This window comes from Labeo rohita, chromosome 19 (assembly GCF_022985175.1).
Source record: "Labeo rohita strain BAU-BD-2019 chromosome 19, IGBB_LRoh.1.0, whole genome shotgun sequence".
NCBI classification, from domain to species: Eukaryota; Metazoa; Chordata; class Actinopteri; order Cypriniformes; family Cyprinidae; genus Labeo; species Labeo rohita.
This window is the reverse complement of record NC_066887.1, coordinates 39,399,970-39,467,469: the sequence shown is the minus strand read 5'-3', so window position 1 is coordinate 39,467,469 and position 67,500 is coordinate 39,399,970. Positions and strand designations below refer to the sequence as shown.

Here is a 67,500-nt window from a genome sequence, read left to right as displayed (position 1 = left end):
TTTCAGTCATTTTAGTATATAAACTTAGTATGTGTAACTATGTAAAACTGATAATATGTATTGTTAAATATTGTTATTTTTTTAATTAGTGTTAGGTAGTATATATTTAAAAAAATACTTTTATATATTTTTATACAAAGCTTTTTTATTTTGTTTAAAATTTTTAAACAAAAAAATTTACTTTATTTTTTACTTTATTTTTTTTTAACTTCATTTAACAACATTTTAATAGTTTTAGTTAATGGTAACAACACTACCTCATATGAAATAGATGCGTGATACTGACACTTTCTCTCCTCCTGTTACAGTCTGGACCAGGACACGCCCCAAGCCACGCCCACATCCTCATCCTCTGCGCAGGGGGCGGGGTCTCTGTGCTCTCGCACTTACATCACCTTCAGCGACGATGAGGCGTTTACCTCCGCTTTCCCGCCGCCAGCTCGCTCTAGCCCCGCCCAGCCCGTTCAGGAGGTGTGTCCCGTTACCCACAAACCCGCGCTGTATCGTGACCCTGTGACCGACATCCCGTACGCCAACGCCCGAGCCTTCCGCATCATCCGCGAGGCTTACCAGAAATACATCGCGGCGCACGGTTTTCCCAACGCTTCCGGAAACTTCAGCGGAAACAGTGACGTCAGCGATTCGCCGGCAACAGCCGCCAAGAGCACACGACCGAAAGCAGTCGTCAAACAGACCGTAGTCGCCACCTAGACGCAATCACACGTGTCCCAATGACTGCTTTTTTTTTTATATTCACTTCACTCAGGTTTGACTCCGTTAGAGGAATTTGTTTGATAAATTCAGCTACATTTCAGAATGAACACTTTACAGTAAGGTTTTATTTGTCGTTCGTTAATGTTACACAGTGTTGAACAATACTTCCATTGCATTTCTTTCTTAGATTGTTAATTTCATGCATAGATTAATAAATGCTAGAAATGCATACATTATATGTCTATTAAATAATGTGAACAAATGAGATCATATTGTAAAGTGTGTCTGTACAGGTGTCAACTGAATCACATTGAGTGATTCAAAGCTTCACTAACTGAGTGATTCTGAACGACTCTGATGGAGAACTGATTCAGCTTGGATCACCAGCACTGGCTCCCAACTGTTCATTTTCTGATTTCTCCTTTTGTATTTTTCTAGGTTTTTCAGTCCAAAAATGGCAATAAAGAACTCAAGTGTGTTTATCTCTTATTTCAGTATTTATCTTGCAGTATGTGTGATCATATAAAGCATGCGGAAATCTGTTAAAGTCAGTATAAAAAGTTCACTTTCTCAGTGCATTTTTCCAGTACATGTACTCACCCTCAGGTCATCAAAGATGTAGATGAGTTTTTTTCGTCAGATTTGTAGAAATGTGTCATTGCATCACTTGCACAGCAATGGATCCTCTGCAGTGAATGGGTGCCGTCAGAATGAGAGCCTAAACAGCTGATAAAAACATCACAATAATCCACAAGTAATTCACACCACTCCAGTCCGTCAGTTAACATCTTGAGAAGACAAAAGCTGAAAAAAGACGTTTTTAACTTGCCATAATTCATAACACTTCCAGGCTTCGTACAAGATGCTTAAATTACTTAAATTAGACTTTTTGAAATTTAAGGCCTGGAAAACTTTTGAAAATAGCAGTATGCCTCAAGAGGTACTTGAAAAGTGCTTGAATTATTGAAAGACAATGTATCCATGAAAATTTTGTTTATGTTTAATTTTGTCAGTATCAAGCTCATATCTTTTCACGCAAAATTCACGCAATTAAAAAAAACATACCTTTTTCGCTTATTTCAGTTAATGTCAGAAAACAATGGAGCTAAGCAAGTAGTACTGACAGTATCGTGTAAACATTGATTCAGATGAACCGAATCAATTGAGTCATTTACGCTGGACCCGCTTCGATTGATTCAAACTTGCGACTTCGATCATTGATTTAAAGCGATTCACTAGCAAAAAAAAAAAAACAGATCAAATTAAAAGAGACATTCATTTTAGAATTTAAACATCACTTGTAATGATTTTAAAAAGCACGTAGTGATGGGTGAAACTGAGCTTTTTGAAACTCCGAACGCATTCTGTCGTAAAATAATTCACTTTTTCGAAGCGCTCTAATCGGACCGCGTATCGCAAATCATTTGATTTAGAATGGAGCGGGTTCATGAATCATTTCACAAATTGAATGATTAAAATCAAATGAATTGCGATATGAAGCTCCAATCTAAATCAAATTAATCGCGATACGCAAAATTCAGATCTAAGTCAAATGATTCGCGATTCGAGTCCTGAATCTGATCTGTAATGATGGTTCATGAATCATTCAGATCGGGGCTTCGGTGCGGGTTCGCGAATCTTTTTTTTTCTTAAACAGTAGAAAACATCAAACCATTAAGGCAATACAGTTATAAAAACAAAACAAAGAAAAAAGTAAGAAAGTATACACAAATACAAATCCCTTACGAAAATTAACCGTGGTTTTAGTATAGTAAAAGTGTAGTATACCATATTTATTAGTATATTTTTATTGATCCATTTCTCTCTTTTTTTGGAATTTGAAATAGAAAACATTGTTCAATAAGTGAGATCTCTGACTGAATTCCTTTAAAATCAAAAAAGTAATGGATGAAAATTCCTTGGAAGCCCTGGAATTTCATTTTAAAGTGTCTGTATGAATCCTGTCAACAGATTTGTAGAAATGTGTCATCGCATCCGTGTCTCACCAATGGATCCTCTGCAGTGAATGGGTGCCGTCAGAATGAGAGTTCAAACAGCTGATAAAAACATCACAATAATCCACAAGTAATCCACACCACTCCAGTCCATCAGTTCACATCTTAAGAAGACGAAAGCTGAAACAAATACATCATTAAGAAATTTTCAACTAGACTAGACTCCATAATCCATAATAAGGCTTCCTCCAGTGAAAAAGTCAATCTCCTGTTGTCTCTCACATCAAAATCCAGACACATATTTGTTTAGATCTGTTTCTGCTTGTGATCGGTGTTTGATCTGTGCAGATTTCGCTCCTGATTCAGACCAGACCACTTTTTTCACTAGAGGAAGCGTAATTATGGATTACAGATTTACGTATTTTAGTTAAAAACATCTTAATGAGGGATTTGTTTCAGCTTTTGTCTTCTCAAGATGTGAACAGAAGGACTGGAGTGGTGTGGATTACTTGTGGATTATTGTGATGTTTTTATCATCTGTTTGAACTCTCATTCTGACGGCACCCATTCACTGGAGAGGATCCATTGGTGAGACAGTGGAATGACACATTTTCTAGGATCTGTATTTGAAGTAGAAGTTAAATTACCGAAATGTCGTCCCCTTGACCTCGGGTGCAAAAAAGATTTAGATCATATCAAAAGATCACAGAGCTGAAGAGGGAGAGACTCCAGGAAGATTTGAAATAAAATAAAATTAAACAACACTTTATTAATAAACCATTCAGATGCTCCATTCTGTTCTTGACTGTAATACTGCTGCTTTTAAACAAAAGACTGAAACATGAAAACACTGGTGAATTATTTTACTGGTAAATACCGTAGAACTGTACATAAAATCCAGTGTTGCATAAGTTCTGTTTGCATAAATATTTGCTAATATTTATGGGTGTTAAAATGCAAAAACAATCAGTTTAAAATTGATTACATTTCTTTATGCAAAACAAATTTTTTAAAGCAATAGAACGCCCAAAATCAGCCGTTCAGTGACTTGAGGTGATTTCTGGGTGGACTGCCCCTTTAAATCTTCCTTCTGATTTTGCCTTAAGTATGAAATATGAGCTGCACGTTCTTGAGGTGTTTAGTGAGAATCGTCCAATCAGACATGGGGGATGCATTCAGGCTGCGTCCCTGAGCTCAGTGTCTCTGTGATCACAGGTACAGGAGCTCTAATGTCCAGTCTTTCAGTCCAGCGCGTCTCTGTGCGTTCAGAGTTTGCCCTCTTCGATCATGCGGTTCAGGCCGCCGCAGATCTTGGTGAGGTTCGGCCACAGCGTCCCCTGCGGGTCGTACAGGTGCGTGAGGAGCTCCGGGTCCGAGTAATGGTTGAACACGTGTCTGATGCGATCCAGAGATTTGGGCGTCAGGTGCTTCTCCACCAGCTTCAGCAGTAAATCACGACACTCGGCCAGCAGCTCCATCATGACGTTCTTATCAAACGTGAACTCCACCTGACGAGGAGACACGCACCTTCATTATTAGACATTCACATTCATGCTTTCAGCAGATGATTCTGTCCAGAGCGACTCAGCAAAGTGGAAAAGTTCTGCACATACTGCACACTTTCAGACATTTCAGAGTCTTCATTCTTAATTCTTGAGAATAGAACATCAGCAGAAAAACAGAGAGCTGAAGTTGACAAAAAGTACTAGATGAAAGGCATGAGATGCACGTTTATCAGATGCATGCGGTTATTTATTAAAATCACATCTGTGTGTTACATTTGACGACTACTTTATGTGTTCTACAGAAGACATGGGTGGCATGTTGCTATGCAGTTGCTAATGTCTTCTGAGTGCTTTGAGCATGTTGCTATGTGGTTGCTATGCACATCAGTCACTGGGCGATTTTTTAGATTATTGCAGTTTCTGAAGAAAATAAGATATTCCCACCAGAGCAAAAGTCAGTTGTGATGTGGTTTAGGGTCTTTTAGGTAGTTTCTGTGTGGTTGCTAGGGTCTTTTGGGTGGTTGCTATGCAGTTGCTAGGGCATTCTAAAAATTTTTCTATGTGGTTGCTAGGGTTTTATAAGTAGTTGCTATGTGGTTGCTAGGGCGTTCTAAATTGTTGCTATGCAGTTGCTAGGGTGTTTGAGGAAGTTTCTTTCTGATTGTAAGGGTCTTTAGGGCGGTTGCTATGCGGTTGCTAGAGCATTTAAAATTTTTGATATGTGGTTTCTAGGGTGTTCTAAATAATTGCTATACAGTTGCTAGGGTGTTTTAGGAAGTTTCTGATTGTTAGGGTCTTTTGGCCAATTGTGGCAGCTAGGGCATTTTAAATGTTTGATATGTGGTTTCTAGGGTGCTCTAAATAGTTGCTATGCAGTTGCTAGGGTCTTTTAGGTAGTTTCTATGTGATTGCTAGAGTCTTTTGGGTGGTTGCTATGCAGTTGCTAGGGCATTCTAAAAAAATTTTCTATGTGGTTGCTAAGGTTTTATAAATAGTTGCTATGTGGTTGCTAGGGTGTTCTAAATTGTTGCTGTGCAGTTGCTAGGGTGTTTGAGGAAGTTTCTTTCTGATTGTAAGCATCTTTAGGGCAGTTGCTATGCGGTTGCTAGAGCATTTAAAATTTTTGATATATGGTTTCTAGGGTGTTCTAAATAGTTGCTATGCAGTTGCTAGGGTGTTCTAAATATTTGCTGTGCAGTTGCTAGGGTCTTTTAAGTAGTTTCTATGTGATTGCTAGGGTTTTATAAGTAGTTGCTATGAGGTTCCTAGGGCGGTCTAAATCATTGCTATGCAGTTGCTGGGGTGTTAGAGGACATTTCTTTCTGATTGTTAGGCTCTTTTGAGTGGTTGCTATACGGTTGCTAGGGAATTTTAAATTTTTAGTAGGCCATAAGTGGTTGCTATGCTGTTCTAAATAGTTGCTATGCAGTTGCTAGGGTGTCCTAAGTAGTTGCTGTGCAGTTCCTAAAATCTTTTAAGTAGTTTATATGTAATTGCTAGTGTCTTTTGGGTGGTTGCCATGCAGTTGCAAGGGCATTCAAAAAAAAAATTATCTTTGGTTGCTAGGATTTTTTTTATAAGTAATTGCTATGTGGTTACTAGGGTGGTCTAAATTGTTGCTATGCAGTAGCTAGAGTGTTCTTTGGAGTTGCTTTGCCATCTCTAGGATGTTGTAAGTCATTTCTATGCAGTTGTTAAGGTGTTCAAGTAGTTGCTCTGCGGTTTGTAGGGTGTTCTTGGTGGTTGCAAAGGTGTCCTAGTAGTTGCTATGCAGTTGCTATGGTGCTCTGAGTGGTTGCTGGGGTGTTCTCAGTAGTTTCTATGCAGTTTCTGGGGTGTTCGAAGTAGTTGCTATGCAGTTGCTACTTAGAACACCCAGTTGCTGGGGTGTTCTGAGTGGTTGCTATGTGGTTGCTAGGGTTTTCCTAGTAGTTGCTATGAGGTTGCTTTGAGTGGTAGCTAGGTAGTCCTAAGTAGTTGCTATGCAGTTTTTGAGGTGTCCTGAATAGTTGTTATGCAGTTGCTACTCAGAACACCCAGTTGCTAGGGTGTTCTGGGTGGTTTCTAGGGTGTTCTAAAAATTGCTATGCGGTTGTTAGGGTGATTTGAGTGGTTGCTATGATGTTCAAAGTAGTTTCTATGGCATTTCTGGGGTGTTCGGAGTAGTTGCTATGCAGTTGCTACTTAGAACACCCAGTTGCTGGGGTGTTCTGAGTGGTTGCTATGTGGTTGCTAGGGTTTTCCTAGTAGTTGCTATGAGGTTGCTAGGTTGCTTTGAGTGGTAGCTAGGGTGTTCTAAGTAGTTGCTATGCAGTTTCTGAGGTGTCCTGAATAGTTGTTACTCAGTTGCTACTCAGAACACCCAGTTGCTAGGGTGTTCTGGTTGGTTTCTAGGGTGTTCTAAAAATTGCTATACGGTTGTTAGGGTGATTTGAGTGGTTGCTATGATGTTCAAAGTAGTTTCTATGGCATTTCTGGGGTGTTCTGAGTAGTTGCTATGCAGTTGCTACTTACACCCAGTTGCTAGGGCGTTCTGGGTGGTTGCTATGTGGTTGCTAGGGTTTTCTTAGTAGTTGCTATGTGGTTGCTAGGGTGTTTTGAGTAGTTCCTATGCCATTTCTGGGGTGTCCTAAGTAGTTGTTGTGCAGTTGCTAGGGTGCTCTAAATCATTGCTACGCAGTTGCAAGGGTGTACTGTGCAGTTGCTATGCCATCTCTGGGGTATTTTAAGTAGATACTATGCAGTTGCTATGTGGTTTTTAGGGTCTTCTAAATTGTTGATAGGTGGTTGCTAGTGTGACTAGCTGCTATGAAGTTTTTTTTGTGTTCTGAATAGTTATGCAGTTGCTACTTAGAACACCCAGTTGCTAGGGTGTTCTGGGTGGTTACTAGGGTGTTCTGCGTAGTGGCTATGGCATTTCCAGGGTGCTCTGAGTAGCTGCTATGTGGCCGCTAGGTTACTGTGGATGGTTTCTAACTGGTTTCTTCCTGGCTGGTGCAAAACGACACCACAAACGCTGCATGATGACGCACACACTGAAGTTTAAGACTATCAGCAGTACTGCTGATGATTAAATCATAATCCACCATAAGCATGTATATATGACTGCTGAATGTGAGTGTTTGTACCTCCTGGAAGCTGATGGCTGTCATGGCTCCGCTGTGGAGTTTTTTTCTGAAGTTCTGCGCCACACTCAGCTCGTCTGCACTGAACTTGTCGTGTCGGAACAGAACTCCCACCTTCACGGCAATCTTGATCATGTTCTTCACCACCTTCTGGGCCTCGCTGCGGTTCCCCGTGTGCTCTTTGGAGACGCGGTAGAGCTCGTCCAGGACCTCGCTGCTGTTGTCATCTATGAACATTTGAGCCACCGACTTGCTGGCCATGTGACTGAGGATCTTCTTCTGGGCCTTCATGGCCATGTCTTTGGAGCTGAACGCCTCCATCCCGATCACAGCAGAGCACGGACGTACAGCCGTGTGCAAGTGTGTTTACCTGCGTCGCGCAGTTGGAGGTGTTTGCGAGGAGTGTGTTGTGTCTTTTTGAGGAAGTGGCGTCTTCCGCTGTGTAACTGCGAGAGGAAACGGTGTGATCGGAGGAGATATGTCACTTCTGCTTTCTGCCTCTCTCACACACTTCAACTCTAAGTTTTAGACTCAAATCTCCCTCTCGAGAGATGTTTTATATCATTCAGAGCACTGAAAGTGTGAAAATAAGAACACAAACTAAACTGAAAACATTGCATCTAAACTTCACATCAACATCAAACATACCATCAATGAGATGAAATGGAAAGCTTCCAAAGTTTGCAACTGAAAGTCAAAACTCTCAAGTTTCTCCCAAGATCACGTGATCTGATCAGTCTGTATCTCAGTCATGCTTCCTGATTCACATTTAACAAGCATACAGAACTGAATTCAGATTGAAATTATCTGGAATGTGGTTTGTTCAGTTCAATGAAAGATTAATGGGGTGTTCTGAGTAGTTGCTATCTGGTTGCTAGGGTGTTCTGAGTAGTTGCTATGCAATTGCTGGGGGTGTTCTAAGTGGTTGCTGAGCGGTTGCTGGGGTGTTCAAGTGGTTGGTGTGCAGTTACTGGGTGTTCTAAGTAGTTGCTATGCATTTGCTGGGTGTTCTGAGTAGTTGCTATGCAGTTGCTGCGATGTTCTGAATAGTAGCTACGCGGTTGCTGGGTGTTCTGAATAGTTGCTATGCGGTTGCTGGGTGTTCTGAATGGTTGCTATGCAGTTGCTGGGTGTTCTAAATAGTAGCTACGCAGTTGCTGGGTGTTCTGAATAGTTGCTATGCGGTTGCTGGGTGTTCTGAATAGTTGCTATGCAGTTGCTGGGTGTTCTAAATAGTAGCTACGCAGTTGCTGGGTGTTCTGAATAGTTGCTATGCAGTTGCTGGGTGTTCTGAATAGTAGCTATGCGGTTGCTGGGTGTTCTGAATAGTTGCTATGCGGTTGCTGGGTGTTCTGAATAGTTGCTATGCAGTTGCTGGGTGTTCTGAGTAGTTGATATGCGTTTTATGGGATGTTCTGAATAGTAGCTACGCGGTTGCTGGGTGTTCAGAATAGTTGCTATGCGGTTGCTGGGTGTTCAGAATAGTAGCTACACGGTTGCTGGGTGTTCTGAATAGTTGCTATGCGGTTGCTGGGTGTTCTGAATAGTTGCTATGCAGTTGCTGGGTGTTCTGAATAGTAGCTACGCGGTTGCTGGGTGTTCTAAATAGTTGCTATGCAGTTGCTGGGTGTTCTGAATAGTAGCTACGCGGTTGCTGGGTGTTCTGAATAGTTGCTATGCAGTTGTTGGGTGTTCTGAATAGTAGCTACGCGGTTGCTGGGTGTTCTGAATAGTTGCTATGCAGTTGCTGGGTGTTCTGAGTAGTTGCTATGCGTTTTATAGGATGTTCTGAATAGTAGCTACGCGGTTGCTGGGTGTTCAGAATAGATGCTATGCATTTGCTGGATTTTCTGAGTAGTTGCTATGCGGTTGTTGGGATGTTCTGAGTAGTTGCTATGCATTTGCTGGGATGTTCTGAATAGTTGCTATGTGGATGCTGGGTGTTCTGAATAGTTGCTATGTGGATGCTGTGTGTTCAGAGTAGTTGCTATGCAGTTGCTGGGTGTTCTGAATAGTTGCTATGCAGTTGCTAGGTGTTCTGGATAGTTGCTATGCAGTTGCAGGGGTGTTCTGAAAATGAAACAATAAAAGTTTCAGCAGAAACACACACCTGCTGAATCATCTTACCTATTGCTGAGTGAGTGTGATTAGCTGTGATGTGTGTGGGTTTGTCTTAGAGTGTGGCTGTCAGTACTTGATATGCTCAGTTTACATCCATTTCCTCAAGGAACTCACAACGAACAGGACGACAGAATCAGTCAATGTATTATTGCTTCATATTGCATCATGTGTCTTGCACTAGTAAGCTTCAGTAATCAGTCTCACGCACAGTTACACAAGCTGATTCTTATTCATTTTGACTGTTGTTTGTGTTTAGAATCTGTGTTTATCAGGTTTGTGTGGTCCAATATAGGAAACATGAAACAAGATACAATATTATATTTAAAATTTGAACTGAAGAACGAATTAAAATACATCTGCTGTAAGAGAATGTCAGTAGTGTTAATTACACACACGTTCTTACACACAACATATTGGCTACTTGCAGAAACATTAGATAATTTTAATCATTAAAGTGTCTCCTATAGGTTTTTAGATGTTTATGTAATTTCTGTATATGTTTAATTATATTTAGATTACCTTTAATTGTATGGTCCTGGGTGAAAGAGTACTTTCACTTCCAGATGAATTAAATTGTGTGACTGTGTTGAATGTCTTTGAATTGCAAGTCAGTGATTTTTCTTCCTGTTAGTTCAACTTCCTGTGTGTTTCGACGATTCATACTCTCATCATTTCATACAGTGATACTCATGAACTGAAAGGCACAGAATTGTTTAATTCTCAGTATTTGTTTTGTATTGTCCTGTATTTATTGCTGTATTGTTCTAAAAAGCATTTCTGAATGTTACACTAGCAACATTTCAACATCTAGTGTTTCTCTCTGCACAACAAAGAAGATTGACAATGAAACCTGCCTAAACCCATGTGTGAGTCTAAGACGGCAGACTGTAGAGATACACAGATTTCAACACCGACAGCCACAGTCACCAGCGGGAAGTGCAGGTGTAAAAAGCTGTCTGAAGACTTCCTGTCTATAATAATGTTTAGTTTATATAGCACCTTTCTTAAGCTCAAAGACGCTTCACAAAGAGCAGCAATATGACAATCAGTCATCATTACACATAACAATTACATGGTTGATTGGACATTTGTCCAGTCAGAACAAGAGCTAATTAAGTTGCATAATATAGCAGTAATTGTGCAAACATTTACAAGAATAGAAGAAAATAGAAAAGATTAATTACTTGATGGATGACCACAGATATTTTGTTACTTACCTGCTATCGAAATGGGAACATACCATAATATTCACAATGTTTTTAAATGTACAGCTAATTATAAATAATATAAATCAACCCAAGCATGGTAACCCAGTGTTGTGGAGAGTTACTTTTAAAAGTAATGGATTGCAATATTGTGTTACTCCATAAAAAGTAACTAAGTAACACTGTTACTTTTTTTATGGAGTAACGCAATATTATAATACATTGCGTTACTCTTGTGTTACGTTTAGTCACTTGGGTTGAGCTTGCTTGTTCTGCTGTTTTGTGTTCATCTATTTCTCATGTGCTCTTTTTAAATTGACTATCACTCTAATACAGTTAGATACAACGTCTCAAATATTTATTACAATATATACTAATAAATGTAACATTCACTTCAGTGGTATGAGATGACTGGATGCTTTCAAATGATTTCCTGTTGAACTCTCAGCACCTGAACTGCAGCTCAAGCTATTTCAAATATAGTGAATTAAGCAACAAATGGAGTTATAATAATGCACAATGTTTCCATCTAACAAGTAGTTTGAGCTGGAGCTCGTCATATTAATGGAGTGTTTCACTAGTTAGTTAACCGGTTATCTCACCTAGGTGTTGAATCATGAATGTTATCTTTGGAATGGAAATATGGATATTTTATTTGAATCACTAGCGAGCAAAGCCAGCAGTAGTACTGACAGTGTTGTGTAAACATGGCTGAAGACGCGAAAAGAGAATGAACAGACAAACCGAATCAATTGAGTGAATCATTTACGCTGGAACCGCTCCGATTCGATTTCGACTTCGATCATTCAGTTCAAGCGATTCACCAGCAAAAAACAGTTTAATAAAGCCATTCATTACTGAATTTCGACTTCGCTTGTAATGACTTTAAAAAGCATGATGATGAAAGTATGGTGAAGGTGAAACAGCTTTTCGAGACTCTCACTCAATTAAACCATTGCGTCGCAAAATGATTCACTTCACTTCGGGACTTCAAATCGCATATCGCGAATCATTTGATTTAATCTGACACTTCAGAGCGGGTTCGCGAATCATTTGATCGCAACTTCGGGTATCACGAATCATTTCAGTTCGGGACTTCAAATCGCGTATCGCGAATCATTTGATTTAAATCGGGACTTCGGAGCAGGTTCGCGAATCATATGATCGAAACTTGGTGTATCGCGAATCGATTCAGATCGGGACTTCAAATCGCATATCGCGAATCATTTAGCACTTCAGAGCCGGTTCGCAAATCATTTGATCGCAACTTCTGTTATCACGAATCATTTCAGGTCGGGACTTCAAATCGCGTATCGCGAATCATTTGATTTAAATTGGGACTTCGGAGCAGGTTCGCGAATCATATGATCGAAACTTGGTGTATCGCGAATCGATTCAGATCGGGACTTTAAATCGCGATCGGGATTTCGGAGTGATTCGCGAATTATTTAATCGGAATTTCGCATATTGCGAATTATTTTACTTAGATCTGAAATTCGGAGCAGTTTCGCGAATCATATGATCGAAACTTGGTGTATCGCGAATCGATTCAGATCGGGACTTCAAATCGTATATCGCGAATCATTTGATTTAAATCGGGACTTTGCAGCGGGTTCGCCAATCATTTGATCGCAACTTCTGGTATCACGAATCATTTTAAGTCGGGACTTCAAATCGCGTATCGCAAATCATTTGATTTAATCTGACACTTCAGAGCGGGTTCGCGAATCATATGATCGAAACTTGGTGTATCGCCAGTCGATTCATATGGGGACTTTAAATCGCGATCGGGATTTCGGAGTGATTCGCGAATTATTTAATCGGAATTTTGCATATTGCGAATTATTTCACTTAGATCTGAACTTCGGGGCGGGTTCACGAATCATTTCGCGAATTGAATGATTCGATCTGAAATGAAGGTTCGCAAATCATTATTCAGATTCTCGTGATTCAGAACTTCGGTGCGGCTTTGCGAATCATTTAATTCAGATACGGAGTAAAACCATGGCTAATTTTTGGTGGTTAATTAACTGCCCTCTTCGTATTTAAGGAGAATTATAGTTTCCAAAGTTGGAAATCGCTTGTTATGATTTTTAGTAGTGTAGAATTTAGTGAGGCTATGACATGTCCCTAACACTATCCTAACAGTATCCTACCCTGGTGAAAAAAACAGCATATGCTGGTTAGGTAGGTCTTGATGCTGGTTTAAGCTGGTCCTTTGCTGGTTCATGCTGGTCCTTGACCAGCAACATGACCAGCAAAAACCAGCAAAGGACCAGCTTAAACCAGCATCAAAACCTACCTAACCAGCATATGCTGTTTTTTTCACCAGGGTAAACATCCAAACACTACTAAATTGTCCCTAGCAACAATTTTGATTAAACAATTAAATGTCTCTTTTCTGCTATGTCCCCAGCAATGCCATAATCAAATCTATGTCCTTTCTTTCTTTATTGTTTTATTGTTACATTCATGAATTTGGCAGATGCTTCCTTCCAAAGACACTTGCATTATATTTAAAGCATTCATTTTTATGGTTTCATGCATTTCCTAGGAATCAAACACACAATCTTGGCATTTCTAGTGTACAGGAACATATAGTACAATTTATATATGGGGAATATATATTTTTCTGTTTTCACCTTTTTTTAATGATTACCTTTCTCATCTTTTTTTGTAGAGCACTTTGACTGACCACTGTGTATGAAATGGAAACTTATTTAGCCTTTCTTTGCTGTGTGTCCTGTAGAGGGCAGCATACACACACATACACATACACACGCACACTTAAACTCAGTGTTTATTTCACTGCCACAAGAGGGAGGGAGAAATTCAGAAACATAGAGAAAATAGTTTCTTCATGAATGCATAAACAGGCATGGTCTACACTGAATTAATTAAATTCACTATCAGTGTTTTACTGGTCATTTCCATAGTAAAAAAGGGGGTTAAAACTGTGGCATTTGGAATAAGTCTCAAAGGTCTCTAAATCCCCAGAGATGTTTGTGTTTGTTTCTTCAGAATAGGCAAATTTTCCAGAATAAACATGCTCGGCGTCCAACACACACTGTCCTCCTCTATTCCAGCATGTGTGTGTGTCTTTTTAGGGACAGAGAGAAATCCGCAGGTCATAGGTCACGCTGGGACTGAAGCAGGACGTGGGAATGGGGCGACAGGAAGAGGAGGCAGTTCCTCCTGGTGTTGATCTGCCCTGAAAAACAACAGAAATAAAGAAAAGAACAGATGGAGGGATGTTGTCTTTACCATCAGACAAGGATTATTATTATAATGTGACACACTTTAATGCTACTAAGTGCTACGTGTTTTTATAGTGAGCTGAGACTTGCAAACAAAGTGAATTTTACCTGATTTTCTACTTCAACATACTCTGTAAGCTGCTTTGCCATCTGCATGACTGTAAATACAGATCCAGATGTATTAATCTCTGATTTCTTCCTGCATTTAACCCTTGTGTATGATTGTGTTTAAATGTGTGTGATTATGTTGATCTTTGTAAAGAGGAAGCTTTGCCTTCTGCTGTCACACAGCAGGTCCATCTGCTCCACAGCAAACATCAGAGACGTGTGTGTGTGTGTGTGTGTGTGTGTGTGTGTGTGTGTGTGTGTTTGTGTGTGTGTGCACCTGGTATTTATCACGTTATGGGACAAGGATAGTAATACAAGTAAATTTTGACCTTGTGGGGACATTTGTGAGGTCCCCATGAGGAAACAGGCTTATAAATCATGCAGAATGATTTTTTTGAGAAAGTAAAAGTGTGCACAGTCTCCTGTGAGGGCTAGGTTTAGGTGTAGGGTAGGTGTAGGGTGATAGAAAATACGGTTTGTACAGTATAAAAACCATTACGCCTATGGAATGTCCCCATAAAACATGTAAACACAACATGTGTGTGTGTGTGTGAACAATGGCTCTGAACATCATTCCAGCATTTGATTTAAATGAATGAATGAATAAATAAACAAATAAATAAATAGATTTATGATTTCTGAAAACAAACATAATGAAATTTTAAACATTTTGCAAATATATATATATATATATATATATATTAGGTAGGAGTTCTGAACATAATTTTAGCGTGTCATATAATATATAAATAAATTAGTAAATAAATAAAATTTCAAACATTTTGCAAATAAATAAATAAATATAAATATAAATATATATATATAGATTTTTTAATTTATTCATTAGATACGAGAACAATAGTTCTGAACATAATTTTAGCGTGTCATATAATATATAAATAAATTAGTAAATAAATAAAATTTCAAACATTTTGCAAATAAATAAATAAATATAAATATAAATATATATATATAGATTTATTTATTTATTTATTAGGTATGAGAACAATAGTTCTGAACATAATTTTAGCGTGTCATATAATATATAAATAAATTAGTAAATAAATAAAATTTCAAACATTTTGCAAATAAATATATATATATATATATATATATATATAATTTATTTATTTATTAGATATGAGAACAATAGTTTTGAAAATTTCAAACATTTTGCAAATATATATATATATATTTATTTATTAGATATGAGAACAATAGTTCTGAACATAATTTTAGCGTGTCATATAATATATAAATAAATTAGTAAATAAATAAAATTTCAAACATTTTGCAAATAAATAAATAAATATAAATATAAATATATATATTGATTTTTTTATTTATTTATTAGGTATGAGAACAATAGTTCTGAACATAATTTTAGCGTGTCATATAATATATAAATAAATTAGTAAATAAATAAAATTTCAAACATTTTGCAAATAAATAAATAAATATAAATATAAATATAAATATATATATTGATTTTTTTATTTATTTATTAGGTATGAGAACAATAGTTCTGAACATAATTTTAGCGTGTCATATAATATATAAATAAATTAGTAAATAAATAAAATTTCAAACATTTTGCAAATAAATAAATATATATATATATATATATATATAATTTGTTTATTTATTAGATATGAGAACAATAGTTTTGAAAATTTCAAACATTTTGCAAATATATATATATATATATATTTATTAGATATGAGAACAATAGTTCTGAACATAATTTTAGCGTGTCATATAATATATAAATAAATTAGTAAATAAATAAAATTTCAAACATTTTGCAAATAAATAAATAAATATAAATATAAATATATATATTGATTTTTTTATTTATTTATTAGGTATGAGAACAATAGTTCTGAACATAATTTTAGCGTGTCATATAATATATAAATAAATTAGTAAATAAATAAAATTTCAAACATTTTGCAAATAAATATATATATATATATATATATATATATATATATATATATAATTTATTTATTTATTAGATATGAGAACAATAGTTTTGAAAATTTCAAACATTTTGCAAATATATATATATATATATTTATTTATTAGATATGAGAACAATAGTTCTGAACATAATTTTAGCGTGTCATATAATATATAAATAAATTAGTAAATAAATAAAATTTCAAACATTTTGCAAATAAATAAATAAATATAAATATAAATATAAATATATATATTGATTTTTTTATTTATTTATTAGGTATGAGAACAATAGTTCTGAACATAATTTTAGCGTGTCATATAATATATAAATAAATTAGTAAATAAATAAAATTTCAAACATTTTGCAAATAAATAAATAATATATATATATATATATATATATATATATATATATATAATTTGTTTATTTATTAGATATGAGAACAATAGTTTTGAAAATTTCAAACATTTTGCAAAATATATATATATATATATATTTATTAGATATGAGAACAATAGTTCTGAACATAATTTTAGCGTGTCATATAATATATAAATAAATTAGTAAATAAATAAAATTTCAAACATTTTGCAAATAAATAAATAAATATAAATATAAATATAAATATATATATTGATTTTTTTATTTATTTATTAGGTATGAGAACAATAGTTTCTGAACATAATTTTAGCGTGTCATATAATATATAAATAAATTAGTAAATAAATAAAATTTCAAACATTTTGCAAATAAATAAATAAATAAATATATATAAATATATATATATATATATATATATATAATTTGTTTATTTATTGGATATGAGAACAATAGTTTTGAAAATTTCAAACATTTTGCAAATATATATATATATTTATTTATTAGATATGAGAACAATAGTTTTGAACAATTTTAGCGTGTCATATAATATATAAATAAATTAGTAAATACAATTTCAAACATTTTGCAAATACATAAATAAGATAAAATATATTTAATTATTTTATGAGAGTGGTTCTGAAAATAATTTGAGGATTTATTATTTTTTACTTTATTAAGAAAAAATACACAGGGTAAATCGGCTCATATATAAATAACCCGCCACGTTTGTTTTGATTGGATGGGCGGAGTAAAGACTCCGTTCTGCAGTCTCTAATTGGCCCGAATGCGCACATGCACATAAAGAAGGCGTGTCTCTCGTATCTGTTGCCCCGCCTCGTTTCCTCCCTCAGATTAGTGAATTACAGCGGAGCGCTGGGTTCTCTGACGCTCAGATTTGAAGAAAACACAGAAAATATGGAATAAGATGGTTTGTGAAGCCAAACAGGTAAGTTTCTGTGTTGTTTTGTAAGTTTGTGGTGAATTTATTGGATCCAGTAGTTTTGAACTAGTACTTAAATTGAACGCGAGCGCAGGATGCGCGTTATTAATCGCGCCACAAGAGTTTTAAAAGCTTTTAAACTGCGTCCGTTAAACCGTCAGACGCGTGAACTCTTCAGTCAGTAGTGACCACTTGACGTTAAAGACAAGCATTTCACAGAAACGCGATTCAAGACGCCCCAGAGACGTTTGGAAGGCTGTCAAGATTGTTTCAGGAGGAAACGGTGAAGATGTTGGAGAGTAAATGTGGTAATCCTTTGCTCTCTGAGGGGATTTGGGCTTTAAAGCTCATGTCTGACCATCTGCCCTCAGAAAACTGCCAAAACAGCCTTCAAATTAGCCAGTCTGGAGAAAACCACCGAAAAAGTGAGTATAGTGTATATGAAATGACATAAACAATGAGGTCAGCTGGACCAGGACGTTCTTCAGTCGTATATCATTATGATGTTTTATTACGAAAAAACAGGTTTCAGTTTCTTCAGGTCGTTTGAGAAGGTGGTTTGGAGAGACAAACTTGTTCTAGTAACAAACAGTAAAATGTACTTGCACGTGTGATTTAAGTTTATCTCATTCTCCCTACTAAATAACGATAAATAGAAACTACAAAGCTTACATCTAAATCTTTAATATAAATGGTAAATATAAGTCTTGAGCCACACATTTATTAGGTTAAATTACATAAAACATACTGAATCTTCAATATAAATGGGAAATGTGAGTCTTCAGCTACACAATTATTAGTGCAGAGCTGCAAAACGATTAGTCACGATTAATCGATTCAAAATAAAAGTTTATGTTTGCATACTATAGTTGTGTGTACTGTGTACATTTATTATGTATATATAAACACACACATACATGTATATATTAAGGAAAAATGTGTTAGATTTATATGTAAAATATTTATATTTATATTTATATATAATATAAGTTATATACAAGTGTTTGCAGACAAATTAGTACACTTTTATGTGTACTGTGTGTATTTATTATGTGTATATATAAATACACACACATGCAGTATATATTTTGAAAATATTTATATTCTTATATTTTTTTGTTATATATAAATATTTTAAATATATAAACATAACTTATTTTTCTTAAATGTATACATGCATGTGTTTGTATTTGTATATACATTATAAATATACACTGTATACATGCATATATTATGTAAACAAAAAGTTTTATTTTGAATGCGATTAATCGTTTGACAGCACTAATACAAATACATACAATACATACAAATACTTATATATATATATATATATATATATATATGTATGTATGTGTGTGTGTGTGTGTGTGTGTGTGTGTGGATTTATATATACATAATAAATATACACAATACACACACATAGTATGCAAACATACATTTTTATTTTGTCACAATTCTGTATTGTTAAAGGCGGTATATAAATAAAGGTGACTTGACTTGACTTGACTTTTGAATCGATTAATATGACTAATTGTTTTGCATCCCTATATTAGTCTAAATTACATAAATGCACATCTAAATCTTCAATATAAATGGTCATAAGCCACATTATTATTAGGTACTATTGTAAATACACCCCAGAGATTTCACAGTGGGCTCATGGCGAGCATTGTATGATTATTAAATAGTATTTTGTCTCTTTTCTTTTCTCCCTCATTTGTTGGCCTTTTTCTCTAGTATTTGCATCTTCTGCGTGTTTGCTTCTGTATTCCTCCTGTTCATTGTACGTTCCTTTCTCTCTCCCTCCACCCGTCTCTCTCCCTCTCTCCCTCTCTCTCTCTCTCTCTCTCTCTCTCTCTCTCTCTCTCTCTCTCTCTCTCTCTCTCTCTCTCTCTCTCTCTCTCTCCGTCTGCCCACTCTAGCATTCCTGGAACATTTGTAGAGTTTCTGTTGGTTCTCTGATCTCGGCACATAGAGAAACAAAAATGACGGGGTTGGAGAGAAACTCCCCCTGAATTCCACATCATGAAAGTCATTAGGGAGAAAGTCGGGGTCCGAGTCATAGTTTATCCCTAACCTTCACCCTAACTAACCCTGACCGTAACTAACCCTAACGCTGGGGTTAAAGGGAAAGTTTTCCCAGAAATTACAAATGTGTTGTCATTAACTGTTCTAAACCCTTATGACTTACTTTCTTCTGCTGAATACAAAAGATATTTTTGAAGAATGCTGGTTACCAAACTGTTAGCAACATTTATTTATTTATTTTTTTTATTTAGTATTAACACTTTATCAAGTGCATCTTCAAAAGAATGTCTATTAACTTAACAAAGCATCTTAAAAATGCAGCACTTGATAGCCTTTCATGGAAAACACGTCTAAAAACACAAGATGCAGGCAGTGGACTGGACAAAACACAAAGTCTAGCGATGCGTTTTTAAATAGCTGTACTTTTAACTCAAGCATTGCATTTTTAGAATGCATTGTCATGCATGAGAAGCTGCAAAAGGCACAAGATGTGAGCACCAAATATGTCCATGTAGTGCATATTTTCACAAAAAGAAAACCACTAAAAAGCAGCATGATGGATTGCAAAAACGCGTTCCGTGCAAAGTATATTTTTGCATTTGAAAACGCAAGATGCAGAGCAGTGGAATGGGGAAAAAATGCAAGGTTTAGAAACTATATAACTTAAGCATTATAACGTAAGCAGTGCATTTTATGATGCATTGTCGTGCGCAAGTTTTTGCAACAGTTGTCTGACCCAAGCTCAACGGTCAAAGACGTCCATCTAGTGCATGTTTACATAGAAAAAACAATGAAAAAGCTGGAATGCAAAAGCGCATTCTGTGTGAACGGCCCCTTATAGTACAGCTAGCTGTTTACATAGACCGACAGTTAAAATATAGCGCTGACCAAAAGCAAGAGCGTGTCTGGTGTGAGTGGCCTGAAGACTGTGTTTATAGAGTAGAGTAACTACCACTGGACACTCACTGGATATTTTTGGGTCCGAGAGTGCCAGTGCAAGTTAAAAGAGAAGGAAACGACAGAGACAGTTCTGGCCTCTGGAAGGAAGCAAACGGCTGCTTTATGTCAAAGGTGCCGAGTATTTTTACTGAGAGCGTGAGAGCCGCCCAAGAGAGAACCGATACAGATACACTTCTTAAAGGAATAGTCACCCAAAAAATGTAAAATGTGCTGAAAGTAGGATGAGTTTGTTTGTTCATCAGATTTGTAGAAATGTCATTCCATCACTTGCTCACTTCCTCTGGAGTGAATGGGTGCCGTCAGCATAAGAGTCCAAACAGCTGATAAAAACATCACAATAATCCACACCAACAAAAGATGAAACAAATCCATCATTAAGACACTTTTAACTAAAATACGAATCCATAATAATGCTTTCTCCAGTGAACTATTCCTTTAATATAGCATTATGGAACTATAATCTGAAGCTACAAATTTAACCAAATTACACTGATCAAAATTATAAACACAACACTTGTTTTTGCCCCCATTTTTCATGAGCTGAACTCAAGAGATCTATGTAAACAAAAGGCCTATTTTTCTCAAATATTGTTCACACATCTGTCTAAATCTGTGTTAGTGAGCACTTCTCCTTTGCCTAGATAATCCATCCACAGGTGTGGCATATCAAGATGCTGATTAGACAGCATGATTATTGCACAGGACGCCTTAGGCTGGCCACAATAAAAGGTCACTCTAAAATGTGCAGTTTTATCACACAGCACAATGCCACAGATGTCCCAAGTTTTGAGGGAGCGTGCAATTGTCATGCTGACTGCAGGAATGTCCACCAGAGCTGTTGCCCGTGAATTTAATGTTCATTTCTCTACCATAAGGCGTTTCAGAGAATTTGGCAGTACATCCAACCGGCCTCACAACCGCAGACCACGTGTAACCACACCAGCCCAGGACCTCCACATCCAGCATCTTCACCTCCAAGATCTCCACCTCCGAGACCAGCCACCCGGACAGCTGCAGCAATAATCGGTTTGCATAACCAAAGAATTTCTGCACAAACTGTCAGAAACCATCTCAGGGAAGCTCATCTGCATGCGTGTCGTCCTCATCTGATTTTTGACCTGACAGCAGTTCGTCATCGTAACCGACTCGAGTGGGTAAATGCTCATATTCGATGGCGTCTGGCACTTTGGAGAGGCGTTCTCTTCACAAAATAATCCTGGTTTTCACTGTACAGGGCAGATGGCAGACGGCGTGTATGGCGTCGTGTGGGTGAGCGGTTTGCTGATGTCAACGTTGTGGATCGTTTGGCCCATGGTGGCCATGGGGTTATCGTATGGGCAGGCGTATGTTATGGACAGCGAACATGGGTGCATTTTATTGATGCCATTTTGAATGCACAGCGATACTGTGACGAGATCTAGAGGCCCATTGTTGTGCCATTCATCCACCACCATCATCTCATGTTGCAGCATGATAATGCATGGCCCCATGTTGCAAGTAACTGTACACAATTCCTGGAAGCTGAAAACATCCCAATTCTTGCATGGCCAGCATAGTCACCGGACACATCACCCATTGAGCATGTTTGGGATGCTCTGGATCGACGTATACGTCAGCGTGTTCCAGTTCCTGCCAATATCTGGCAACTTTGCGCAGCCATTGAAGAGGAGTGGACCAACATTCCACAGGCCACAATCAACAACCTAATCAACTCTATGCGAAGGAGATGTGTTGCGCTGCATGAGGCAAATGGTGGTCACACCAGATACTGACTGGTTTTCGGACCCCCCCAATACAGTAAAACTGCACATTTTAGAGTGGCCTTTTATTGTGTCCAGCCTAAGGCACAGCTGTGCAATAATCATGCTGTCTAATCGCATTAGTCGCATCTTGATATGTCACACTTGTGAGGTGGATAGATTATCTCGGCAAAGGAGAAGTGCTCACTAACACAGATGTAGACAGATTTGTGAACAATATTTGAGAGAAATAGGCCTTTTTTGTACAAAGTCTTAGATCTTTGAGTTCAGAACATGAAAATGGGGGCAAAAACAAAAGTGTTGCGTTTATAATTTTGGTCAGTGTCATTTTTTTGCCATATTAAAACTATGAAGTCTGGATGTGTAAAATGTTCAAGTAAATGGTATGTTTGAGTCTGAACAGAGCAGAATAAGTTGCTATGTTTGGTTTGCATTTTGTAGGTGCTTTTATCTAAAGTGACTTTGCATTCAAGGTTTATATTTGATCAGTTCATGCTTTTCTTCAGAATTGAACCCATGACCTTGGTGTTGCTAGTGCCATGCTCTACCGTTTATGCTACGGGAACACTGATAAGCATTAAAGCCATTGTTCATGACAGTAAGATATGCATACAAACTAAACTGCACAAGCATTGTTCAGATTCATTATGAGTTTATATGATCAGTTCTGATTGCCTTCTGAAATTACTCTTTGACAGATACACTTGAGCTCAAACTTAATTCCTAACATTGTTGCTTGTCTCATAAATGGTCATTCAGCATGTCTTGAAGTTGACATGAAACCAGTTAAAGAGTCTCTGTAAGTCTGTTAAGTCATTGACTGCTGTTTTGAGGTGCAGCAAACACTGCAGACCAGACTGAAGTGTTCCTGGAAAATAGCAGGAGAGAAGAACATTCCCAAAGTGTTTACTATATCTCAGAGTCCTGTAAAATCTATCATAGCACAGGCCAGAGTATGTAGGGCCCTATGAAATGTTTTATTTTTTCCCAAATTCCTTTCCTTTCCCATTTTAATTTTTCTCAACTCATTTATAATGGTTAAATTAAATGTTATTAATCAAAGAGCATGTCTAATTAATTAAAATCATGAAACTTATACAGTTTCACATCAATTTAATAAAGGTGACAAAAATTACATGTTTATGGCCCTATGAAATGTTTTATTTTTTCTCACCGTATGTTTCATTGTTGTCAAATTCTGTTTTAGCATGTCTAATTATTTGAATACATACTTAATTTAATCAAATTTATTCTTAAAGTAGCCTTATGAAAGGTTTTTTTTACCCTCAGAAATTCTGTGTCGTGTATTTAAAATGGTCTGGTTATCAAATGAAGGCATAAACTATTAAAATTAAAGCATGGAAGAAATGTTGATTATATCCTAAAAAATAATGTTTGTTTCATTTTAGTAGTAGTAGTAATAGTAGTAATATATATCTGGCACAATGTCTTCAAGTTAAACTGGGCTTTTATTTTGACGGGTTGCTGTGTCTAACTTTACACTTCTGTGTGTTTATGATATGACCCTAGTTTTCCTAAAAATGGAACGGTCAAATGCTCATGAAGTGACTCTCAGCAGATATTGTTCATGTATTTATGTCCTTATTTATTGAGACAACAGACGCTGAAATCACCGTAAGCGTCATGCGCGCTTCAGTGTGTGTAGTAAACAAAACCGCTCGTCTGCTCCGTTCATTAAAACAGAGACACGCAGAACATACAGGATTCACATTTAAATGGTATTTTTGCGGCGTAATATTTACAGATACTAGTCCATATTGCGGTTTGATTTAAGTGTAATGACCTACTTTTGATTAATTCATTCAAACTTGACAAATTTGACCAATTCCGTAACATTCCGCGTTATTTCGTAAATTCCGTTTTTATGACTGGATTCCACGATTCTGTCTGCGTTTTTCGCATCGCGGAAATCATAGGTCCCTAAGTATGTGGGTCTGTCTGGATCTGTGTTCCAGATCTAAACACTGTGATAGTATGTTCAACTACAACATGACAACAGCTGTTCATACGTGTGCCAGGTGTTGTGTGTCATGCACTGGATTCACACTGTATGTTTATTATTTGACTTAATTCTGATAGCAATTCTGACGTTGACTTGACTAAATTTATTTTATGATGGAGAATGAATAGATTTTAGAATCGTTTTAGACAGAATCATGATGCATCAGAGAGTCTGAGACAGTAATTAAACAGCAGTCTAATGTTGTTTAGTATCACTGAGCTTTATTTGACAGTAGTCGAGAGTGGACTTCTGGCCTGTGATGCTCCTTATGTTGATGCTAACAGCTTTAGTGTGTCACGGTCTGCTGAACTAATACTGAAAATACTGAAGGAATGCATGCTGTAACTTGCAGGAGCGCTGGGACTTTAGACTTCCAGTAGGACAATGACCTGAAATATGAGCAAAAGATACCCTGGAATATATTAAAGCCGGGTTGATGTCCTGGAGCTCAGAGTGCCAGAGTGCTGTCCAAAGCATCTGTAGGGGAACTTAGAAACGTCATTTGTCATGTGTTCCCATTCAGCTTAGAAATTTTTGCCAAGAAGAATGGGCAAGAACTCGAGTGTCAAGATGTGCACATGCTGAACCTGAAGAAATCACAGCTGCAGTAACAGTAAAATGTGTATAAACTAAATGTAAGCTCTTTATCTGTTATTGCATTTGTGTCTTTTGTTCATCAGTCCTGTATTGCCGCTTCGTCTCGGTGCTCTTATATGTAGTGTTTTTGCTGTGTTTGTGGTTGTTTTGATCTGGTTGTGACTGTGTGTTTAGTGGCTGGAAACACTTCTTACTTTTGATCACTGTGAATTACTGTATGTGCGTACTCTGAAAACCTTTGATGTTGAGGCAGTTTTGACTCAGAAGTTGCTTGCAAATTACAAAAAATTGCAAATGGCAAGTAACAGTGAATTTTGTGAATATAATATATTTAAAAATAGTATTTTCTTGTACAACATACTCAAATTTTTATTTTATTTACAGTTTCAAAAAGTAATTTTTTGCAGTGTATAGAGAATAAATATTGAGGTGATTCCTTCATAATTTCACACTAGATGTCAGATGCTTTGTGTGTTTGTTTATCTTTTTTTTTTTTTTTTAACAATAGATGATGCTAGCTTTTGTATTTTGTGTCTAGTGATCTGCATAATTGTCTTTCTGCGCTTCATTAATGGCCTGATTGTTACCGTTAATTACAGGCCTGTAATGCAATTTAATAAAAGGAGAATTCAGGAAGTCAAGTGCTTTAGCTTCTACGTTTTAATCAAATAAGCCTGTGCATAAAAAATCCAGATTATACCCCCGACTCATGTGCCCCGCTTCATCTGTCTAATGGACGATTAGATCTGATTAGCCATTAATTAGCTAAAGTGTCTCCCACTGACACACACACTCAAATCTTCTTGGCAGATTAGCATCAGATCGGATCAGTTTTATAATGTCAGACTGTTATGGGATCATTTAGTATTTTGCTCTTTGTCCATTCAAATCTTATAATCGTGTGCTTTGATTTCTGCCACACTTCAGTATTTTTCAGTTGTTCGTCATTATTGCGTGTACTGCATTACCCGTAATGAGTCTTTACAATGGGTAATTTCAGGATGACGATGTGTGCTGGTTTACATCAGGTAGATGAGAACCAGAAACACGTAAAGTTTATATTTCATCACAACTCTGTCTTTGTGTGTTTAATCCTTCTGGATTGTGAGAGCGTATCGTAGCACCCATTAGTGTAGATAAATACAGCAACTCTTGTTGACACTAATGTGAGTCTGACCTTAATCTGGACTGTATACGCCAAAATAAAAGATGATCCTAGAATTACAGTCCAAATTGACATTTGCTGCTGGGTTTAACAAGACCAGAACAAGACCAGTTAAGATCAAATCTCATATTAGATCATGGTCATGTTTGTGATTTTGATGTGATTTTTGACTGTTGAAATCTGTTGTGTACTTGTAATGTGATGCACATTTACACAACTCATTTAGGTCATGTCAGATAATCTAGATTAACCTAAAGATCAGGGGTCTTCAACAGAGAGATGTAAAAATAGTCCTTATCCTCAGGCCATCCAAGATTAGTTGAGTTTGTTTCTTCATCTGTTTGGAGAAATGCTTTTAATGCATTTAATCCCATTTTATTAACTGATGTCTTCGCTGCTGACCTTCAATGATCCAATTCAGCCATACTAATAAGCAAAAATTATTCAAGATAATCTAATGTTTGTTTTCCTTTTTTTTTTTTTTTTTTTTTTCTTTTGCGGTCTACTGTACGAATGTGAATTTACTTTTCTCAAAGTCTGAGGCTTTTGGTGTGAAAAGGCTTTTACATTTGCCAAAAATAGAGCTTTTATATTAAAAACAAACAAGCAAGCCCAGATTTAAAAAGTAACGCAAAAGTAAAGTAACGCGTTACTTTCCAAAAAAGTAACTAAGTAACGTAATTAGTTACTTTTTAAGGGAGTAACTCAATATTGTAATGCATTACTTTTAAAAGTAACTTTCCCCAGCACTGCCATTAGTTAACGTCTTGAGAAGACAAAAGTTACTTTTAGTTACTGTTTCCAACCAGTTTTAAATGGCTGAAAAATATATTTGAAACCTTTTGACTAATAATTACATTTTTAAAAATACTGGATTTTATCACAATCCAGTGATAATTAATTTTCTGTTATTTCTTATGTGTCTATGTATTTAAATTATTCTGTTGCATCCGTCTCTTTTTTTTCATGAATTTCTATTTAGAGTCAGACTACGAGCTCCCAACTCTTAAATGTCATGTCACTGATGTCATCTGTTTGTATCTCTTGTTTTCTGTGCAGATGACTGACAGGACATGGCGTTACTCTGTCGTCATGGCGATGGTCTCTTTAGCCTGGCTCCTCCCAGTCATCGCTACTGCCACGCCCTTCCCCAGGGATCTGCAGCCAATCAGTGTGGTGCGTCTGGATGGTGAGTCACATGATTGACATTAAAGTACAGCAAAAGCAGTTCGAAAGCATTATGTTATACACCAGTTGGTTATACCAACTTTTGATAGCATATTTTTGCAAAACTTGACTAAGCTGTTTCCAACTCACACAAACCCAATAATCTTTAAAAAACAATAATAATAATATAATACATTCATTAATATGTTAATTTTTCTTTTTATTGTAGTTTTTGTATTTTTTGTGTGTGTATGTGTACTATGTGTAGTTTTTATAAATTTTTATGTCAGTTTCAATTTCAGTTATTGACCGTTTAACTAAAAGAAAATGAGAAATGTTGCCTTTTGACACACGGTTAACTTAAAATAAAAACATAAAACACTTTTTTTTTTTTTTAGTAGTTAAAAAAAATGCTGACTAGAATAAAATTATTTCAAAAAATAAAAATTTTAATTAATTTTAATTCAGCTGTTTTTTTTATTTTAATTTAGTTTCATTTAATGTACTGAAATAAAGCAAAGCTGAAATAAAAATATTAAATTATATATTTATATAAAAAATGATGCGAACAAAAAAATTATTAAATTCTTAACAAAATTTAAAATAAAAATAAACTAAAAAAAATAAATATTGATATTAAAGTAACACTGCCTTGCCAGCTAGCTCAAATAAAATAAATGTAAATGTTTTTATATTTTATTTAATTGCAGTCATTTTATTTTTTTTATTTCAAGTAACAAAAAAATTGGTTTAGTTTTAGTTTAACTATAATAACCCTGAATCCAGCCTTTACCTAACAACAACCCAACAACACCTCTGATGTTTGAATCATCACATATATCTGCTTGTATTTTAGAAATGTGGGTTTTTATCAGATTTATTTCTTGTGCTCCACAGACTCACACCTATATCCCAGTTTTCAGGGTCTGATGTTTAACAATGAGACGGAGCGTCTGGGTCTGGACTATCAGCGGATGATCAGGATCCAGCAAATGCTGTATATCGCTGCCAGGTCATTCCCTCTGCCTCTTTATTACAGTCAGTCAGTCACTTCACACACGTCCAAGAGCACTAAAGGTCAATCTGTTCATCAAAACACATGGATGGATTGGAGAAGAAACGTGATGTTATTAGACATTGATATATTTTGTCACATGTATCATTTAACTGAAAACAGCTGGAGAAACACAATTTGACTTTTTCTTCTGTTTTTCTTCTGTTTAGAGACCATGTATTTGTTGTGAATCTCACTACAGCAGTTGACAAAATCATCCCACAGCAGGTAAAACACACAGGTGTAACTGGTGCGGTTACATAATAATAATAATAATAATAATAATAATAATAATAATAAAACTTTATTTTTAAGGAATATCTCACACCTTTTCTTCCATGTCATAACTGTAATATTAAATCATTGTTGTGCAGCATTTTGCAAAAAAATAAAAGGAATTGTTAAATCTGCATTCGATTACATTTTTTTAAATTATTTTATTAATTTTATCAATTTCTATTGTAGAATGGGTTTGGATATTATATATAGTGGGTTATAGAAAGTGGGTTTGTCTCCATTTTAAAAGTTGTTAAAAATCTTTATTTTTAATTGCAGAATCTGGGATCTAAATTGACTGACTTTTGGGATGTTTTCTGTTTTCAAAAAAGTACAGATTAATCAAACATTCTATATATTTAAATTAAATTATAATAAAATATTACAAAAAAGTCTGCTAATATTATATTATTATTATAAGCTATAGAAAGTGGGTTTGTCTACATTTTAAAAAGTGTTAAAAATATATGTTCTCTGACATTTGCAATATTTTCTGTTTTCAAAATTGTACAAAAATTCTATATTTAAATTAAATTCAAATTTTTATTTATATATATATATATATATATATATATATGTATATATGTGTGTGTGTGTGTGTGTGTGTGTGTGTAAGATGGAAATTTGTGGTTTTGTTTTTTTATTTTATTATTTTGTACAGAAATTACTAGATTAATCTGGAGAATCTGAATGCAGTCCACTTTTTAGGTAAATTTGGGATGTTACTGCAGGGAAAAATCGGTTCTTAGAATTGTATACTCGTACAATTAAAAAAAATCATTATTATTATTATTATTATTATTATTATTATTATTATTATTATATTATATGCATTAATATAATATTATGTTATTATAAAATAGCATAAAATATATAATTAATATAATATCCATTTTTGTAATATTTTATTATAATTTAATTCAAATATATTGAATTTTTGTTTAATGTTTGTACACTTCTGAAAACAGAAAACATCCCAAATGGCAGTCAACTTAGATCCCAAATTGTGCAATTAAAAATAAATATTTTGAACAATTATGGAGAAATCCACTTTCTGTATCTTATAATATATATAATATTAGTAGATTTTTTCTTTGTAATATTTTATTATAATTTATTTTAAATATGTAGATTTTTTTTGTTTAATGTGTGTTCAATTCTGAAAACATCCCAAATGTCAGTCAACTCAGATCCCAAATTCTGCAATTAATCCATTAATTATTCTGATAATAATAAAAAATAAATAAATCTGAATTACGATGAAAAAAAATTTATTTCATTCATTTTACATTCTTTATTTAATACATTCATTGTTTCAATTAATTAGATACAATTTTTGGTTACTAAAATTTAATTTAAACATTAAAACAGAGTTCATAAAAATTAAAACGTTAAAAAATGGTGAAAGAATAAAATGGCCCTAATAAAAAAAAAAAAATTAAATGAGTTAACATTTTCTTTGAATGAACCAATTAAAATTGAATCTAGAAAAATTAAGACAAACAAAATCTGGGGAAAAATAAAACAGATTTCATACCATTTCACTTTTAATTATAAGTGTCAAACATGGTAATACTCATGATAATCTGTGTTTTCAGATACTGACGTGGAGATCTACAGACGTGTCAAAGTGCACCGTGAGAGGAAGAAACAGTGTAAGTATCTCCATCAGAGCAGATCTGAGATCAGATGAAGGGCGTCTGATACGACACAGCTGGACTAAAGATGTGTCTCTTCAGTCGTGCTGATGGAAAAGTGTAAGACGAGCGACTGAATTCATGATGTTCTGCCATGAGCTGCTGGAACACAAACCTTCATAGATGATCAGCAGATGTTTACACCTTCTCTTCCATCTCTTATGTGTCTCCTCTGACCATTTATGATTGGATTTTGCTTATATCAGCAAGTATACAAGTCATAAAACTGTTATTTTGGACCAGTATTTAGTTGTGTCTGTTTGAGGTCACCATGTTAACAGCAGATGTGAACAGATCCTCTTGAACACTCCAGTTTGACTTTAAAACATGTACCTCTGTTTTCAGGATGAGTGTTATAATTACATCAAGGTTCTTGTGCCTCGAAACGACGAGACTCTGTTTGCATGTGGAACGAATGCGCTGAACCCGGCCTGCCGAAACTACAGAGTGAGTGACTGATTTCAGCTGCTGCCCGATCAGCGCCACCACATGGACAACATCGGCCCTGCATTCATACAGGAGTTTCTCATGCTGTTTTTTGTGTTGTTTATGCTCAGCTGAGTACACTGGAGCAGGTCGGTCAGGAGCTGCTGGGTCAGGCCCGATGTCCATTCGAGTCTCGCCAGTCCAACGTAGGAGTGTTTGCAGGTGAGATGCTGAAACGCCACGATAGTTAACTAAAACTAAAACCATAAAAAACATTGCCATTCATTGAAATAAAAATAAATGAAATAAAATACAAAACCGTAAACTTATTTAATGTCAGCTAGTTGCTGAGGCAGCATATCTCATTTTCGTTTACCATAACAATGTAGTAAAATAACTAAAACTGAAATTAAAACTAATAGACTTGAAAAAAACTAATAAAATGACAAAAAAAACCCTAAAACTTTACTTAACCAACAACAAAAATAATAAAACATTTAATGAAACATTTTATTTTACATTTAAATAGAAATATAGTTTTATTTAGTTTAAACTATATAATAAAAACTATATTTTTGGAATATAATATTATTATTATTATTATTATTATTATTATTACTGTTATTATTGTTAATAATAAAATTAAATACATTTATTAAAACATATTTTGTTTTACAGTATAAAATGTATATATTTTTGGTTATTTTTTTGTAATTTAAATCAGTAAATTAAAAACAGTATTTTTATTTTTATTTTTTTTATTATTATTATTTCTGTTATTTTTTGGTTGTGTTTCAGGTGGTCATTTCTATTCAGCTACAGTGACAGACTTCCAGGCGAGTGATGCAGTGATCTACAGGAGTTTAGGAGGAGAAGGGCGACCCGTCCTGCGGACTGTCAAATACGACTCCAAATGGCTTAGAGGTGCTACGTTAATTTCATCAGGACATTTATGTCGATGTGTGTTGTTGAGGAGAGTGTGCTGAAAATCACTAAGTGATCAGATTCACCATTTTCACCTGCTGGACCAAAAAAAAACAGCTAAAAAATTGCATATTTCAAGTAATGATTTGTAATAACATCTAAATTATTCATATTATATATTTGTACATCTGTATTATATATGGTATTACATATAGCAACAATATATGTCAACAATATATATTTTAAGTATATATGCAACTTTTAAATGTATATATTTTTTTAAATACACACACAGACATATATAAATATATTTGAATGACATATCTCCAAAAATGCAAAAGTATCTTTTTCTTGGCATGAAAAAAAAAAATTACACTACCAGTGAAAGGTTTTTGAACAGTACAATTTTTGTTTTTTTAAAGAAGTCTCTTCTGCTCACCAAGCCTGCCTTTATTTTATCTAAAGTACAGCAATAACATTTTGAAATATTTTTACTATTTAAAATAACTGATTTTTATTTGAATATATTTTAAAATGCAATTTATTTCTGTGATTTCAAAACTGATTTTTTAGCATCATTACTCCAGTCACATGATCCTTCAGAAATCATTATAATATTCTGATTTGCTGCTCAAAAACATTTATTATTATTATTGTTATTATTATTATTATTATGTATTATAAACAGCGGAGTAGAATTTTTTTTTTTTTTTTTTTTTTTTTTCAGGTTTGTTTGAATAGAACGTTCAGAAGAACAGCATTTATCTGAAATAGAAATATTTTGTAACATTATAAATGTCTTTATCATCACTTTTGATCAATTTAAAGCATTGTTGCTAATTAAAAGTATTAATTTCTATTCATTTTTATAATTAATTTTATAATAATTAATTTCTTTCCAAAAAAAAAAAGCTTTTTAAAAAGCTCCAAGCTTTTTAATGGTATAGTGTATAATGTTACAAAATGTTATTTCAGATAAATGCTGATCTTTGGATCTTTCTATTTATCAAAGAATCCTGAAAAAAATGTACTCAACTGTTTTATATATTGATGATAATAATAATAATAATAAATCTTTTTTGAGCAGCAAATCAGCATGTTAGAATGATTTCTGTAGGATCATGTGACACTGAAGACTTAAGTAATGACGCTGAAAATTCAGCTTTGATCAAAGAAATAAATTACATTTTAAAATATATTCAATAGAATGCACTTATTGTAAAAAGTAAAAATATTTTACAATATTACTGCTTTTGCTATATTTTGAATCAAATAAATGCAGGCTTGGTGAGGAGAAAGGGCTTCTTTAAAAACATTAAAAATCTCACTGTGCAAAAACATTTGACTGGTAGTGTATAATAAAGTATATAAATTATAAACAACCCCCCCCAAAAATCAACATTATATCTTGTCCATGTTGTTTTGTCTGTACAGAGCCTCACTTCCTGCATGCTCTCGAATACGGGAACTATGTGTATTTCTTCTTCAGTGAGATCGCAGTGGAGCACACCGGCGCTGGGAAGGTAAACAACGTGTGTGAGAAGATTCAAATATTTAGTTCTGTTATAAACTCAAACAGCACTTCCTGACTTAAGTTCTCCCAACTACCTAATGATCAGTTATTGCAGCAAAACTAAAGTCATTCCTCCTTACTCCTCGTCATGCAGGTGGTGTATTCACGTGTGGCGCGCGTGTGTAAGAACGACAGCGGCGGCTCCACGCGTGTGTTGGATCGCTACTGGACGTCATTTCTGAAGGCGCGTCTGAACTGCTCTGTTCCTGGAGACACGTTCTTTTACTTCGACGTGCTTCAGTCGCTCACCAACGTGCTCCAGATTAACCAGCGGCCCGCTGTGGTCGGAGTCTTCACCACACAGATCAACAGGTACACAATCACCACACACACACACACACACACACACACACCCTCACCCTGTACCGCATGTTTAATCAGTCTGTATCTGTGTGTCCCAGCATTCCCGGCTCAGCGGTGTGTGGGTTTTATTTGGATGATATTGAGCGAGTGTTTAATGGGAGGTTTAAAGAACAGAAGAACAGTGATTCGATGTGGACGCCAGTGCCTGAGGAACACGTGCCCAAACCACGGTAAAACACACACACAATATTTTAAGGTGCAGTGCACCCACCAAATAAAGTCTAATTCAAAATATAACTGCAATCAGCAATTATGGGGCCAAGCACTAGGCAAAAGAGCAACTGAATCAATGAGTAATTGAAGCCATTTAAGATGATTTTAGTCAAAATGGGTGAAAAATCATAAAAACAACCACTAGTAATATGATTTAATTAGTTATCGCTTTTAACCAATAGGTGGCGCTGTTATCAAATCGATGTGGTGTGTTTTGTGTGAGGTGACAATGACACACACAAAGTTTGGTGTCAGTATGTCAAAGCTTTGCATTGATACAGCCTCAGAGTCATTTTGGCATCATGCCTCATTTGTTGCATTGCTATACAAAAACGGTTTTGTCTATCGATACAAAATCCATAACTTTGTGTCAGCACAGTCTAAAGATGATCTGACCTGATTTTGGTGAAAATCGGACAAACGGTCATGGAGGAGTTTGAAAAAGTATGTTTTCAACATAAGTCAAAATGGTGGACAGGACGTTCGGCTGACTATGGCAAAATTGGTATAGATGTTCTCAGCATTAACCAAGGAATATTTTGAGACCAACAGAAGGCTAATGCAATCATAAGTTATTAGCATTTTTGGAAACTTAATTTTTAATGGTTAATGAATAGTTTATCACTCTTAACCAATAGGTGGCGCTGTTACCAAATTGATGTGGCGTGGTCAGTGTGAGGTGACAATGGCACATTAAAAGTTTGGTGCAAATATGTCAAAGCTTTGCAGAGATACAGCCTCAGATGCAGGTTGGCATCTTTCCAACAAATTCATTGATGCGCAAAATGGCTGACATGAAAAATGGACAGTTAGGTATGTTCTGTCTCGGCATGCTCCACCGAATCTAACGAGACCAGTTTTGTGATGTTTGGCCAAACCATTCAGAAGTTATAAGCAAAAATAGCCATTTCTCATATCTCCTGACCACTAGGTGGCACTGTGCCGAAACACTGCGGGTAGCCTCCGATCATGCTTGTTATAACACACACCAAGTTTGGTCTTAATACATCAAACCGTTGGGGAGATATAGCCTCACTTCTATTTTTGCGTGCTCTCCGTAGAATTTCTTTTGCGCGTTATTCGAGAACGGTTTGACTAATCAACTTGAATTCAATAACTTTTTGCCAGCATGGTCTGAAGATGATCTGAGACAGTTTTGGTGAAAATCAGACAAACCGTCTAGGACGAGTTTAAAAAAGTAGGTTTTACGAACTATTAAAAATAGCATCAAAATGTCGGCGCTTGTGGTTAGTGCGTCGACATATAGCGCAACTGCGCTCACGGCGACCCAAGTTCGAATCCCGTGTCGAGGTCCTTTGCCGATCCCGCTCCGCTCTTTCCTGTTTTCTCTCTACTGTCCTATCACAATAAAAGGCATAAAAAGCCCAAAAAAAGTAAAAAAAAAAAAAAAAAAATAGCGTCTAAACTACACCTTACGATTTTTACATTTTGGTGTCCTTTTGACTCAGCATAAGCCAAGGATTGAGAGGAAAATAATTTTCCTTCTAGACCTTACAGTTCAAAAGTTATTAGCATAAAATGAGTGAAACTTTGGACAAGTGGTGGCGCTAGAGAGTTTGAGTTAGAGACTTCAGTCTTGCTGTGGTTAATGTTGAGACTGTCCTCTATCAGCGTGCCAAATTACACAACTTTCCCGCAAGTGGTTCTATGGGCTGCTGTAGACTCAAGTGGAAAAAGAAGAACGCCAACGGATACAATAGGCGGTGCTTGGCCCCTAAATATTAATATAAAATGTAATAGTATTTCAGTGATACTAGAATAACGTATGTGTGTGTGTTCAGTCCAGGTTCATGTGCAGGTGAAGGTTCAGCGTCCTCCTACTCGTCCTCCGTTCAGTTTCCAGACTCTGTGCTCTCGTTTATTAAGACGCACCCGCTGATGGACGAGTCTGTGCCGTCAGTCAACAGCCAACCGCTGATCACCAGCACCACCAGCAGGTACTAAAACACACTCACAGACACACGTTTGTGATTCAGTGCATCATATTGATGAGTTTGTACTGTGCAGGTATAAGCTGACTCAGATTGTTGTGGATACGGCGGCTGGGCCTCATAAGAACCGCACCGTTGTGTTTCTGGGCTCTGAGGAGGGACGGGTCCTGAAGATTCTGACCGGCACTCAAGCCAACAGCTCACACGACTCCAGACTGCTGGAGGACATCGACGTCTTCAACCCCACGCGGTGAGCGTCAGACCAACACAGCTCCGATTCAGGATACACATGACTTTCTTTCATAAAGCTTTTCCTTTGTAAACCTTACCGTCTTGTTCCAGGTGTAGTGGAGAGCGTAGGGTGTTGGGTCTGGAGTTGGATAAGGAGCATCACGCTCTGTTTGTGGCGTTTTCCAGCTGTATTATCAGAGTTCCTCTCAGCCGCTGCGCTCAACACGCCACCTGCAAGAGGTGAGACGCGAACACGCCAATCCACACGCTAAATATAGGGTTTAAACTACTTCATTTAAACATTTATTGTTGGATGATATGTTACCAGTGTTTCCCATACATTGATTTTATTTTTTATGTTTTGCAAAATCAAAATCAAAATGCGTGGGTGTTTCATATAAACGTATCTTTGAAGGAAATCGACTGTTTCAGAAAGGTTTTGATGCCATTTTTATTTTATCTGATAAAATAGGGTACATGAGCGTCCTGCTGGCGGAGAAAGCATTTGCGTTTTCCATAATAAGCCCGTCTCCAGCAACATGGTTTTTGTTGTTGCTCACTCTTTTTTTCTGTTTTACTGCAGCAACTTTGAGCACTTTTTTATATTCTTTATCCTGGCTGAAAGACTTTTGTTTCAATCTATAAGAATAATCTGCTTATATTATAGTTTAATGGTAAAGACTTATTAATAAGATGAGTCTGAGAGTCTAATTTATTTGACAGTGATTTCACATTTCTTGTTTTTTGAAGGATAAATGTAAATAAAAGGTGAACATTCATTTATTTGTTCCCTTTTTTTAAAAAAAAATTATAATATATAGTTTTATAGAAGGAGGTTTCACAGACTTGGCAAATTAATTTTTTTGTAGATATAGACATATCTGTTGTTCTTGGCAGTGTTTCTGAGGCTTTTTTAAAATAATGTTTGTATCGATTTTGGAATTACATCGTATCAACCGAAATTAAGAAATATACCGTGATATAAATTTTGGCCATATTATCCAGCCCTACTTGCAAAATTCGAATATGTAACAAATAAGTAACAACACAACTGGAATTATATTATACAGGATTACTGAAAAAAAAAAAAGATTCCCTTACAGTACTTTATTACAGTAAAATGCTGTATATAGGGACTTATAAAGTACATTTTATTTTATTTTTCTCTTAAAATTCAATTTCTTCAGTTTTAATTTTTGTTTTAGTAATAAAAAGCATCTAATTATCTGCAGTCATGCAACTTGCACAATTTAACAACAATTTATTAAAAGTCTAACAAAAAAGAATTCAGTTTACTTTTTCCAAAATTTTGTGCTTTTCATTATAATTTTTCTAGATTCCATTTTAATGGTTTTATTTTTATATAATTTTTTTTATGGTTAAATTTTAATAATCAAAAAGAATCAATTGAATCAGTTGAATTCCTAAAGCTTTAACAATGTAATAATGTCTTTTTAAAAAATGTACAGTAATAGGGCAGAAATTCAGCATTGTCTTTTTTTTAATTTTCTGGATTCATTTTTTGGTATTAACTTTCTTGAATTTTAATGGTTAAACAAAATTTTTGTTGTCATAAACCATGTCTAACTAACTGATCATGAAACCTATACAATGTAACAATAATTTATTTATTGATTAAATGTATTTTTATTATCAAAAAACGGTGGCCATCAAATGAAGGCTTAAAACATTAACAATTTAATTAATCAAATGTGATCAAATAAAAAATATAACAGTTCCTTTATTTGATAAACATCTGCTGCACAACAGAGGTTTACTGTTAAAATTAAAACATGGAAGAAAAATACTGATTTTTTTTTTTTCTCCCTTTAGAAGTTTTAGTCATGTTACTATTTATATTAGTATTAGAATTATGACTGTGAGAAGTACATTTTACTGTAAAATATACATTTCTTTGACTCAACTGGTTCATAAGACTGATTATTTCATGATTCAGAATAGCTGTAATATTGTATTTTTTTTTGTGTGCAACCAGTGAAGATATTAACAAAGTCTCAATCTCATCACATTCACTTTACTCATTAAACTCGTAAAACCGTATGTCTTCAGAGGCTCATTGTGTCTTAATTCACTGTGTTCCTCCACAGACACTGTCTCCACACTCATGACCCATACTGCATCTGGCTGCGGACGGGACGTTGTGCTGACGTGGCCCCAGGGTTCAAGTAAGAGTGACATCACTTCCTGCAACAATAAACCAGATGCTATCACATGGAACCCATATTAAATCACCTGTCTGTTTATATGGTGTGTGTGTGTTAACAGGGCGGGTTTTGAGCAGGACATTGACGGTGACCAATCACATCCATTTGACACGTGCAGCGGTAAGAGTTAATGTTATAGCAGTGATGCTTCACTTCCAAACCAAATACTGTCATAGTGTCATATTTTAATCTCAGATCAAAGTAAATATTATTCTAGGACATACAAGAGAGAATTTTGGCACTGATGTTTGATTGAAGTTTCTCATTTAACCTAAAAGGAAATGATGGCATGAACTTGATTTCACACCGCCTTTATCAGTGATTTTATGTAACAAACCTGTTACCAAAGCAGTGCTAACTAATGAACTAATACTAATCTGTTCTATATTTGTATATGCTCAGATGTGATGTCAGCAGCAGGAAGTGATGTGAACTCAGCTGTGGATTCAGCATCTGGTCAGTGTTGAAGTCTTGAAGTAATAATAAGAAACTAAAACTGTTTATATTTTCTCTTTAAAATATCTTCAGTTTGAAGAAAGTATAGTGCTTTTTTTTTTTTTTTTTTTAGCTTTAAGGTGTTTTCGTGACATTTTTACATTCATGTTGTCAAAAGATTTGCATTAGTGCAATTCAGGGCATCTTGCAATTTGTCAAAGAACCAACAATATTCATAATGTACACTGCCAGGTGTAATTGACAAATAACTATGAACCGATTAAGAGCAAATGATCAAATCAATCTGTTTCTGTAGGTGTGAAGCAGCTCCCTGATGCGGCGGGTCTGAGCGACGGCTTTCACTACACTCTTCTGGGCACGTGTGTGTTGGTGGCATTCGTATTGGGCTCCATCATGTCGGGTTTGCTGGTGTCGTGTTACTGCGGTCAGAGATCCCAACAATCGCAGGAGCCAGAGGCGTCGCTTCAGCACGCGCTCTCGCTTAACAGCTTAGCCAAACTCAACCGCCTGATGGACACCAAACCGGACAAAAACAACCTCACGTCCTCTCAAATCTACAGCTCAGGACACCAGCCCTGCCACCAGCCCGTTAAACCACACGCAACTGAGGAGGAAGAGTTGAACCTGCCAACGCCGGATTTGACGCCTGAACTGCCAGTCAAGAACTTGAAAGCTCTAAACAGCCAATGGGAGAGAAGCCACACCTACAACTCCACCCTGCAGGTGTTTTCCACCAGTCAGATGCTTCCCAGCAATGACACGCCCTCAGAGAACCACAGTGATGATGTATTTAAACACACATCGAATCCAGACGTCGCCATTATGACTTCATCCTTATTCCCGAGCGACTCGGGGTCGTTGCACATGCCAACATCATATTACAGCTGCCTAAAGGAGACGCCTGACACCTCAACGCTTCAGCAGATTCCGCTACAAACGCTTCCGGAGCGGTTGGACGCCGGCACGGGCTCCTCGCGGCGCCACGTCCTGATAAAGATGGGCAATGGTGTCACCACCGCCCGCCAGCACAGTTTCAACCAGAAATCAGCGAATCCGGGAAACATCTACGAGATTCACAGGCCTCAAATTGTGGGCAGCTCGTGTCTGACGCGACAGCACAGCTACAGCGAGCCGCCGCATCTCCAGCGAGCAGCTATTATCAGACGCACAGCGTCGCTTAAACCGCAAATACCACCGAAACCCACAAACATACCATCCAAAACACTACACCTGCCCTCTGCTGCCGCACACGCTAAACACAACTACTGACCTCTGACCCCGAGACACCACCAACACACGAGAGGTGAAAGGTCAAACACACAGCAGGTTTGGAATTGAATACTAGCATACTGATTACTGCACAGTATATGGTGTATATAGGAAATGTGTTATCTCATTATGTTGAGTGTTTAATTTAGCATTTGGCTTCTAATTAGCCTATCTTTCAGATAAAACTGCTGTACTTTGCAGTTTTAACTAAAAAAAAAGGCTCAACAAATATGATTTCCATGGCCTTTTGGATTTAAGTACTTGGGGGTTTTGTTGTTAAAACAATCTTAAGAAAAAAATGTTTTGGGAACACAAAATATTTCAAATAAAATCGTTATTTTGTATATTTATTTTTGCATATTCCTTAATCTCAATGTAATTTTACACTGGCTTTTGGGATGAATGTTATGGGGATTTAGGAAAAGTTTGAGGATATTCTAATTTTGAAAAGTTATTTACAAAGATTTTTTTTTTTTTTTTTTTGTTGTTTTATCTTTTAAAAAAATCTAACAAATATATTTTAGGAATACAAAATTTATTTAGTTCCTCAAACTTTCAAATAAAACTTTAGTTTTGCATTTTAATGCAGTTCTAGTTTTCTCAGCAAAATCTTGACAAATACATTTTTTTTTTTTTTCAAACATAAGCTGTGTGATCAGCACACGTCAGCATTCTAATTACTGCACAGTATATACTCTAATATGCTCCAATAATTAACTTAAGCAGATTTGACACCAGGGTTCTTACAAGGTGCTTAAAGTACTTGAATTTGACTTTTTGAAATGTAAGGCCTGGAAAACCCTTGAAAATGGCAATATTCCTAAAGAGGTACTTGAATTATTGCTTGAATTATTGAAAGACAATGTATCTATGAAATAATAAACACATATCTTTTCACACAAAATTCGCTCAATTAAAAAAACATACCTTTACATCTTATTTCAGTTAATGTCATAAAACTAGCAAGCTAAACCAGCAGTACTGACAATTGTAAACATGGTTGAAGACGCAAACAGAGAATCAGATGAACCAAATCAATTTGATTCATTCACGCTGGAACCGCTCCAATTGATTCAAACTTGTGACTTTGAACATTCATTTTAAGATTAAATTAAAGAGCCTTTAAGATTAAATTAAAGGACTTCGGAGTGTGGATCGCAAATCATTTGATTTAGATCGAAACTTTGGAGCAGGTTCTTGAATCTTTTGATTCAGATCGGGACTTCGGTGCGAATTTGCGAATCATTTGATTTGGTTTGCAACTTCGGGGAGAGTTTGTGAATCATTTGATTCAGATCAGGAATAATTGTTGTTATTAAACAGTAGAAAACATTAAACAATTAAGGCAGTACAGTGATAAAAACAAAACAAGGAAAAAAGTATACACAAAAACAAATCCCTTAAGAAAATTAACCATGGTTTTACTATAGTAAAAGTGTAGTATACCTCAATACTGTGCATGTGCTTCACTTTATTTTTGCCATTTTGTTTTATTAGCAGGCAAAATTTTTATCTAATTATCTTTTTTTTAGAATTTGAAAGAAGACATTGTTCGATAAGTGAGATCCCTGATTAAAATCTTTGAAAATCAAAAAAAATAGTGCTTAAAGACCTTTAAAGTCCTTGAATTTCATTTAACAGTATCTGTATGAACCCTGAGACACAATTTTGGTTCCGTCCATTGTTGACAATATGATTTTTTTCCATTGCCTTTTGTATTAAACATTTAAAACAAGTTGGAGGATATAACAACTTACTGTATGATGATTTTAAAGAACTTTATTTTCAGGATAACCAACTCATTTCTTAAAGATGAAGTCAAGAGTATTGCATTGTGGGATACAGCATTCCATATTGGTACTTCATGCATACGAATAATTCACATACTGTGTCCAGTGAACATACTGCAGTAGTAGTATGAATAGTATGCTAGTATCTTTTCTAAACATGAGTCAGGAGATGGGATCAAACTAATGCAGACGTTGAACCACTGAACTCTGAGTGTGTTTGTGTACCTGTGTGTGTGTGTGTGTGTGTGTGTGTGTGTGTGTGTGTGTGTGTGTGTTTTCACTGAGAGGACTGTGAGGAGGAAATGACACGAGCCGGACTGAACTCTTAGCGCCGGATCATTCACCTGTGAATCAGTAAAATCTCCACAGCATCACATCAGACTGATTTTATTAACAGATGTTGAGCTGCTCATGTTTTTAACTGCATTCATGAGGTGTTGTGTGTTTGCATTGACTTGTGCCTTACATGAGAGAGAGCTGAGGTCAGAGGTGATGATGCTGACACTAACTCACAACCCATCGAGGACGTCTGCTGGAGTCTCTGTCCAACACCGTTCACCTTCATCTGGTGCAGAAGAGCGTCACTTCATGAGCAGTTTCACAGACAGGTTTCATTGAGTTGTAAATGTCATGTGACCGAACAAATCTGTTAGAAATCAGTGCAAAGACAGAAAGATGTCTCTTTAATGCTTTAAGAGACTTCAAAAGTATTGCCGAATTATTTACTTAAATATTCACAATTTGTGTTTTGCTCACAAAAATCATGTTTCATCAGAAAATGCTTTCAGAAGTAATTATTTTGTGGCCTGCAGCAAATAGTAGCAACAGGATGTGATGCTTATTTTAATAAATTGTACATAATGATGAATAATAAATGCTGTTCTCTTATACAGTGGGAAACGTTAAAGGTTTTATTAGTAAACAACCAAAATGAGACTCCATGTTTGATTTTTAGATCATTTACTATGGGAATCCATTTACAGTATGAAATTAAAAAAGAAAGGTAATTGCAACATTTTATATAACAATTTGGACTTTATATCCTGCTATTCTCAGGTGTGAGAAACACAAAATTGTGGGATATGAACTCAGAATTCTGACCTTTGAGTTTATATCTCATAATTGTGTTTTATGTTTCTGCCACAGATTAAAACATTTAAAAAATTGCATTTTTTTTTTAAATTGCACAATTCTGACTTGTGAGATAAAAATAAGTTCCTTTTTCTTTTTTAATTTTGTGGCAGAAGCAGGCTTCCATACTTTTACAAACATATATTTCACTGTCTAAAATCACAGGTCAGAGGTCAACAAGAGGTCAGTTTCATGTTTGTATACCTGCTGTCCTACATTTGTGTGTGTGTGAATGGAAGTGAATGGAACAGTGACAGACCCTCCTCCTCTGACAGTAGCTCCGCCCACCTGACCTACAGAGGCCGTGATTGGTGCAGCCTGAGGGTTTGTATCGCAGAACATTATTTTTGTTTAATAAGAGCACTATATTTTGAGCTTTTCGGGTGATTGTGTTAATGTGTGTAATCTGAATGAAATCACTGATCATTAATAATAAACACTGGCACAGTTTAAACACTCCTGTTGTACACTTCCTATATGATGCCAATGTACAAAATAGCATGTCAGTGTATGTGTTTTTCACTAGAGCATGTGATCTCTTCAGATTCGATGGCTGATTAATCGAGAGCTGCAGTCATTAGTGAGTATCTTGACTTTATTCTTTCATGACATCATCAGTAAACATGTGCAGTAGTTTTTACTGCGAGCACAAGCAGAAGCAAAGGAAACAGGTGTAATTCAGTATTGTGTATCTGAGGACCATGATTTACAGTTCAAGTTTTGATCTGTTGATCAGTTCAATTATAAAACATTGTGTTAATATCTCACATTCACACACACAAACGTCTTTAATGCGTTTAAAATAAACTCAACCTGAATATAAACAACTACTTAATAAATCATTAAATCTTCAAAGTAGATATAAATAAAATAAAAAAAGTTTGTTTAATCATCATTGACTTTCACTGCAGTTGACGGTCATTTATAAGCATTCGCTTTGTGTTTGGGCAGAAAACTGAAGTTCTTAGGTACAGGACCCAACAGCATCTCACTGCAGAGGAAACAGGAGAAAATATGACGTTAGTGTGTGTGTGTGTGTGTGTATATATGTTTAATTAGACAATTAGAGAGTAATAATAATAAAAAAAAAAGGCATTTCTTTCTGAAAAAATATTATTAGAAACACACCAAATTAAACTCCTTGTGAGTGAACTATGGCTAGTAAATATTAAAGAAGTCCACTTCCAGAACAACAATTCACAAATAATGTACTCACCCCCTTGTCATCAAAGATGTTCATGTTTTTCTGAAGGAGGAAAACATTTCAGGATTTTTCTCCATATAATGGACTGATATGGTGCCCCAATTTTGAACTTCCAAAATGTAGTTTAAATGGAGCTTCAAAGGCTCTAAACGATCCCAGCCGAGGAAGAAGGGTCTTATCTAACGAAACGATTGGTCGTTTTTCCGGAAAATAAAAATTTGTATTTTTTAAGCACAAAAGCTGGTGTAGCACAGGCTCTGGGATGCGCGTCCATGACGCTACGTACTACTGAATCATGTCGAAAGGTCACGCAGAACTACAGACCCAGTGTTTACAAATCGAACGCGCAAAGACAAAGAAAGTGCAAGTAAGTCAAACGTTATTTACAATCAAAGAGCTACAATGATGTCGGACGATTCTGAAGTTGTAGGAGAAAATAGAGATAAAAAAAGAGTTTTTTGCCATACTCTACACAGACGATGAACTTACACGTGATTCGTAGTAGTGATGGGAAGTTCGAATCTTTTTACCGACTCTGACCTTTGAGTCTCGTTCAGTAAAATATACAAATCTTTTTGAGTCATTTTGTTCATATTAGCAAAATCAGCAACACGTGACAGCCCCATAAGATAAATGAATGAATGACTGGAAAAACTCAAAAAGACTCAAAACAGGTGAACTAATTCCAGTACAGAACCTAACAGGATGTTGCGCATGTGCGAGTGAATGAATCACTCCCCGAGACGACTCGTTCTTCCCGAGTCACATTAAAGATTCGTTCAAAACGAACGACCATCACTAATTTGTAGCATCGTGGACGCACATCCCAGAGCCTGTACTACACAAGCTTTTGTGCTTAAAAAGTATACAAATTTTTATTTTCCGGAAAAAACGACCAATCGTTTTGCTAGATAAGACCCTTCTTCCTCGGCTGGGATCGTTTAGAGCCTTTGAAGCTGCATTTAAACTACATTTTGGAAGTTCAAAATCGGGACACCAATGAAGTCCATTATATGGAGAAAAATCCTGAAATGTTTTCCTCAAAAAACATAATTTCTTCACGACTGAAGACAGAAAGACATGAACATCTTGGATGACAAGGGGGTGAGTACATTATTTGTAAATTGTTCTGGAAGTGAACTTCTCCTTTAACTCTATTTTCTAATTTATTTCAGTCTATAAACTCAGAAGCAAAAGAATTAATATGAAACCAAAAAATACATAGACATGTACAACTAAATTTAACAACAGAAGACACTTCACTGTAACGGAAAATGATTCGGCCAGAGCTAATGTAAAATCAGCCTATTAATTGGATCTGTTCCTGGATCTGTATCTCTCAATTGCACACCTTAAATGTTCTGTTTTTGGTCAGAAAGACATTGTAAACTCACCTGATTTGGATCCAATCGCCCACGTGTTGACTGGCCATCAGAGACTCCATGTAATCTCGGCCCATGTAGAACGGCGGGCGCTCGTTGATCTTCTGCGGGACGCGCTCTAACAAACCCACCGGAATATACCTGAACATAAAATGATTACGTATTGATGTTAACATTAAGATTAATATATGCTTTAGAGGTGTTTTTCATTGTTAGAGCATGTAATGTAGTTCAGAATTCAAAACGAATGTAGTTAAATTCATTAACACTCACTCACGTTGTTCCAAACTCTTGGAAAAAAAACTCAGAACAGCAAGGAAAAAAAATTTGGAATTGTGAGATTGAAACTCGCAATTGCAAGAAAAGGTCAGGATTGCAAGAAAGATATTCAGAATTGTGAGATATAAACTCAAAATTGTAAATAAATTTTCAGAATTGCAAGAAAAATGTTGGAATTTTAAGATATAAACTTGAAATTCTGAGATGAAAAATCTGATCTATAAACTAGTTAAAATTAAAACTGCAAGAAAAAAGTCAGAATTGCAATTGCCAGTTTATAGTTTCAACATTTTTTCTTGCATTTCTAAGAAAAGAGAATTGTGATATAGAAACTCACAATTCTGAGATCAAAAGTCAGATTTGCAAGAAATAAATTAGAATTGCGAGATATAAACTCAAAATTTTTCAGATGAAAAATCTGAATTATGAGAAACTTAAAATTGTGAGAATAAAGTCAAAACTTCAGGAAAAAAGAAAGAATGGCGATTACATTTAATGCCAAGCCAGCTTCTGTAGCTATTTTCATGGTAAGAAAAATGTACGTCTAAATTATATCAGGTTTCTACAATTTATTTTTACTAAAAAATTCTAAAACTGCATTTGGCTAAACGTTTGTAAAATATCTCTTCAAAAGAGTGAACTGAATAACATTTTCACAACTGCAATAGAAACTCACAATTGTGTATTTCACATTTCAGACCGTTTTTCCTGCACTTCTGTGAAAAGAGAACCGTGAAATATAAACCCACAATTCTGAGATTAAAAATATCAATTTTAAAATACAAACTTGCAATTGTGAGAAAAAAAAGAAACAGATTTTTGAGAATGTTGCAATTACTGTTTAATTTTTTTCATTCCATTCAAGGAAAAAAGCTTCCATTTTTAGCAGATGCTTTTATAAGTTACAAACAGGTCCTTGATACAGAAGAAGAGTCGTCTGGATGTTCATCAAAAGAAGAAACTAACAGGTTTGAATGTCATCAAACTGATCACCTGCACAGGAAGGAGAGCCACTCCAGCATGAAGTTGCGCGTCTTCTCTACGCCCTGCGTGTCGGAGCCCCAGTGCTCGAGGCCGTAGTTGGTGAAGTCGCGCAGGATGTCCAGACGCTCGCTGGAGGAAATGTCCCAGTGTCTGTTCTCCTTAATCTCAGTGAAGAGCCACGGCTTGATCAGCGCACCCCTGCAAACAGGAACTCGTTAATTCAGTATGACACAGATGATGATGTAGACAAAGCAGCTGCTGTCAGACTGACCTGGCCACCATGATTCCAGACACTCCAGTCTCTCTGGCCTTCATAGCATCTTCATATGACAGAATGTCTCCATTTCCTGTGGGGAAACAGAGCAGAAGAGTCAAACACTTTGCATTGAAAACACCTTCATCTTCTGTCTGCGTCAGTGTATTTACCGAACAGCGGTACGGGAGCGGCGAGTTGTGAGCAGGTGTCGATATAATCCCAGTCTGCTGACTTCGTGTAACGCTGTTCACGTGATCTGCCGTGCAACTGCGGAGAAACAAACTGATTCAATGAAGCGTCACGATGAAGGTGAGTAAACCATGACAGTGATTTCTGCAAGTTTTAAAAAGTCCTATTTCGCATTTTCACAAATTAAGGCCTTAAGTCTTAAATCAGGACAGATAGTCTTAAATTCTTAAATAAAAGTCTTTTAATTAATATCATCCTCAGTACTTTTGTCCTGTTTTCCAATACAGTTCTGAGAAGAAAAAACTTCATTCTGATACATAAACTTGCAAGTGTGAAAAAAGCCAAGAAATGTGAGATATAAACTTAAAATTGGGAAAGTAAGGATTACAAGATTTTAAAAATGTGTACTGTAAGATTAAAAAAAAATGTGAATTACGAGATTTTAAGAAATTGGAATCGCAAGATACAGACAGAACTCCGAGATTTTTTTTTTTTTTGGAATTATTAGATTGATAAAAATGGGAATTTGCAAGATATAGTCAGAATTCAGAGAAAAAAAATGGATTTGTAATATTAAAAGATTGGGAATTGCAAGATATTGTGATTCTGATTTTTAATTCTGAAATTAAAAAAAGGGAAATTATGAGATTAAAAACAAAAGGAAATTGCAAGATGTATTCAGAATTCCAAAGTAAAAAAAGGGAGAATTGTGAGATAAAACAAAGGAATTGTGAGATTAAAATAAGGACACTGCAAGATATATTCAGAATTCCAAGATTAAAAATGAGAGAATTGTGAGAGAAAACAAAGGAATTGCAAAATATAAAGTTAGAATTGTGAGCTAAAATTCACTTTATGCAATTCATAAAGTGAATTGCAAGATATAGTCAGAATTCCAAGATGAAAAAAGGGGAATTGCGAGCTAAAAAAAAATGGGAATCGCAAGCTAAAAAAAAAGGGGATTGCAAGATATAGTCAGAATTCTGAGATTAAAAAAAAGGAATTGTGAGATAAAAGGAACTGCAATATATAGAGTCAGAATTGTGTGATTAAAAAATGAGAATTGTGAGATGAGATAAAAATGGGAATTGAGATTTTAAAAAAAGGGAATTGCAAGATATGAAAATGGAAATCGGAAGATATAAAGTCAGAAATTTGTGAGATATAAAGTGTGATTTAAAAAAATACTTCTTATGTGCATTTGCTTGTAAATATATTTTGATTTAAAAATCAACAAATTTGCAGTGGAAAAAAATACTGAGTAAAAGCACTCATTTTGTGCAGCTCAGTAGAAGTTATTTCAGTATTTTATTTTTGTTTTTTGTAAAATAAATGTAAAAAGTAATTGATACTTTCATTGATAACTGATAACTTTGGAGTGTTGCTAATAAGAGACATTTACGCTTTTACAAACCGGTCTTAGACTAAGACAGGATTAGGCCATAGTTCAATTAGGACACTGAAGTAATTTCTATAAACTTGTTTAGAAAAAAACGTTACTGGTGTGCATCTTGAGACAAAACAATGGCACTGATATATTTTCAGAATCAGTTTCGCAGTACATTACATGGGTGAGTACATGATCTGTGAATCTTTGTTTGGAAGTGGACTTCTCCTTTAAGCCTTGTCTGTGAAACTAGGCATTTGTGACTATATTGACACACTGTGTCTTCTTCAATTGATTCCTTAAATCTTCTTTAAAACCAAGTAAATCTATCTTCATGTTTGTATGAGCTGTTCACTGATCTGACTGAACTCTTTCAGAGTTTCATCGTACCGTAATGAGCGAGACGCCCCACTTCTTCATCTCTGGGATGAGCTTGTGTGCGACGTTGCAGTTCTGCTGAACTCCGGTACGGATCTTAACCGTCAGAGGAACGTCCAGCACCTGCGGATTCGACACCACAGCGCCGTGAGTGACTGTGAGTTCACACTGACACACGCTTTAACACTTGATTCACTTACAGAGTTCATTCCCCTCACAATCTGTTCAAATTTGCTGGTTCGTGTCATGAGGCCACATCCTCCACCCTGAAGACAGAAAAAAAACACAACATGCTACTGTAGCTTATCAGAGACTAAAAAAAAATATAAAATACCAAAACACGTTTATACAAAATAAATAAACAAGCCCTGAAAAAACATCAAACAGCCTCGTTTCCTGTAAATCACCTTCTTGTAAACGAGGTCGATGGGGCAGCCGGAGTTTATATCCACAAAATCCACATCGATGTTTTGATTGAGCAGCTCGGCGCATCGGGTCATGGTGTCTGGAAAACAGCCTTCCAACTGCAACACAACCACGTGTGTATTTTGTACTCAATTTTGACAATTTCGTCTGAACTTTCATCAATGCAGGCAAAAATCATACATGATAACACAGGATAGTGTTTCATACCTGAACGCCGAACAGATCTTCAGATTCGTGTCTTTTGAGAAGAGCCCATTCAGACGCCTGACCCTGCAGCAGATTGGTGCACATGGCCATTTCTCCACACGTGATGTCGGCTCCGAACCGTTTGCACACGCGCCGGAACGGCAGATTCCCACACTGCACGACACACACCCAATGAGCCACGGGAAACAACATTCTAACCGACCGTATATGTAAGAGTAACAGTGTGAGTTTACCGTAGTAAGAGGAGCCAGATAGAGTTTGTCTTTGAAATCCACCTGAGATACAGCAATCAAACACAAATGAACTGTCAGATACATTTCTGAATGAGACACTAGTGAAAACAGAAAAAAAGATGCACAGAGGAGGAAAACAAATTAGCATTGTAGGATGCAAATCAGTAATCACATCCATTGGTTTTGCATTAAATCCAGTTGAATTAAATCTAGTTGATTCGCATTGCAGGATGCAAATCAGTAATGCATAGAGGAGTAATAAATTACTATAAATCTCACTGAGAAGTAAAAAAAAAAAAAAAAAAAAAATTCACATCCAGGCAATTTGCATTGTGGGATATTAATCAATAATACATACAGGAGTAAAAAAAAAGAAAAATAAAATAAAATAAATTTGTGATACCACATCTCATAAGGAGAAAAAAAAAAAAAAAAAAAAAAAAAAAAAAAAAAACAAAAAAAAAAAACAAAACACACATCTGGGCAATTTGCATTGTCAAATCAATAATGCATTGAGAAGTAATAAATAAATAAATAATAATCTCCAGTTATGCAAGCCGTAATGCATAAAGTACTAAAACATAAAATAAAATAAAATAAAATTAAATTAAATTTAATTAAATTTAATTAAATTTCAAAAATAATGCATTGAGAAGTAAAAAATAAATAAATTAAAGTAAGTAAATTAAATTTGTGACATCAAATTAAATTTAATTAATTTAAATTTAATTAAATTTAATATCCAGTTGATTGCATTGTGGGATGCAAATCTGTAATGCATAGAGAAGTACTAAAACAAAAAAAAACAAAAAATAAAACAAAATAAAATAAAATAAAAATCTGTAATTTCATATCCAGTTGATTGCACTGTGGGATGCAAATCAGTACAATAAAATAAAATAACAAATTTTGATATCACATCTCAAAAAAAAAAAAAAAAAATCAATTTGCATTGTGCGATATTAATCAATAATACATACAGGAGTAAAAAAGTAAAATAAATAAATACCACATCTCATAAGAAAAAAAAAAAAAAAACACATCTGGGGCCGGTTGCATAAAGGGGTTAGACCAGTCTTAAAAAGTAAGTCAGCCAAATTTTTCTTTATGTCTGGTCCTAATGTTTTATATTCAGTTACAGAAAAATGTAGATTAGTCCAAGCTGAATCCAACAAATAAGACTGATTACTCTTTGGTTAACTGCTAGTTGATCAGACTAGTACTAAAGACGCTGTCTTAACATAGAGGCTAAGTTTATGCAACTGGCCCCTGGGCGATTTGCATTGTGGGATATGAATCAATAATAGATACAGGAGTAATAAATAAATAAAATAATAATACACTAGTGATATCACATCCAAATTTGCATTATGGGATGCAATTTAATAAAGCACTGAGGAGTAAAAAATAAACACACAAACAAATAAGTAAATAAATGAAACACAAAACAAAATTGTGACATCACATCCGGGTGATTTCCACTGTCAAATCAATAACGCATTTAGAATTAATAATAAATAAATAATTTGGGATATCATGTCCAGTTATGCAAGCCGTAATGCATAGAGAAGTACTAAAACATAAAATAAAATAAAATAAAATAAATCTGTAATTTCATATCCAGTTGATCTGCATTGTGGGATGCAAATCTGTAATGCATAGAGAAGTACTAAAACAAAAAAACAAAACAAAAAATAAAATAAAATACAATAAAAAAAAAATAAATGAAATAAAATAAAATGAAATAAAATCAAAATCTGTAATTTCATATCCAGGTGATTGCACTGTGGCATGCAAATCTGTAATACATAGAAAAAAGTACTCAAACAAAAAAAACAAAAAAAATAAAACAAAACAAAATAAAATAAAATAAAAATCTATAATTTCATATCCAGTTGATTGCACTGTGGGATGCAAATCTGTAATGCATAGAAAAGTACTAAAACAAAACAAAACAAAAAACAAAACATAAATAGAATAAAATAAATCAGTGATATCAAATCCATTTGATTTTTTATTATGGGATCCAAAACAATAATCCATGAAGGAGTAAAAACACTACGAAAAGTTAAAATAAATGTATGATATCATAAATCAACAATGCATTGAGAATTCAAAAAATAAATAATAAATTAATTGAAATAAAATAGTATGAGTAGTTAGTGGTGTGTTACTCCAGACAGACCTGTTTCTTTTCACATGGTCGCAGTTTGACGATGTCAGCGTCTATAATCGGCCCCACCGTCTTCACAGGAGGATCCACAACATTCTGCAATTCAGTTTATTAACAATATTTGATTAAAACATCACATAATCATTAATGTTCTGAGAAAACCTACAAGTCCGTATGTCTGATGAACTAAAAACCTTAAAGAAACTCAGAAGTGAAATGATTATAAAGACATGCTTTTCTTTAGAATAACAAGATCTGATGACAGACTTGCTTTCTGATCTCACTGTCATATAAATCTGGCATTGAAAATTATGAACATTGTTGGTTTTGCTCCAAGACAGACTGCTTTTGTTCCTCTTTGTATGTTGTGAAGTCTTCGTTTGTAATTAAGAAAAGAATCACATCATATGTCTTACCTTTGTGTCTTGTCCATTAGCAGCGTCTCCTGCTCCGCTCTGGTTCTCCTCCTCGTTCGATGCGTGTTGACTCTCTTCTGCGCTCTTGTGTTCTGGTTTCTTTCCGCGGCTGATGGTTTTCAGATAGGCCTCGGCTCCGGTGAATTTCACCTGTTTCTTCCTCAGTTGTCTCTGCAGCTCTTTGTCCAGGTTGTTCCTGACGGTCTCTCGTCCGGCCCAGCCTTTGCAGAGCTCCTCGTTCAGCAGGTTCTTCAGCTCGGGACTCGTGTGAGCTTTAGCAAACCTGCAGGTGACGCCGTACCGACATTTGCCGAAGGTGTCGAACAGGTAGCACCGATCGCCCAGATCCGCCGCTTTGGTGGACATGTACTCGCTCACGTCGTGGACGAAGCGGCATTTGTCGCCGTAGAAGCATTTGGTTTCTCGCTCCTGGAAGAGACGCGGATCACGCACACGTACGGTGAGGAAGAGCAGACATTTTCATCATGACAACTGTTTTATGGCATCTATTGTATTAATGTTTTAACCAACAAATAAAATCAAATGAACAAAGATCAGCACTGAGAACAACAGGAGGAGAAAAACACTTTACAATAAGGTCTCATTAGTAGATGTTTGTTAATGCATTAAAACATTTGTTATAGTATTTATTGTTTATTATTTATATTTTTTTTTAAACGTGTATATATAAATAATAAACAGTAACCTTACTAGATTTTAATTTAAAAAATTAAATAAGATAGTTCTTTTTTTCATTTTGATTTTAAATAATTAGTAAAGGTAAAAGTATTTAAAAAAATATTAAAATAAATGAATAAATTAAAAAAAAATATATATTTTTAAAAAAATAAATAAGTGAATAATACAAAGTACAGAACTACAAGCAGAAAAAATGTAACTTGATAGAATCTAAATATTTGCCAAATAATTATTTATATAAATATAAGTATATAAGTAATATACTGTGTGAATAAATGAATTAAAATTATAAACAAATACTATGAAAATAAACAAAAAAAATATTTAATAGAAGCTATTAGAATATTTTAAAAATATTTAGAAATATACTGTGTAAACAAAATAAATGAATAAAAATGAAACTACATAAAATTAAATTTAAGTAAATAAATAAATAAAAATGTATGTTAAATAAAAACAGATAAACAGTACAGTACTATAGGTGGAAAAAGTAAATGACTTTTAAAATAGTGTGTGTGTGTATATATATATATATATACACGCATATATATATTAAAAATATATAAATTATAAACAATAACCGTACTAATTTTTTATAATAAAAATGAAATGAGATGGCTCTTTTTGTTATAAAAAAAAATTGTAAAGGTGAAAGTATTATTACACAAAATTAAATAAATCAATAATACATCTAAGTACAGAATTATGAGCAGAAAAACTGTAATTTGATAGAAACTAAATATTTGCCAAATAATATTTAGACATATATTGTGCAATTAAATTAAATCAGTTAATAAAAATAGATGATAATACGTAACAATAAAAATAAATAAATGTAACTTAATATAAACTAAATATTTCCCAAATAGCATTATACATAAACTTTATCCACTGTGTAAATGATCTAATTAGTAAATAAAATTGACGAAAATTAATAACTATAATAAATGAAGCTTAATTGAAACTAAATATTCTGCTAATAATACTTAGACGTATGCTGCGTAAATAAATGAATTAAAAATATAAAAAATACTATGAAAACTTGCAAAAAAAATTTAATAGAAGCTATTCCAATATTTTCAAAATATTTAGACACATACTGTGTAAACAAAATAAACGAATAACGAATAAAAATGAAACTAAATAAAATTAGATTAAAATAAATGTATAAATAAAAATGTATGTATTAAAATAAATAAAAAACGATAAACAGTACAGTACTATGAGTAGAAAAAGTAAATACAACTTGTTTTAAAATTTGTATAAAAAAAAAAAAAAATTATATTGTTTGTATTGTTAAAATATATATTGTTTTAAATGTACATAAATATATACATCGCTTGAACAAGCATCAGTTTTATGAAGACATGTTGTGTGCACCTGAATGATTGAGGAACACAGTCGTCTCTCTTCGTAGCTGTGAGGTTTCATGTGAGGTCTGGATTTATTCTGTCCTCTCATCCTCTTCTTGTCTTTCTTGTCTCCATCGCTGTCCAGCTTCATCTTCTTCTGCTCCGGTTCTTCTGACGGCTCCTCCGACTCTTTGTCCGGCTCATCGCTGCTCTGATGCGGTCGGCCTGATTCAAGAAACTCATGGAACTTCTCTTTAGTGGTGAGGAACCTGGTAAAATATAGATATATGTCAGGCACAAGCTCTGCAGATGGTATTAATCACTTATCAAGAGTTGAGCTGATGTTAATGATCAATATGATGATGATCAAAATACAAACACATAAACACGTACTGCTCCTTAATAGCAGCTACGCCTCTCTCCACCTCCACAGCCGACTCCATCTTCAACACAAACCTGCAGAGAAACACTGGATAAAGCTTGTGCTTGTGTTGCTGAAAACAGGATTTTCTTGTGAAATTATAGAGCTGATTATGTTATGGGAGACATTATGTCAAAACCATGAGCTCATTAACATAAACACCCATATTTATATATTAACAGCACTTCAGTTCTCAGCTCATAACTATTTCACATGTTATGAAGAGGTTGTGTTATTATATCACGTGGCTTTCAAACTGGGGAAATAAATAGAGGAAAATAAAAAATAAATAAAAATAAGTAAATTTTAATACAAATAAAATTAAAATAAAACTTTGAGTAAAATAAATAAATGAATAAATGTGTTTAAAGTAAATTAATGAACAATGATATAATTAATAATTGAAATATAATAGATTAAAATTTCATTAAAATATATTTAATCTAAAAAGACAAATATAATAAATATTTAAAATTAATACAAAATGATTAAAATAAATTAGAATAAATAAAAATATATTATAAATAAAAATATACAAGTAAATAAAATAAAATAAATAAAAAGTGTATATTATTATAAATGAAATAAAAAAATAGATTAAAATAAAAGAAAATAATAAATCTAATGGTGAAAAAATAATGTGTAGGAAAAACATAAAATATATTTAATCTAAAAAGATACAAATATATTAAATATTTAAATTTATAATTAATCAAAATGAATAAATAATTATAATTAAAATGATTAAAATATTGTACTTTAATTTAACTTATAATAAAATAAATTTGAATAAAAAATCAATTAACAAAATTAGAAATAAAAATAAGTTATTTATTTATTAAAGTAAATACAATAAATAAAAAAATAAGATTATACATTTATTTATAAATAAAATTAAAAACAAATAAATACAAGGGTCATTCTAGCTGGAATCATCAAATGGTCCCCACCTGACCCCCTCAGATTTGTCTGAAAAAAAATCCATGTGATGGGTAATATGCCCAATAGATCATATACAAAATTTTAGATCTCTACTGTGCATAATTGTTTTTACAAAAAATCTGTAAAAAAAAGTTTGTTTTTTACCCCGTTTTGGCATCACAGTCTGAGTGACCATGTTCAGACTGAAATATCTCCAGAACTATTTGTGCCAGGTCCATGAAATTTTCTGGGCTAAGAGTCTTAGTCCAGAACTGCATGAATTACAACTCACAGCATTGTTACTGAATTTACACCTGAGTGCTGGTCCTCTACTTTTCTTTGAAACTATTACTTTAAGGGTTTTCAGATGTCCATAGAAACCTCAATTTTCAATGTATAAGCATCAAACTTGGTAAATGGTCTGATATGTACCATGTCTTTCACATCCTTTGACATCAGACAATAGAGTCTTATGGATGTTGAGATATTAAGGTCCAAAAATTGAAAAAAACTCATTTACACCAATGTTCAGAGCAATATTTCCCATGAATGACACCAGGTGTGAACATAAAACTTGCTTTTTTTGAAAGAGCATGTTCTTATTGATAAAATATTAAAAAAAAATTGGGATGGGGTTTTGCCTCATTTTTTTTTTTTTTTTTTTTTTTTTAAATCATTGTTGTGTGACATTCACAACTACTGTAGTACCAGCTATTTTGAACTCATATGCCTAAATTAATGCTATAATGCAGCATTCCATTGTGCTCGGGACTCTGGGAAATCCGACCTCCACCTCGGGAAAGTGCAATGGAACGGCACTTAAGTTGGGGTTCCGAAACACACACTCGGGCCAGTTCAGTGCAGACCGAGTCGGTTGGAATTATCCATAGACATCCATATTTTTGCCAACTGTTACAATGGAACGCATTTACAACGGACATCGGGAGAACTAACTCGGATTCACCGACTACCGACATTCAATGGAATGCAACATAAGTACCTAATCTTGATGTTCCACCTAATCCAGTGAATAATACATCTATTTTCATTTGTATTTGTATTTTGTATTTTTTGTATAAGTGGAACATTAATAAATTCACACTAATATTAATTATTCACATTAATATGTTCACACCTAGTGTCATTCATGGGAAATATTGCTCTGAACATTGGTGTAAATGAGTTTTTTTCCATTTTTGGACCTCAATATCTCAACATCCATCAGACTCTATTGTCTGATGTCAAAGGATGTGAAAGACATGGTACATATCAGACCATTTACCAAGTTTGATGCTTATACATTGAAAATTGAGGTTTCTATGGACATCTGAAAACCCTTAAAGTAATAGTTTCAAAGAAAAGTAGAGGACCAGCATTCAGGTGTAAATTCAGTAACAATGCTGTGAGTTGTAATTCATGCAGTTCTAGACTAAGACTCTTAGCCCAGAAAATTTCATGGACCTGGCACAAATAGTTCTGGGGATATTTCAGTCTGAACATGGTCACTCAGACTGTGATGCCAAAACGGGGTGAAAAAGAAACTTTTTTTTACAGATTTTTTGTGAAAAAAGTATGCACAGTAGAGATCTGAAATTTTGTATATGATCTATTGGGCATATTACCCATCACATGGATTTTTTTCAGACAAATCTGAGGTCGTCAGGTGGGGAACTTTTCCAAAATTTGATGATTCCAGCTGGAATGACCCACAAATAGATTAAAACAAATGAGAAAATAATAAATCAATGCTATATCTAAAGGTGAAATACGACGTGTTGAAAAAACGTAAATTTAACGTAACAGAAACTATATATTTTCCAATTAATATTTAGACATACTGAAAAAAGTAGTGGCATCTAGATGTTTAAAAACAATGTCATAATACAGTTTCATTGTGCAGTAGGGCCAAAGGAGAAACTGATTATTAAAAATAATTAGTTTTAACACCGTGCAAGTCAATAAACGTTATAACTGCCCATCAAATAAAAAACTGAAATGATAACGTGCAAAATACAGAGCATTTATAGTGATTTCACAGAGATCCACTGCACAGATCGGGTTCAGAGTGTCTGACAGTCGAACGCAAACGAACATGTGTGTGTCTGATGAACTGTCGATCATACAGCAGCTCTGCGATCAGCTGAGATTCATATCTGGTCATAATTATTGATCATCACTCACCTGCAAGTGAAGTTTCTGTCTGCACATGCGATCTACAGCTGTGCAACGCTCGAATGTGTCCGACCGGAAACATGGACACACGCAGCGCAGTTCCGCTTCATCACGAGCCGCTGCCGAACAGCGGTGAATGACGGGATTGCAGCGCATGTGCCAAATTAAAAAGATCTTATTTAAACATGGGTGGAGGGTGAAACAACTCCAGGGTAAGGCTATAAAGCAGTGATGGTAGAAACTAATATTTTTTGAAGCTTTGAATCAGCTGAATCACCTGCTTTTCAAAACACCACACGCTAGTGACACCTGCTGGTCAAAACTGTAAATGCAAAGAACATCAAAACATGCTTAAAACAGCCTTTTTCTTTGGATTGTTTGACTACTCAAAAGAGAATATGAGCTAAATTGTATACATAAATAAAAATCTGGCTCTAAATCTCTCGTTTCTTTACTAAAAGTTGATCTAGAGTACATGGAATCTTTTGTGCATCCTAAAACAGGAAAAATGACATTTCCATATTCTGTCCTTACGGTGTAATTTTTTTTTACCCCCACACCAAAGTCCCGATCTGAATCAAATGATTCGCGAAACACAATTTGAAGTCCCATGTCTCAAAAATCCCTGTCAGACTTTCTAGTTTCCATAAGCAGATGCTCTTGGCCTGGTCCCTCATATACAAACACAACTTCTCTCCGCACAAATATTACTTATGGAACAATAAGGATTTTCTTTACAAGAGTAAATCACTTTTCTTCAAGGATTGTTTTGAAAACAACCTTCTTTTAGTCGGACAGCTTTTTAACTCACAAGGCAGACTTTATAATTATTCAGATTTTTTACAGAAATATAATATTCCTGTATGTGCTGATGAATATGCGATTGTTTTCATTGCCGTTCCCTCTGCTGTGTCTTTTCTGTTGCAAGGTTCTACATTTCCATGGCCGTGTTCTTACTCTCTGAATTTAACTGACACAATGATTGGAAGTGTTTGCTTTTCTGCAGATCGTCGGAAAAATAACTATAAAATCAGAGCTCTCTTCCAGGCTGAGATAACAACAATTCCCTACGTAATACCGTATTGGAATAATATTATGGAGAATATACCTTGGGAGAAAGTATGGACCTTGCCTCATAAGTATCTGCTTACCAATAAAGTAAAAGAAATGACATTTAAACTGATTCACAAATGTTACCCGACTGAAGTCTTTCTTAGGAAATATAAGCCTGACATTGAAGTGAACTGCAGTTTTGTGATTCTTCTTCTGAAGACTTCATTCATTTGTTTTGGCAATGCACCCACACAGAGAAATTCTGGTCTGATTTTTTTGTGTTTATCTAATCTTATTTTGTAAGTGACTTCTCATTTTGTTTTAAAGATGCTTTGTTTGGATTATTTGAATATTCTAAGGAGAATACAGGAAAATATTACATAATTAATTTATGTTTTCTGTTAGCTAAATTTCACATTCATAAACAAAAGTTTAATGGCTCTAAACCTCTTTTTTTTGTTCAAAGTGGACTTGGATAAGTATGTGGAAACTATCCAAAGTTCTGCTAATTTGAAAGCTATGAAAACTGTATCTCTGTGTTCATCCTTTGTGTCATCTTAAGATGTAATTTTATTACCCTGTTTTTTTCTTTGTTACCCTGGCAACAAATCTGTGTATATTTTTAGGGGTTGGAGCAGGCAGTGCTGAAACTGTTAGCTAAAATCTGACAAAGTCTCGCCGCAATTGGCCTAAAGGTGGCGCTACAGCGCAAAAAACTAAATTTTTTCACATTTTTGGCTGTAGCTCGTACAATTTTTGTCGTGGACTCAAAAACTTTACATCGTTGCAATCCTTGGTTCAAGGCGAAGCACTGGCGCGGATTTTTCGTACAAAGCCTCGTTTTTTCGCAAAATGGCGTTATGTCCGAAACCTACTTTTGCAAACTAGTCCTAGGTTTTTCGATCGATCGGAACCAAACCAGTGCAGAAATGTTCTCTGGACAGTGAATATCAATAATTATCAAAAAAAAAGTTTAAATTTTGACTCACGGTCGAATAGGAACGCCAAAACGTTCTATGCTAACGTTAGCAAATTGCTACTTTTGGCTATAACTTTTGAATGGAATGAGATATCTTCACCAAACTCGGTACACGTGTATAAGCTCAATCTTTGGTCAAATAAAAAAAATTGCACAGCTTTGCCACTTGGTGGCGCTATAAGTCTGAAAAAACATAATGACTATACCTATGCAATCGTTGGTCTGATCAACCTGAAAATTGGTATGCAGTGTCTCTGTCCAATGTGCCATAAGGGTCTATAAGGACATTGGTGTATCTCAAAAAACATGGCCGCCATCGACCAATGAATTTTGAGCACCTATTAGACAAGGTTAACGGAGGCCGAACGGAACGAAACTCACTGGGCATATTCGACTCATGGCCGTAAAGGTCTGTAAGAATTTTGAAAGAAATCGGCCACTAGTTGGCACTAATGAGTTCTATGTCTCTGTAATCACGTGGTGTTTCACAAATCCACACAGTATGCATATCATTTGATAGATCTCCTCATGATGAACAACTTTGCCTCAAGAACCATTGTTGTCAATCAAATCGCTCATTAAATATTCACAAATATGTGAAAAACCTACTTTTGCGAACTAGTCCTAGGTTTTTCGCTCAATCTCGATCAAACCACTGCAGTAATATTCTCTGGACTCTCTAGATCAATAATTATCAAAAAAATGTTGAATTTTGTCCTTTGGTTAGCTATAACGGGGCCATTTAGAAAAGGGGCGTGGTCACGTATACCCAAAAGCCAAAAGAAAATTGGTCAAAACATGTGTCAGATGACTCTTAACAAGCATGCAAAGTTTCATGGAGATCAGACCATAGGTGGCGCTATAAAAGTTAAAAAGGCTTTAAAAACACAAGATTTCGATGGCAAATGGCCTCAAACTGTTAAAAATTGCTCATCTATTCACACAAACACTAGATCTTCATATCGTATGATATATTCCCTTACTCTGAACAACTTTGCAATACACCTTAAAGGCTTTATTTGCTCGAACCCCGGTAATTGCTGCTTGCAGCTATATTTTTTGTCTGTAATTGTACTGTCTTGATGTTTTGATATATGTAATGTTTAACTAAATAAAAAAAAAAATTATTTGAAGTCCCGATCTGAATAATGATTCGCGAACCATCATTTCAGATCAGGACTCGGATCACGAATCAGTAATTCTGATCTGAATCAAATGAGTCACGATGCGCGAAGTTCCGATCACAATGATTCGCGAACCCCCTCTAAAGTCCCGATCTGAAACGCGGGATGAGCAATTCGATCCGCGCTCCTAAGTTCCGATCCGAATCAAAAGACTCATGAACCCGCTCCAAAGTTCCGATCTAAATCAAATGATTCGCGATTTGCCCTACGAATGATTTGTCCCGATCTGAATGATGATTCGTGAACCTTCATATCACTGCTGGACTCGAAGCGCGGATCGCGAATCATTCAATTCGCGAAATGATTCGTGAACCTGACCCGCTCCGAAGCTCCGATCCGAATCAAATGATTCGCGAAATGCGATTTGAAATAGGTCCTCACGTGCAGCACAAGCAGTCCAGCGCGTTGGCCCACGGCAAAGGAGAAATCCAGACAGGTGATCATTCAGTTTTGTATGAGGAAATACAGAGATGAGTGCAGGCGCTCCACGAAATTTTCGGACATCTGCAAAACCAGGGGGATAAAGTTCACTGGGGACTATCCAAGGGAGATCGAGAGGCTCGCGCGGCGCTGTGGCCGATGATCAGCGAGGCCAGAGGCTACTACCGCGGTCCTTACGGCTATATTGAGGGTGCTCAGATCGTCAAAAATAGCTGACTTTGATAACTTTAACTGCATCTGCTTTCCTTGGCGGAGAGACGTAAGTGGGACGGTCTGTCATGTTTTGCTGTTGAGCGGGATCTGTTACAGTGCTTTGTTTAAGGCGGAAGTTGTTGACGTGTTCTAAAGACATTTTTTACATTACTCTTTTGATCTTTTTTTATGTTCTGTCTTATTTGTTAGGTCAGTGTTTCCGGTGAAGACATCTTTTTCTTGTATTTCTGTAAACGCAAGGGGTCTCCGTAACTCTGTCAAAAGAAAAGCCTTTTTTTTTTTTTGTAAAAACAAGGTGCACAAGAAACGCATTCTAACCACTGATCTATAATGGTGATCTGGATTGCTCATGACGTCATAAAAGTGAAGCCACTGCGCCGCCATATTGCTATTCCCTAGTACTCGCAATCACTCTATTGAATGAATAGGAAATTATATGATTTTAATGAGAAAACATCACCTAACAAGTCAGCGTTTTCATATCTGACCTCTCACTGTACATTTTCACAACGCAAACGTCCTAAGCATGTAAACGTTTATTTGTTTAATGTGCGGAATTCCCTCCACTTATTAAAAAGTTACGTTAATATACATTACAGGAGCGAACATCAGATGAACATGATAAACATCGGACGTTCACCATGTTTACAAAATGCTCATTCTGAAATCTGAATAAACATTTATGCTTTGTATACATATAATTTGCCTTGCAGTTAATCACTGTTTTTATTCGTACAGGCTAAATGCATGTTTCAACAATTATTTCATTAACATCACTTTGAAGCAGGTAATGATTTAAACGTTTGTTAATTCAGCCTACATACCATTCATGTTGAGATAAATGTTAATAATAAACGTTAAAAAAAATTCAAAAATAACATTCTGAATATAGAAATATCAAATGATTTAAATAAAATAAAGGATAAAATGAAAACGAAACTTAAAAATGAAACCAGCTGTCAGCAGATGGCGGTAAGTCACTCATTTTATCTCTGAATCATTCATTCGGGAATGAAGCAAGCGATCAAATGTGTAATTGAATCAATGAGTCAGATTCGTTTAAAAACGCACGTTCAATCATAAACAAAACACAGCTGTGTTTGAATAAAGATGCGGCCCAGCTGTGACTTTGTTTCAGACTATTTTGACGAAATTGGGCAAAATCAAGTAGAGTTATAGTCAGATAATGTGGCACTTAATGTAATAGAATTTGTGCGATTTTTAAGAGTTTGAAATTGATGTTGCTCAATTAGGGACATTAAAATATACACATCATAACTTGGAGAAACAATGCTGACTAATTACAGACGGTACGGATTTAAATGAATCGAGCTTTCAATACAACACAGAGCAATATAGTAACAGAGGCTTGTGTTGTATTATTTATTGTATATTCAAGTCAGTTTCAGATACCAATACCAGACATACGTTCATGTTTAATATGTCCTACGTAATTCCTTACATAAAGAAATATATTTGGGGTTGGATCAGTCAACTGTCGGCAAGTGCGCAGCTGATACGCCCACCTGAACGATTTCAAAACATCTTTTATCCTGCCCGAAAAGACAATAAATATTGCAGATAACATTTTACGTAAACATATTACAAAAACTAGTCCTGTGTGACTGATACGCTTAAAATCGGGTGATTTTTAGGTCAGCGGTTTGGCTGTGAGTCAGTGGTGCTCTCTGCCGGTGGGGAATAGTAAGATGGAGGATCGAACACTTCCGGTGGCTTCACTGCCTGACGGCAGTTTAGAACGCAGTGAGCGATCCAGTCATTATATATAGATCAGTGATTCTAACGCATTTCGGCTCGAATAAAAGAGAATCGTGAAACAAGGGTTACTGGAAACTTAACTCTGACTAATTAAAGCATGGTAACTTTTGTTCACAAATTAGATCAATAATAAATAGAGCAAAGTTAGATAAAGACCATCCTTCTTTCACAAGTAAATGGGAGTACCTAAAACACAAGATTCGGGAATTTTCTATATATTTCAGCAAAAAGACATCACTATATAAACAAAAATGATTTGGTTCGCAGTTGTAAAGAAGGAGGTCTGAATGTTATTGACTTGGAAATATTGAATGTTTTAAAAACTCAATGGCTAAGATCGTGTCTTCACAACACAAACAGCATATGGTTTACAATATTTTCTTCAGCGTTTAAGAAAGTAGGTGGTCTCAAATTTTTAATCAGATGTGATTGTCCAAGCTACCTCTTAATTTGAGAATTTGCAGAAGCATTTCAAAGCTAAACACAGAGGTACAAATTGTAATGTTAATGTTTTATGAACAATGATGTTAATGAATGAAATTAATATTAATGTGATTTCATTTGTCTTCAAAGTAACTATAGCCTGTAAATCAATTTTTTATTGGTTTTAGTGAGAAACAGTGAGAAACAGTGGATGTGAGTCACAGCAGCGAATACACAGCAACACACCCCCTCCACACACACTGATGCCTTGATGCTATAATGCACACAATCATATACTTATCAAAACAGTCAGCAAGTACACATAAACCCATTTACATACAAAGACATTTATACATATACTCACTCACAAGTTTTTTGAGACTTCATATCATCTTACATTTTTTTCCCTCCACATTCTCACTGCATTGTTCATTCTTACAGTATGTGTTTTTCAAAAATCAAACATTAAAATCAAAATAAGTCGACATTTAAAATAAACAAACTACTTATTATGTATAGTTAAAAATGAGAATTTGTGTTTTTCTTCAGTCCTGGCGTCCATTGTAGTGGACATCAGAAAAATCTAATAAAAAATGTGTTGGCACAAATCTTTTTTTAGACTCATTTATATATTGGAGAAGAGCAAATACCAAGTGGATATTTTTTTATCAGTGAAAAAAATTCAGGTCTGAAGGGGCTGAAATGTTGGCTTTCTAATACAAACAGTCACTGTAAAACGAAAGGAAATGCTGAAAGTGTTACAACCGTCCCCGCTCTCCCTCTACAAAACGCCACGAAGTAGCAGTTAAAGTCGTGCTTTTTTATCAGGGCAGCTGCTACGTCGCATTTACCTTAGTCATATTTAGTTTTTAGCCATACTGTACCTTAGCTTTTCCACCTCAATTATGTTGAGAATTTATTGTTCATTTGTTCATTCTGTTAAAAAAAAAAAAAGTTTTATAAAAATAAATTGAATAAATTAAAAATACATATATTTTAAACAATTCAAGTTTGTACAGTCGGGTTTTGAAAAATTGGATGAAGCTTAAATTTAAAATAAAAATGTAATATAATTTTTTGTTTTTTTTGTGGGGGGTCCAAAACTACGGGGTCCAAAGTAACAATGTGCAACTTATGTTCAAAGTGAAATTATTCAAAGTCTTTCTACATTTGTACAAAATACCACCTGGTACTGATAAACCATGACTACACTCCTGAGTTATTGGTCACAGAAAAAAAAAAAAAAAACCTCTTATACCATTATCTTTTTTAATTACGTTTTTTCTGAAAAATGGTTCTTTTGTCCCCGCTCTCCACTTCCTTTAAACCCTGAAGTGTTTTGAGCTAGGGCTTAGTTAATCAGGCCAATGAGAGACAATTAATCATTCTCATTTTTGTTTATTAAATTATTCTTTTATTTCACTAATCAATCTTTTTTATTTATTTTTTTTATTAAACACAAGGTGTCATTATTGATGCTTACATTATAACGTGCAAATTCACACACAACGCATCTTTAATTTGGCCATCATCGCAGGTGTCTGTCTTAATATTCACGAAGGTTTAGAGAAAATATGAAAGGTAAGTCAAAGACTTATATTTGCTTAATTATTCAGTAAACCAATATGTTATTGCGAATATTATTGTTACTCATTGATCATTGTCTCAGGTTTATTCGCTGACTTTAGTTAGATTAATTGTATGACAGTTAGTAGGGTTGGGCGACGTCTACCAAATTGGCATCGGAGGAAGTCTACAGTGAAACATCATGATGAAAAGTGAAAGTGAAATGCGATCATGCATAAAAAATCAGTTTATTGCCATGCACATTATTAGCGGCCCCCTGATGCCTGCAATTTATATAAGTATTTGAAATGAACATGATTTCTTAATGTCTAGTGACATGTCAGGGCCATTTTATGATTAACTGAAATAAATTTCTTACATACCGTCCCTTTAATATAAAATAACTTGAAAAAAGTTGAGAAAATACATTTAATATTTTTGTATATTTCTGTACGGGTCCATCAATCGCAAGCAGTTTTTGTCAAATAACCACATTTTCTATTAATATAAAATAACTTGAAAAAAGTTGAGAAAATACATTTAATATTTTTTTATTTGTAATTCAATGTACAGTTTTTGTTCCATTTTCTATTAATATAAAATACTTGTTAGAAAAGGCATTTAATATTTTTGTGTAATTCTGTACTGTTCCATCATACTTGTTAGCGATCTCCTGGATTTGGCATCAGATACATTTTATATTAATAAAATGTTAATTTTTGCAGTTAACATTTAATTTTAATAAATGATTTATATTTTATTTTATATTAATAAAATGTAGGGTCCCACCCACTGGTCCGAAGTCCAGCAGCCTGGGTGAAGGTGTTCTGCGTGTATGCGTTTCCGGCGCTTCTGTAAAAGTAACTTGGTTTATTAAAACTTTGATTTATATTTTTAACTCTGACTCCTTCCTCGGTTAAATCTGACTCCAATTTTAAGTGTTTACAAATTGCGATAGTAATTTTTGGTGCTGATCATAATATTAGTTTATAAAGTTGTTATAATTTAGATATCTGATTATTTTGGACTCCCTATACTTTCAATTATTAGTTCATTGGGGACCTGGTGCCTCTTTTGAGTCTGGCGCCAGCCGATCACGCCGATCTCACGATCACAAAAACGCCAGTCTGATTGTTGAGTCAGAGGTATGCAGGTTACTAAATACCCTTTTTGACAGCCGCCTACTGCTTGCCTTTCACAAAAAGTGTAGTTTACTTTTAGTCTTATCCCGTACAACTTGCTAACATCAGTGATAGACAGAAATCACTAGGTCTCAGATGATGTGCCTACTGCTCCATTCAATCCTGAGCCTGCAGTTTGCTCTATCCTGGTCGTAAGTTGCGGTAACACCAGCCTCCTCACAATCTACTGGAAATAAGGATTTCAGAAGAGTCTACCATGAATCAAGAAATAACATTTTATTTTGCCAGGCATAGAAAAGTATCAATCACAAATAGGAAATTCAATCAATCAATGGAGAAAATACATCAATTAGAGAAATGAACATTTAGTTGCATAACTAATCAGCATAAAACATAAAATAAGAAATAATTTCAAAGAGTCAGCATACCTGGCAAATAGAGAGACACACAGCAATTGTGTGGGAAGTTCTGCTTACAGATGCTTCCTTGACTGTTTCGCCAATCCTCTTTAAATACCCAAATCATAACAAAACAATCATAAATTTAGCATAATAAAGACATCACAGGACTTTTGCTGGGACAGGAGGTGACCTGAAAGCCATATCTAACCTGGGGTAAAAAAGCAACATCTGGCAAAGACCTTATCAGAGGCGCAACCCACACCAGTGGAACAGAGTTCTCCTCAGATTTGAGATCTTTATTTTTGGTCTGTTCTACTGACGTGGGACTGAGATCATATTTCCAACCGCAGTGAGGCAATAAAATTGATACCAAACATGAAAAGGTTATGATCATGGTTTTTTAAGGACGAGTAAATACATTATTCAAGTGTCTCCCAACACTTCTAAGTCACCTTTTAGTGACCTGGGCCATATGCCCAAAGGGCAAGGAGGGGGCTTAAGGATGGGTGAAGAGGCAGATGAACAAATGGTCTTTCTTCCAGATCTTCATCTCAGATTAGAAAGTTTATTGTTTTGTTGCATGGCATGTGTTGCGAGAACTCCTTGGGTTTTAGCTTCACGAGGAGATCAAGGCACCCTTTCAAAATTTAACTTCAGATACCAGTTAGCAATCGCAAGCAATT

At 35.0% G+C, this 67,500-nt stretch overlaps 4 protein-coding genes across 5 annotated transcripts in view; 2 read left to right on the top strand and 2 right to left on the bottom strand.

Annotated features, from left to right (window-relative positions):
- Window positions 1-1,203, top strand: part of vps72a (vacuolar protein sorting 72 homolog a) — a 5,402-nt gene extending 4,199 nt beyond the window's left edge. For both annotated transcript variants that reach the window (XM_051135955.1, XM_051135956.1), the window contains exon 6: window positions 309-1,203. In XM_051135955.1, coding sequence (XP_050991912.1) covers window positions 309-711 — 403 coding nt within the window. In that variant the 3' untranslated portion in view covers window positions 712-1,203. The remainder of the gene's footprint in view (window positions 1-308) is intronic.
- A 2,210-nt stretch (window positions 1,204-3,413) lies between these two features.
- Window positions 3,414-7,759, bottom strand: tnfaip8l2a (tumor necrosis factor, alpha-induced protein 8-like 2a). Its single transcript, XM_051136034.1, has 2 exons — window positions 7,303-7,759; window positions 3,414-4,177 (listed from the first exon to the last, which is right to left on the bottom strand). The coding sequence occupies exons 1-2, from the start codon at window positions 7,618-7,620 to the stop codon at window positions 3,935-3,937; spliced, it is 561 nt and encodes a 186-aa protein (XP_050991991.1). The 5' UTR covers window positions 7,621-7,759; the 3' UTR covers window positions 3,414-3,934.
- A 9,405-nt stretch (window positions 7,760-17,164) lies between these two features.
- On the top strand, window positions 17,165-40,113 carry sema6d (sema domain, transmembrane domain (TM), and cytoplasmic domain, (semaphorin) 6D). Its single transcript, XM_051136778.1, has 18 exons — window positions 17,165-17,283; window positions 26,870-26,999; window positions 27,875-27,989; window positions 28,202-28,259; window positions 29,906-29,962; window positions 30,350-30,451; window positions 30,562-30,652; window positions 31,229-31,354; window positions 32,789-32,877; window positions 33,022-33,239; window positions 33,329-33,460; window positions 35,306-35,461; window positions 35,532-35,705; window positions 35,798-35,926; window positions 37,795-37,872; window positions 37,973-38,031; window positions 38,314-38,367; window positions 38,663-40,113. Exons 1-18 carry the CDS (start codon window positions 17,263-17,265, stop codon window positions 39,634-39,636), a joined length of 2,763 nt encoding a protein of 920 aa, XP_050992735.1. The 5' UTR covers window positions 17,165-17,262; the 3' UTR covers window positions 39,637-40,113.
- Window positions 40,114-42,750: 2,637 nt separating this feature from the next.
- Window positions 42,751-57,734, bottom strand: dus3l (dihydrouridine synthase 3-like (S. cerevisiae)). The gene is made up of 15 exons (XM_051136779.1): window positions 57,646-57,734; window positions 54,516-54,578; window positions 54,151-54,391; window positions 52,072-52,500; window positions 51,668-51,751; window positions 49,483-49,524; window positions 49,250-49,402; window positions 49,024-49,140; window positions 48,817-48,882; window positions 48,629-48,739; window positions 46,833-46,929; window positions 46,678-46,753; window positions 46,416-46,604; window positions 45,156-45,284; window positions 42,751-43,548 (listed from the first exon to the last, which is right to left on the bottom strand). The coding sequence occupies exons 2-15, from the start codon at window positions 54,563-54,565 to the stop codon at window positions 43,476-43,478; spliced, it is 1,857 nt and encodes a 618-aa protein (XP_050992736.1). The 5' UTR covers window positions 54,566-54,578; window positions 57,646-57,734; the 3' UTR covers window positions 42,751-43,475.
- Window positions 57,735-67,500: the final 9,766 nt, after the last annotated feature.

Coding starts and splice junctions, on each gene's coding strand:
- tnfaip8l2a (XM_051136034.1), bottom strand. CDS start 7,620: ATGGAGGCGTTCAGCTCCAAAGACATGGCCATGAAGGCCCAGAAGAAG. Junction 4,178..7,302: donor CAGCCATCAGCTTCCAGGAG/GTACAAACACTC, acceptor TCTCCTCGTCAG/GTGGAGTTCACGTTTGATAA.
- sema6d (XM_051136778.1), top strand. CDS start 17,263: ATGGTTTGTGAAGCCAAACAG. Junction 27,990..28,201: donor ATGCTGTATATCGCTGCCAG/GTCATTCCCTCT, acceptor TCTTCTGTTTAG/AGACCATGTATTTGTTGTGA. Junction 38,368..38,662: donor AGCTGTGGATTCAGCATCTG/GTCAGTGTTGAA, acceptor CTGTTTCTGTAG/GTGTGAAGCAGCTCCCTGAT.
- dus3l (XM_051136779.1), bottom strand. CDS start 54,565: ATGGAGTCGGCTGTGGAGGTGGAGAGAGGCGTAGCTGCTATTAAGGAG. Junction 49,525..51,667: donor GACCATGTGAAAAGAAACAG/GTCTGTCTGGAG, acceptor GCTGTATCTCAG/GTGGATTTCAAAGACAAACT. Junction 49,141..49,249: donor AAGATCTGTTCGGCGTTCAG/GTATGAAACACT, acceptor GTTGTGTTGCAG/TTGGAAGGCTGTTTTCCAGA.